Source organism: Lucilia cuprina, chromosome 2 (assembly GCF_022045245.1).
Source record: "Lucilia cuprina isolate Lc7/37 chromosome 2, ASM2204524v1, whole genome shotgun sequence".
In the NCBI taxonomy this organism is placed as follows: Eukaryota; Metazoa; Arthropoda; class Insecta; order Diptera; family Calliphoridae; genus Lucilia; species Lucilia cuprina.
The window spans coordinates 38,116,259-38,180,052 of record NC_060950.1 but is presented as its reverse complement, the minus strand read 5'-3'; the positions used below and the strand labels follow the sequence as shown (position 1 = coordinate 38,180,052).

The 63,794-nt window shown below is 29.7% G+C and overlaps 3 protein-coding genes across 4 annotated transcripts; 1 reads left to right on the top strand and 2 right to left on the bottom strand.

Moving 5' to 3' along the window:
• Positions 1-3,375: 3,375 nt before the first annotated feature.
• LOC111676868 (allatostatin) lies at positions 3,376-4,896 on the top strand. Its single transcript, XM_023437864.2, has 3 exons — positions 3,376-3,525; positions 3,584-3,723; positions 3,799-4,896. Exons 1-3 carry the CDS (start codon positions 3,424-3,426, stop codon positions 3,917-3,919), a joined length of 363 nt encoding a protein of 120 aa, XP_023293632.2. The 5' UTR covers positions 3,376-3,423; the 3' UTR covers positions 3,920-4,896.
• Positions 4,897-25,333: 20,437 nt separating this feature from the next.
• On the bottom strand, positions 25,334-32,979 carry LOC111676870. Of its 2 annotated transcripts, none has more exons than XM_023437873.2 (4): positions 32,658-32,979; positions 26,337-26,550; positions 26,168-26,268; positions 25,334-26,101 (listed from the first exon to the last, which is right to left on the bottom strand). In XM_023437873.2, exons 1-4 carry the CDS (start codon positions 32,931-32,933, stop codon positions 25,853-25,855), a joined length of 840 nt encoding a protein of 279 aa, XP_023293641.2. In that variant the 5' UTR covers positions 32,934-32,979; the 3' UTR covers positions 25,334-25,852. The 2 variants fall into 2 exon arrangements, with proteins under 2 accessions (XP_023293641.2, XP_046812216.1); XM_046956260.1 differs by having other exon boundaries at positions 25,334-26,080.
• Positions 32,980-50,253: 17,274 nt separating this feature from the next.
• LOC124421342 lies at positions 50,254-56,037 on the bottom strand. The gene is made up of 3 exons (XM_046956366.1): positions 53,851-56,037; positions 53,572-53,786; positions 50,254-50,314 (listed from the first exon to the last, which is right to left on the bottom strand). Exon 1 carries the CDS (start codon positions 55,419-55,421, stop codon positions 53,991-53,993), a length of 1,431 nt encoding a protein of 476 aa, XP_046812322.1. The 5' UTR covers positions 55,422-56,037; the 3' UTR covers positions 50,254-50,314; positions 53,572-53,786; positions 53,851-53,990.
• Between the last annotated feature and the right edge of the window lie 7,757 nt (positions 56,038-63,794).

Sequence of the window (63,794 nt, the reverse complement as noted above, 5' to 3'; positions counted from 1 at the left end):
CGACCAGCAATCGTGAGGTCTTCGGTTCAAACCCAGTGGGTTACGGCTTTAGTTAAATATTTCTACTAATAACATCTTACCGGTAATGCTTAATGGATTTCAATATATATTGATACTGATTTTTTCAGTATTTAGTAAAAATTTACTGAATACTGATTTTTTTTTCATTAATCAGTAAAAATTACTGCTTACTGATTTTTTTTCAGTATTCAGTAAAAATTTACTGAATACTGATTTTTTTCAGTAATCAGTAAAACTTCACTGAATACTGAAAATTTTTTCAGTAATCAGTAAAATTCTATTTTTACTGCATTTTTACTGGTACTGCAAAGTGCCCATCTATGTTCCTTTTATTTCTGCAACAAGTGTACAGATATGTAAATTGTGAATAAATTATCAAAACATATTAAATTTGATTGTTTTTCTCATTTGTTGTTTGCCATAAGGAAGTACTTACTCATGCAAATATCCTCAAAAGTGTTTTCAGTATGTGTTCGGTACAATAAATTGTTAATTTTATTGTGTTTTATTTTATGATGTAAAATATTATTTATTTGCTAATTTATATAAATTTGTTTGCACTTAAAAAACATGAATTCATTCCGTATTCCCTTTGATTACAAAGTAGCAGAGTTTGCAATAACTCTGGTTTGGGTGTTTTTGTTGTTTCTGCTCCTTTTGAAAGGTCAATTCTTTTTTTAAAACTTCAATGCTTCAGGCGTACTTTTTGCTTTGTTTCTAAAGTTCTCATACTTGCGATAACATTACGATTCATGTATTGATTGCAGAAGTGTGTCATACAAACTGGAAATAAAACTTTTAAATTAACTGACTGACATTAGACGTTGACGTACACGAAATATTAAAAGAAAATATATGTAAGTATATATGTATATTCGATGTTGTACCTATCGCCATGTGTGTGAACTTAAAGGAATGTATAGATTTTTGTAACATTTAGTCTTATTGAAATACACTTGTTGAAATGATTATGATTAATTGCATACAACATTATAAATATAAGCACAGGCAGCAGACAGACAAGTTTTCTTTCACTTGGGATTCTTTTGTCAACCATGAGCTTGATAAGCCTGTAATGAGAGGGATGGAAATCTAAATTTAATTTTTAGTGTAACTAAATCAACACATTTTGAAATTGTTATACATTTTGTTTGTTGGAGGCTTATTAGCTGTTGTGTTTGGCGATAAGTATCATGTTTATTTGCTTAAAGTATCTTAAATTTCATTCTGTTTGATGGACATTTTTTAGGCAAAATTGTATCATTACCTACATCTTATTATTATATAAGTAACTAAATCATATTATAACCTTGTTTAAATTTAATAAAAATGTGTTTTAAATTTTTAAACATTTTTACTGATGTTTATAGTTTGTCATTGCAAACTGTAAAAAACAAGGGTGTTATATTCGACTATGCCGAATCTTATATACCATGCAGTAAATAAAATGCTCTCCAATAAACTTTATGATTCCATTTTCAATTACAATTACTTTTAATTGTAATTGAAATTTTGCAAATTACGTTTATATGTAATTAAATTTATGCAATTACATTTACTTGCAATTGTAATTGAAAGATTTATAATTACCTGAAATTGTGATTTTTTTTCGTTATAATTATATGTAATTTGTAATAAACGATACCTAAATTACAATTACAAGTAATCGTAATTCGCCAAACTTTAATTACAATTACAAGTAATTTTAATTGGTTATTGGCCAATTTCACATTAAAGTAATTGTAATTGGAAAAATTTTAATTACAATTATAAGTAATTGTAATAGGTAATTGCCCAATTACACATTACATGTAAAATGTAATGAATTACTTTGTGTAATCATTACCCCCATCCCTAGTAATTGCCCAATTTCACATTACATGTAATGAATTACTTTGTGTAATCATTACTCCCCCCATTCCTGGGGTAGTGTTAATTATTGGCCGATTCTCATAAAATTCGGTAGAGGAGGAAGAAACATACTAATAACAAATGGGCGTTAAAGTAAATTTTTGGAGGGTTAGAGTCAAAGCGAAAATTTGGTTCATATAAGACTTTTTATGTCGAATTTCATCGCTTACCTTAAGCTCTTTCCGTTCGGAATCTATCGTGCTTTCAACAAACATACGGACGGACAGACATGGCTAGATCGTTTTTGAATTTAATAGATCGCCTTAGAAATAAATATATACTTTTGTGGGTCTATGACAAATTTTTGATGTGTTAGAAACGGAATGGTATAAAGAAATAAATATAAAACGACTTCAAATTGTACAATTTTTCTTAAGTAAAATTCGATCATTAAAGCTCTTTTGATCAGAAAATAGTTAATGAAGATTGGAAATCCTTAATTTAAAAATTTCAATGATGACAGGTATTTCATTGAGTCTTTAATATTATGTATAATAACCTCAAGTTTATGTAAATACATATTTATGTAATTAGTTTATATCTTTGCAGTAGTCGTAGTAAGATATCGTATAATTAAGGCATTTTGAGATTAAAAACCAATAATCGACATCATTTGTAAATTCCTGTATAAACGTACATATGTATTTACAGTGTTGATAAAATAATAGAATCGACTTTATTTTATGGTAAAAACTAAATATTCTCAAAAACTACCGTTAAAATTTGATGATTAGTATATTAAATAAAAGGTATTTAACTCTTCTTTTATATGATATATATATATTTAATAAATTTTCTTGTTTATTGGTACTCAACGATTCATGGTATAGAATAGGGGTTACAACGCAAGATTATTATCAAAGTTTGCTATACTAATCATCAAATTCTAACAGGTAGTTTTTGAAAAAATTTTGTTTTTACCACAAAATAAGGTCGTTTCTATTATTTTTTTCCACCACTGTATAAGGTGCAAAGCATTATAAAACTTCTTGTATTTATAAACATTTTATGATACATACTAACGACAAAGTCAGTATATGCAAATGCAGGTGAGATTAACACACATACATACTTATTTCTACGCTTGTGTACCTAAACACAAATTAACTTTTTAAATAAGTTACATGGTATCAAAACGACAGGATTAGAAGGAAAACCAAAAAAGTAACAACTTGCTGGATGTTATGGGTGTTTGTGTTTAATAAACTATTCATGGAATTAAAAAGTTTTTAAATACTCAACACTTCGTTGATATACGTATGTATGTATGAACATAGAAATGCATGACCAAAAAATATAAACATTTATTGCACTTTGTAATTAACACGAAAGGATTAACAATTACTTTTAAATTTTTTAGAATAGAAAGTCGGAATTATTCAACCAATTTTTGTGTTTTATATATTTTTGAAATATTATGCATAAACTCTAATTTTTATTTCATAATTCTGTTCACTTTTTCAGAATACATAAATACCATCAACAGTAACCATGATTAGCATTTGTAAATCAGTTATTTTATTTACAATCTTTATGATCATAACAATCGTTCATATTGAGGCTCGACCACAAAATGCACTTGACTCCAATCAGGTAAATAATGATAAATTATTAAAAAGTAATTTGATAACATGTATTATTATATTACTAGGCACTGGATACAGTGGAAACTGACGTAGACGAAATGCAAAATTCCTACTACGACTTGCCCCTGCAACAGCCACAAAATATCTATCCTAGTATACCATTGGAACGTTTGCAAATGCTCATTGCTCGTTACAACCGACCCACGTAAGTACCGCCAACTTTTTTCATACTGTTATACATATGAGTTGAAAATTAATTTTATAACTTTTTGCATTTCAGTGCCTATTTGCGTTCTCCATCTGTCGCTGGCATGAATGAATTGTACCGTGTTCCCGAATCAAAGCGTCAAGTCAGATATCGACAGTGCTATTTCAATCCCATTTCGTGTTTTAAAAAGTAAATTTTGAATTTAACTTATTTAAACATGCTACGTTTTGATTTAAAGACCAAACACAATTTATATTTTCCCTCTAATATAAAATAAATTAGTAAATTAAAATTTCGAAACTTACTAAATGAAAATATAACTTCAAGTCAAAGCTAAAATGTAGTTTAAAAATTACTGTTATTTTAAATTTTTTTTCTGCCTCAAAATAATAACATAACCACACTTTGTAAAAATGCCCCAGCTTTAAAGATAAATTAAAAAAAGCCATTTAATTTTTGTTTCGGTTTAAATATTTTATTCATTTTTATTTTGTCTTTAGATTTTTTAATGTTTTTTGTTTAAGTAGGCCCCTCTAGGAAAGGACTACACATATATTTTTGTATTTTTTCGGAATTTTACATGAATTTTCTTTACATATTTGTTTAAGATTTATTCTGTTTTCGTATATTAAATATTATCTAGTCGCATTATTATAACTTTTAAATGCACAAAAATAATTCTAATGTAATTATTATATATTATTTGTTAATATTGTTATTAAAGATTTAGAAAAAAATAAAATTAAAAATATTTAAAATCATTGGTATGCATATGGTGTGGTACACCTTAAAATATTTATATTAATTATTAAAAGTACACAATATATCCATTAATATATGTATTTAGTTATTAAACAAATTAGGTCTTGTTTAAGCACAATGTACGTTATATTTGAATATATTTCGATTTAAACACATAAATATAACGTTCATTGTCTGTAAACATATCCCTGCCAATATTATTCAAATTAATGTAATAATTACAAAATAATAAAATATTTGTACAAAATTCATAAATCTGTAAACATGATGTCGATTGTAAATTATTAAACATAAAATAATTATATACATTCATTCATTCATACGTATGTACAATTTAAATATTCAACAAAAATAAAAAATCATTAATTTAAGTGTAAAGCAGCTAAAAAAATCAAAAGCTTTTCATTTATTTCTCGAGATGTTTGACATCATTTCTCTATCTGACTCCCACTTGCCATTTTTTACATAGTATATCTTCGTTTGACCTTGATTGAATGTTGTATGTGTATTAGCTTAAAAAGTTTATCTCCATAATCGACATCGATCTTTAATGCGGTTACCATTATAAAGATGGCAAAGATGAGGATTATAATAAATTGAATAATTTTCATTACACTGAACTTTCTTATTTTGATTTCCACACTAGCTGTTAAAGTAATAATGATATCTGCTGGCAGATGACATTTTATATTTATTTATTTATGCATCTCAATATAAAAAAGGATTGTTGTAAATTAAAGGTAAATCCAGGTAAATAAGACAGAAAATTTGTTTTGGTTTTTCCAGTTACAAAGATTATTTTAGTTTTACTACTAAAATAGTACCTTAAAACTCCATTAAAAAAATAGTTCTACCTGTCTATTAACATCTGAAAATCGCTTAGACCTGGTTCACACTAGGAAACTTTTTTTTTTGAAAACTTTTGATTTTTGTGTGTGAGAGAAATAATATCAACCCTCTCTCTCACACACAAAATCAAAAGCATAGAAAAATAAATAGAATTGAGACTGAGAATAAGAAATATTACTTTCTCACATGTACAGGTTCTGTGTGAATTTAATACAATTGTATGAGTATTTTTATTTTTGTTTACATAAAATAACAAAAATATGAAAGTACAAGATGTATCCGAATACATAATACCCTACCACATTGCGAGTAAGTAGCAATAAGTTATTTAGTATTTTTTAATGTAGAAGTTATAATCAAGAGATTGATGTTTGCTTAATTAATGAATGTACTACTCATTATAACAATATATATTCAAAATTTCATATATATAAAATTTGTTGAGTCGAATTTTATAAATACCCTATTCTTGTATAGCATGTACGGCTTACAAAAAAGTTCAATAGGCTAATTTATGAACGGATTACATCATTACATCGACGCAGGTGTTACAAACTTTAAGACATAAACAAAATGCCGTTCCCATTAGTGTGGTGTGGGGTGTATTTTGACTGCATTTGGGCTGCTTTGGAATTAACAATAATCGTTCATATCAAGCGTTAATTTTAGCATTAGAACAATTATTTTGGCAAAATTGCCCCTGCTGCTGCAATAAACACTGCTAAAAGTTATGATTTTCCTATAAAATTATTGAAAACATTTTCAGAAAAAACAAATTTTTCAGTCGTTTTTATTTTTTTAATATAATTTTCAAGTGTCAATATTGACTCAACCCAGCAAACACAAAGAGTTTATTTAAAATTAAGAATAATTTTTAATGAAGATCTTTCTTACATTGGCCAACTGATATTGAATAAAAATGGCTAATTCAAAACATTATTTCATAAAATATCGAAATATAATATCAAACAAAAATATAAAAACTTTTTTAACGAAAAAGTTTGTGTTTGTTGGGTTACATATTTTTCAACTAATACATTCTCACGACTTAGGTTTTTGACAGCAGACTTAGGTTTTGTCATACTCAGTTTCAGTTCTATGTATACCTTTTCTATGATCAAAAGTTTCCCAATGTGAACCAGGTCTTATGACAAATAAGTTTCAATTATCGAAATATGTCATAATATCGATAACGCTAAAATTTCGACAGCGAAATAAGTCAAAATACCGACACCGCAAAAATATAGTTATGAAATAAGTAAAGATATAAATGATATAATAACACAGGCCGAAATGTTTAACACAGGGATTCAAGTATTCTTTTCTAAAGACTTTATTTTTTAAATAACATTTTACAAATAAAATGCTATTTGAAAAAGGCCAAAAATTAAATTTTCTCGAATTTCAGAACATAATATCTCAAATTCCAGATGTAACATAGAAAATATGAGGTCAGATTCGAATACAGCGCTACTCAATCCTTTATAAGCGTCTAACTTGGTCTCAGGGTTTCGACTTTTTTAACATATTGTCTGTCTGTGCAATTGAGATACAAATATTAGTATCGATTGTTTATTGCCAATAAATCGCTTACATAAGTTTTATTAACATAAAATCAGATGTAGGTGTTCATTTGTTAAAAAATCAAATGTATCAAATTAAACACATGTCTCTCCTTGACATTTGACCTTATAAAGGATATTTACTAGTACATCCCAAGGCGAATTCAGATAAGGTGGTGGCAGTTCTGCAACAACAACATTTCCCATGTATTTTGTTTTTGCTTTTCGTAAATGTCAAAAACCATATGTACGGAGAATTCATTTGATGAAAAATTTTTGTAAAATGTTTATATTATATTAAAAATAAATATTAAGGTATTAAAATTTGTGACTTATTATTTTTTTTTGTTTTGCTACAAAAAGTGCTAAATTGCCATTACTGATGTTTGTGTTAGGGATATAAAATGTTGTAAATTTAAAATAGATTTCAATAAATAAATTATAAAAAATAGTTAACACGTCCAGGATTCGAACCATCGACGTCAATCTTTTAGCCCAATGTTTTACCCACAGCACCACTGCATAGACATTTGACTTTACGTATATAATTTGTAAATATATTTAATGATGTTTGTGTTAGGGATATAAAATGTTTTAAATTTAAAATAGATTTTAAAAAATAAATTATAAAAAATAGTTAACACGTCCAAGATTCGAACCAGCGACGTCAATCTTTTAACCCAATGTTTTACCCACACACCACTGCATAGATATTTGACTTTACGTATATAATTTATAAATACATATATTTAACAATTTAATTTCCGTATTTGATAATAATTAATAAATTTGGCCGGCCAATTGACAAAAAATAACTGTTACTTAAATTTTTTATTAACTCTTTCACGTATGCGGATATCTGTGTGTGTAGAGCGTAATTTTGAGTCCACAGATAGAGTAAATGGTTATTTCCAAAGAAAACTTATTTATTTTTAAGAATTTCATGGCACTGTCAGCCAAAAAAGATAATATCCTGCAATATCCTTCGAAAACACTTATTCCATTTTTCATAAAAAAATATCAATATACGCAGAAATAAAGCGTGTAATGAACTCATAGCCATAAAAATTCCAGCGGTTTAATTTTGTGCGTGAAAGGATTAATTTAGATTTTTTAGACGTTACTTACAAACGTAAATCGTTCAAGAAGACAAAAACTCAGCGACGCAAATTTTGAAATGTTGGTGTTAAGAAAAGCTAACAGTATAAACTAAAAATTTATGTATTTCAAAACAAAACAAAATAACTTTTTTATCAATAGATATTTTTTGAACAATTATTAAAAAACAAAATATTTTTCAGGTCTGTTCATTTACTTTCCTAGTAAGAGAGCTTAATATAAAAATTTGCAAAATTACTTTCGAAAATACTAACATGTAGTTAATAAAGTTTTACCGGAAATGCATAATAGATTTCAATTTACTGATACTGATTTTTTCAGTATTCAGTAAAAATTTACTGAATACTGAATTTTTTTTCATTAATCAGTAAAAATTACTGCTTACTGATTTTTTTTTCAGTATTCAGTAAAAATTTACTGAATACTGATTTTTTTTCAGTAATCAGTAAAATTTTACTGAATAATGATTTTTTTCAGTAATCAGTAAAATTTTACTGGTAATGAAATCTAAATTTCATTACCAGTAAAAATTTACTGAATACTGCAATGCTTAATGCATTAGAATTATAATGCAGTGTGCCCATGTATGAAAAGGAAGTGATGTTGCAACATATGTATATACATACAAATAATTATATCGACGCTTTCAAACTAACAAGGGTAAACGGGCTAATCATGAAAGTCTATAAGCTATTATACTCAATTGAATCTGATAAGATTCTTTTTTGTGTAGAAGGTGAAGGCAACATTAATGTCTGCTTTCTCTTTTATTATAGTAAAATTGATACAATACTGGTGACATCCAACAACTTAGTCTTCAGATCTATCAGATCAAACTTTAAGAGCAAAACTAAAACGAATTTCTTCTAAAAAGATAACATTTGTAACTACTTCAAAACTAACACTAAGTGATTTTTTTACCTTCTGTGGAAGTGATGTTAATTGACTTCTAAAGAAACGAAAATAATTCATTTTTTTTTGAATTTGAAGGTATATTGTTTTGTACTGAAATTTTTTTAATCAAACCAATTTTATTTTGGAGTTAATATTTATTTATGTTAATATGATTTGAGTCAAATTAGTTGTATTCTATAATACTACAATTTTACTTCCTAATAACTTCCAATAAAAGAAGATAAAAATTACTTCTTGAGAATGACACCAGTTGTAGTGAATTTGGAATCAAACATAACGACATCCCTCCTATGCCAAGCCTGTGTTAAAATCATCACTTCTTCAGTACTTCTATGGAGTAAATTCTATTTAAGGCTTCTTTGGTAGTTCTTTTTTTTTTTTTTTTTGCTGGGACATTTAAATAAAAATACCACTTTCCGATTTTTAGAAGATTCTAGTTCTATTAATGTCCGAATTTTTAATCCACTATTAATAGTCTGAAATAGTGGTATGTTCACATGAACATCATTTTTTGATTAAATAATTTCCCAGATATTCGAATTTATATATTTAATTCATACGGGAGTTCCAACGCCTGTGTTAAAATCATCACTTCTTCAGTACTTCTATGGAGTAAATTCTATTTAAGGCTTCTTTGGTAGTTCTTTCTTTTTGCTGGGACATTTAAATAAAAATACCACTTTCCGATTTTTTGAAGATTCTAGTTCTATTAATGTCCGAATTTTTAATCCACTATTAATAGTCTGAAATAGTGGTATGTTCACATGAACATCATTTTTTGATTAAATAATTTCCCAGATATTCGAATTTATATATTTAATTCATACGGGAGTTCCAACGCTAGTCCCCCAATTTATTACCCAAATGTTCACAAAGATGTTTTTAATTTATATGAGAAGTTCCAAGACCTCCTTTTGAATTTAAAAATTTGAGGATTTTAGATCCAATAGTTTTCCAGATAAATAATTTTTGTGTTAAATTCACTATAAAAGCTCAACTTAATGTTTCTCACTTTATACAAGGCTTAACTTACTTATACGAGGTGAACATTCGAAGGTCAAACACCTTTGTTCCTATGACAAATTGTCTTGAATAGTGCCCAGAGTAATTTGGTCAGCAAAGTAATGAAATGGTAAACCTTCACATCTTACATACTTTAAAATCCAAGAAACTAATTATTAAAGTTGCATAAATTTTGCACGAAAAACTTTAATACAATTTGAACATTTGGAAATAAAATAGGGGGACTAAAGCATGGTGCCTCCCATATTATTGAGCTTAGCACCTCTCTAAGGAATTAAATTCAAACATTCAAATATCTTACAAACTATAAGATATATGATCTTCAAATTATGCATGAGTTACATTAAAATCCAAACTAATATTTGTAAATAGTTGGCATATATCTGAGAAACTATTAGAGTTAGGATCTTTAAAAATTGTGAAATGTGAAATTAAGATTTTATGAATTTACGTAGCAAATTTATGCTAACTGGCTAGGAAACTTTTTTCCATAGACCTGGTTCACAATGGGAAACTTTTTTTTGGGAATCTTTTGATTTTTGTGTGTGAGAGAAAAAGGTAGAACCATCTCTTTCTCTCACACACAAAATAAAAAGGTTTTCAACAAAAGTTTCCCAGTTCTAAACACTGCAGACAGTGTTGGTAAAATGCCGAGACTAAATGTTAAAGTATTTTACATACACATTGAAAGGCACTAAAGTAAAATATTGTAGTGTTTCCAACGCACACATGTACATATAAGGATTTGAAAACACCCACAGCTGCTATAAATGAATTTATTTTCGCACGTAAGTTTGTATGTAAAAAGTGCATAAAGATTGTGTGCGTTCCTATTCCTTTTTTTAATCTCATTGTTGTTCACTATCAAATTTCTAATTAACTCTTAAACATTATTTATTGGCGTAATAAAAATGTACTGATTATCGTAAATGTACTTAGTAGATACATATAAACATACTATGTGCATACATATAAACATTCGATATTTATTTTTTTTAACTTTCCATTTAGTATTACAAAATATTAATCTATTTCTAACTACACAACCAAACACATGCATTTAAGCATATATGCACTGGGATTATTATCATCTACATTCGATTTATGAGCAATTCATTCATTCGTCCATAAAATAAATTCATGTCAACAGCAACACTTTGTTAACAAAGTGCTAATAGCTCAATTGGCAATTGTTTTAGGGAAAATTTCAAATATGTATACATACAAATGTCTTAAGTAAAATAACAAATGTCTTAAGAAAAAGTTTTTTTTTAAATCAAAGTTTAAAAATGCAATTTATTATTTTATTCAATTATTAAGAATTTCATAAATAATACATCAACATAATATTTAACTTTTTTCCTTTTCAATGTGTTTACAAATCAATGACTGAAATTTATCCTTTTTACATAGAGACACACACTCACATGGTCATACAAACACGTTACGCACGCACACTTGTTGCATGTTTCTAACTGGGGATCTCCTCTGTGTTTGTGTTCTTGTAACAACAACATTTTCTTCGAACAGTTGGAAGGCAAATATTTGTGAATCCCAATTGTGAATATTGAATAAACAATTGTTGCAAAGTTTGCAAACATTAAAGTCAAATGAATTTGAAATGAATAGAAAAAATATTGTTATAGATTTTAGACTGTGTTCAATTGAATCTTAAATAGTCTTAAAGTTATTTATTTAACTATTGTATAGCAATTTTATTAAGTATTTATTAGGGATTTTTTGAAATTGGTGAAATGACATTTTGGAAGTATTGCAATTCTGAAAATTTTATTTCAAAGGTGATTCCAATTCAAAATCAAGGTGGACAAAATATACAAATTTGAGTTTTCATAATAAAGAGAAATATACACATACATATGAATCTATTTCTATCAATAAGTTACATCTGATTTCATACGATTATATACAGTGTTTCAGACGTAAATCTGGTCGTATTGGCTTGTGTTTGTTACAGTTTTACGTCTCGCATTTATTACTTCGTATAACTGCGTTGTTTGCCACTTGTCTTCGTTTTGCCCCAAAAGTAAGGAAACCGTAATATACTCAGAATATACCCGGGTGAAGACAATTTAAAATCATACTTTTTACCGATGGAACTCCTAAATTTATTACTAGTATTATCCAAAACTCGGTCGACTGTAAAAATTTTTTCGAAATCCCAATAAACCGTTTAAATAGAATCTAGCAAAGGTTTGCTCAAATATGAAAAAAATCTCATAGAGGTGTTTGTATGGGGGTTAAGGCCGAATAGGAGCCAATCATTGCAGACATTGGCAGTGTCATTTGTGCTTATATAAAATTTAGTTTAGCTTTGAGCTAAAATATCAAAATCGGAAGGTACGATTGTATGGGGACTATGTAATACAATGGACCGATTTCAACCACTTTCTTCAGGTCGTCTGAAAAACAGGTTTGATCCAAGTTTTATCTAAATATCTAACTGCGGCATGTACATTGCACATAAGGTTTATATATACATATACATATACATATGTAGGCATATTTCGAAGTTCCCCGAAAATTAAGCTAGTTTTATTTGAAAAAATACATTTCCAATTTTTTAAATGGTTCTCTAAAATTCCATATTTTTGTGCCAAACTTAAATTTTTTGAGAGTATTTTTGATCCACAAAAGGACCATTAGTGAGTTATTTTTGCTTTTTATCGAAATATGTAGATGACAAAATTGTCGTAATTTTAAGATTAAACAGAAAAATATTAAAAAATAGTTTGTTTTGATTCTTTTCAAAATTTCTATGCCTCCACCAAAAGTTGTTTTGCTAACAAAACTTAAATCTTTGCGCAATAAGGTAAAAATTGTGGAACTTTGCATATAGAGGAAGGCAGCTAAAAATGTTTATGAAATTATGAAAATGTTAGTCTAAGGTCGCAAAGGAGACCTTAGACTAACATTTAAAATTTGACTACAGAGGGTGAATAGTACAATATAATTTGAAGTTGTATTTAAGAAGTTAAAATTAATAATTTTTAATTTAAAATTTGACTACAGAGGGTGAATAGTACAATATAATTTGAAGTTGTATTTAAGAAGTTAAAATTAATAATTTTTAATTTAAAATTTGACTACAAAGGGTGAATAGTACAATATAATTTGAAGTTGTATTTAAGAAGTTAAAATTAATAATTTTTAATTGTAAATATATGGAATTATTAAAGTACTTTGATATAATTATAATTTGATAAATATTCCTGATGTACTTGTTTTATTAAAAATAAAAAAAAAATAAATCTTGATTTATAGTAAATATTTTCCTAATTATGATTTTTTATTATATTATATTACTTCTTCATTTTAAGTTATAATTATTATCATAAACTGATACCAAATTTATAACAAATAATAACATCGACGATTTTCGTTTAGGTTTTCGCAAACTATTAGTTTTTAATAAATTATTTATTTAACGCACCGTTAAAATTATAAAGATTTATAAAGTTTAAATTTTAAAGTACATAATATTAAAAAAATATATATATTAAAAATATTCAAAGCATTTTAAATTCACATACAAAAAATTTGCAAATCACAAATAAATTTGAGATTTTTGAGCTGAGCCATTACTTTTATTATTTTTATAAAATTAAACTTTAATAAAATTTTGTACACAATTAAATTTTAAATATTGCACGGATAATTTGTTTGAATTTAAAATATATTTTAAAAAACACAAATATTTTATTTATATTTTAACTTACCGTTAAGTTGAAATAAATATAAGAGATACAAGAACCACTGATTTTTTAATAAATTAATAATAATTTAATTTTATTTTTTAAACTGCTTCTTAACGTTTTTTTTTTTCTACTTGTAACACCGCAGGATTGATGTCAACGCTTGGAAACTGAATGGTTAACTTGATATCAAATATGAATAGTGAATGCTTTTTATACAAACTTGAGCCACCAGAAAATATAAGAACAACCAATATTTACTAACACAAAGCAAAAAAATATATTTATGCTTTTTAGTTAAGGAAATAGTAACAAAAAAATAACAGCAAATTCCAAAAAAAAAAATAAAATAAACACAATGTTACCAAAACAGTGTAATACAAGAATCTCACCACTTAACACCAGGGATGGGATGTCGACATTAGTTCGGGACACTAAACATTAGAATAATGTTTGCATGCAGTTTTCAATGATTCGAATATAAAAATAATTAAATTAAAAATTTTTAAGAAAACTTCATAAAGTTTTTTTAATACTTACATTTATATTATTAAACTTACCCCCATTTCATCATTATCGGGTTATATTTTATCGAAAAATTATCAGAATATCCACCGGTTAAACAATATCCGGAGGTTTATTATAACGGGCCTTATAATATATTTTTATAAGGCCTTTTGTATTTATATTATATAAGAAAAGGGTTTGATACACGAATTTTTTTTGTAAAGATTACGATAAAAGTACTATTTGCAGTTTATTATTGTAGATTTCATTGCAGTATAATTATATGGAACATACTTTTGCAAACAATTTTTATAATAAATTTTTACTGTATTTTTAAAAAAATATTTGATGAAATTGTGAATCGCCATGTAACATTTTTTATGCCAAAAATAAAAAAAGTTGGTTGCTGGTACACATAACTTTGCAATTCACAATATCCAACTCCGCATACAAGTACATACAATGGATTATGGACTCCTATGCGTAGAAGTGATAAAAAATCTTCACACAAAACAGTTGGAGAACATCACGGTATTTATGTACTTATGTATATGGATGTATGTATGTATGGATGTATATCCGCAAACGTATCAAGAGCAACAAACATTGGAACATATTCTTTAACTAATAAACATTTTCTTAGCTACATGTTGCCAAGAGATTTTGTGGTGAAAAAAACGAGAATAAGGTGAATTTTAGGCAACAACCTGTTACTTCCGTTTCACATACATTTAGAAGGGAACAAGTAGGCGTGTATTTATTTATTTGTATGAAGTGTTGTATATCATTTGCAAATAAAATGACGCAAAAAGTTAAAACGTACATGATTTTTTTTTTTGCCATAATTTTCATGTGATCATAAATGTTACAAAAATGTATGAAATTATTGATGAATAAGTGAGTGTGTGGATTTGTCTAATCACATTTGCTACCTAATCTGTATTCTTTATTTATGGGAAATACATATACACGTTTAAAATGTTAAACTCTTCTTTAATACGTCAATAACTCCCCAAGTCCCCGATTGACATACTAAAAAAGACATTTTATTTTGTAGGAAAAACTGTGTAACTGAGTAACTTTGACATTAATTTCGATTATATTTTTAATCTAATTTTTCCCTCAGTAATATTAGATTCAATTTTGTTATATTTTATATATATCCTTCCTTTTTTATTTCAGATAAAAATAAATCGTTTTAAATTATATTAAATATTAAATTTTTGCCCAAAACCTACTAGTTTTATTACAGCCTCATTAAGCAATTTGAATTTTTTTAAAATAATTTTTTGTATTCATAAAATCGGTTGCTGGAGCCATATCAATTATAAAAATAATTGTATTAGTAAATTTTGAAGCAAAATAAGTCCTAAATTGATGCTTGGGAAAACTAAATATAAAGTTCTGATCGACAGCTATTACAGATGGGGTTCCCTTAGGTTCTTCTTTTCTATTTCCATACCGGTTCAGCATTTTGTCCACTTTAGAAGAACTGGAAAATACCTCTCCTTTGCCGCTTCTAGCATAGATCCGTCTTAAAAAGGGGGAAACTTTACGAGATTTTCTTACTCTGCTGGTTTATTGTAAAGCAGACATCGTTTCGTTGTGTTGTTCGGACAATTTTGACTTAAGATTGCGTCTCGTTTCCTCCTAGTTTCTTTTTCTTTTCTTCGGGGCTTCTTTTAAGACACCCTTACCTTCGAGGTTGATTTCGTTGGTTCCTTTACTTTCTGAATTCTTACTTGAAATTCACTTGAGTGAGACATGACAGGATTCTGACTTAAAGTTCCTTTGACTGAGTTATAGTTTGGCTTCGACTGTAAAGGTGGGTAGCTCTTTTTCTTATAGGTTAATTCTCAGTTGCATATTTTACAACTTCTTCCTCTGTGCTCCAGAAAGTCCGTTTTAATAAGGTTTAGTTATGCTATCACCCATCTCCTTCACCATTTATTCTATATCATCCTTTTTGAGATTTGCTATGATGGTGTTGTTATTATCATATGAGGATTCAGACTCAATGGTATATTTAATGGTAACTTGGAGCTAACTTAAGTACATCCTTTTCATTCAACCCTATGTTTTTGCCAATGGAGTGCTGCACATAAAACTCATTGTTCGCCACGAAAACCAAGGTACTAGGGTTGTCAACTATATGTGTTTAAAATTATTTGAATATCTTTTTTAATAATTGACTAAATTAACTTAAGTACAGAAATATGTGTGCATTTCATAAGCTATTAAACACGTTTTATAGAATTAAAAAATGTGTAAAAGGGCACTTGGAATAAAGGACAGAATCACAAAAATCCTATGGGGTGACCCTAACAAAGCATTCTCAATATTATAAAGCCTGAGATGGTACGTATTCTGAGAGGAAATTACGGGCACAACTACACAAAATTGGACAATCATGAAGGGAGAATAGTGTAACTCTGAAGCTCTATCCATGCCATTGCCAGGTTTTTGCCGAAATCAAATCGTTAAGCGAAGCTAAGAAAAAGATGGCAATTCATCAAACGATACTCAGTATTTGTTTTCGTGTATTCTGAAAATAAATACGTAGATTTTTTGATTTAAATCCATACTAGGATGATGAGATAAGAATTCAAGCAACAACAAATTTAGTTTGATTTAACATTTTATGACTCTGACAAAATATACATACATACGTATTAACGCTCTACAAACAAACTAAAATGTAAATACCCTATTTATCTATTTATACCATTATTATGTAGTTTGTCAGTAAATTAATATTTATTTATAAGTACATGTATAAAATTAGTAATATTTTTATAATATAATCATTGTTTATAATTTATGATGATGTGTAATGATAAAATTGTATTTAATTTGTATGAACATTTAAAAACAAGACAGCACAATCTTTAGGAAAAACACCAATGAATGTATTTCCATTCCACAACAAATATTGGCAACAGCAACAAACATTTTTTTTGATCAGATTTTATGGATTAAATATGATTTGCTGTCTCTCAAGTTATATGGAAATTGACAAACATTCTTACCTTAATAATACCTTTCTCCCTTAAATAGCATACATACTTCGATTGATTATCGCTTTCAATCTATTTATGATAGACTAGCATACTCTGGGTGCTTCGCTACCCTAACTTAAATAAAATACATGCTAAATTTTGTTATTAAAATTTATTAAAATTTTGTTAATGTTTATTTTTATACGTACAATATCACGTGAATATTATATTCGAATTCAGTAAGAAGCTTGTATTTTTAGTTTTATTCATTTAGCTTCCACATTATAGAAAATTTTGAAAGTAATATTTGAAGAAAAGTACTATAAAATACCTCTAATAGATTATCATTTAATCAAAAATGTTATGTTTCTGTATTCAATATCATGTACAATTCAAAAAATATAATTTGATGAATGAAAAAGTACTAAAAGTCCCTTTCAGTAAATTCTCATTCACAAAGGTCCCTACATTTTTAATTTTATTTTCAATATCTATGTTTAATATCGTAAAAATATTAAAAAAAAACCATCGGAAAAACGAAAAAGTATAAAAATCTCTCTCAATAAATTCCCATTTAATAACTGTGTGTGTGTTTCGGTTAACCATTATAAAAACATACCATTTGAACAATTTTCCCCTTTTTGCTTGGAAATATACTTCTTCGAGAATTAAGTTTACAAAATGTTCCGTATTTAAATCTACATATCACAGGTAAAACTCAAACGATTTAAACCTGCATTCATTTGTTCCAGAAAAATAGTGCTTTTAAAAAGTACGAAACAATTTGCTTGAATTTAGTCCTATATAGGTCTTAATACTCGAATTCCAAAATAATAATATTATACCAACAGCTTATTTTATGTGAGTAAATAAACTACTTTTTCATATTTTATAAAAATTGGCCCATAAGTATGAAAAAAAATAAAATTCCCGTTTTTTTCTTTTTGGTACTTTTTCCCAGTGAAATAGCAAACACTTTATTGCAATAAATATTACAGAGTTAGTCCATAACTGCCGGTCTACACTACACTACACTAGGAAACTTTTTTTGGGAAACTTTTGATTTTGCGTGAGAGAGAAAGTGAAAGAATATCATTCATCTCTATCGCGGTACGGAGTTTCCCGTTCTCGGAAACTTGTTTTGTTTTGTTATTCTTCTCATTCGTACAACAACAAATCAATACAATTTACACGTAGTTTCTGAAATAAAAGTTTCTATGTGTGGACATTAAGGAAACTTTAAAAGAGACTTAAAAAGTTTCTCAACAAAAGTTTCCTAGTGTGGACCAGGTCTAATTTAATAGGAATAATTCAATAAACCGAAAAAGATTTCTTAGTGTGCTAAAAAAAGTACCGTAAATACAGTTTTCTCCATTTTACACCCAAAAAGGACTGAATTTAAAAAAAAGTACGAAACAGGTGTCTCATAATTTTGAGAGATGTATCCAAAATATTTAGACCTGGTCCACACTAGGAAACTTTTGTTGAGAAACTTTTTCTTAATTCTCTTTTGAAGTTTCCTTAATGTCCACACATAGAAACTTTTATTTCAGAAACTACGTGTAAATTGTATTGATTTGTTGTTGTACGAATGAGAAGAATAACAAAACAAAACAAGTTTCCGAGAACGGGAAACTCCGTACCGCGATAGAGATGAAAATTAAAAGTTACCCAAAAAAGTTTCCTAGTGTGGACCGGCAGTTAGAAAAATTTAATTATATTAATTAGGCCAAAAGTTATAAAGGGCCAAAAAAGGTACCAAAATCACCTTTGTTACACATTTTGCCCATCTGCTCATTTTAAGAGTAGATGCAGGTGCATTTAAAATTTTTCTTGTATCACTAATATTGTGTAAAATAATTAAGAAAACCTGTTTTATCCGATTTTTCCCCTTTTTACCCGTAAATGTGCAAATTTCCAAAAATCCCTTCTTAGTGGATATACATTACCAAAAACTCATCTACTGTAAAAATTTCATTAATTCTAGGTTCAGCCGTTTGGGCTGCGCGATGATGAATCCGTCAATCAGTAACGTTACTCTTTTATATATATATATATATATAAATATATATATATATATATATAATATATATATATATATATATATATTATATATATATATATATATATATATATATATATATATATATATATTAATATATATATATATAATATATATATATTTATATATATATATATATATATATATATATATTATATATATATATATATATATATATATATATATATTATATAATAGATTAAAGATTGACATTTGAGATATTTTAAAAACTTTAAACTGTATTTTGTACTTAAGGCTTACACCAGTCATGGGTTTTTAATTTTAGATAGAAATTTCTTAATTAAGGTTATTTAATTCTAATAATGCAAAAAAGAAGTTAATTAAATATTTATAGTTGAAACAAATTAAAATTTATGACAATATAAATACATTGATGAAAGGTATGCAAATTTATTGATTGGCAATTTTATTGCAATGTTTTGTTCGCAAAGAATGCACTGGTTGTCCTGTTTCATGTACAATTTATATTAAATTCAGTTCTCAAGTTTATACAAAGAAATGCAGGACACGCATTTAAAACTTTTAATAGAATTGTTACATGAAGGTTCTTCGACAGTTATTGAATTTTAATTTTGTTATTAAACAAAATACAATCTTATAACAAAAAAAACTTAAGAAATACGCAATAGTTTTACATTCAAACGTACGTATCGTCAACTTAAAAGCAAAGAAACATAGAATCATCATCATAAATGAATTCAAATAACTTGAACAATTTTTTGTACTAAGCGTTAAAATTTGTTTTTATAAAATGTTTATAAACCTTTGATAAAATCGATAAGTTTGTAAGGTTTAAACTATGTTACGTTATTTTGCATTTTAAATGTCGATATGAATTAATATGAAACATACATACAAATAAAATAATGCAATAAAAAGTACGTTGGTGCTTAAAATGTGTATGGATTCCTGATTGAAAGTTGCAACTAGCAAGCAACATTCTCGTAGTTGACGATTTTTATGGTTTTATTGACTGCTGACGACTATAAAATTACAAGACATTCAGCTGGGCAATTAGTTTTCATTTGAGACACTGTACTGTTGCTACGTTTAGTTGTTGGAAATAGTAGTTAGAAATAATTACGAATATTTAACAATAGGTATCAGTAATAAATATTGGTAATTCATTAAATTATAATAGCAATGATTTGTAGCAATGGACAATAAATAATAATTATAATGCAGTTAATATGGGATGTAAAATACTTCATATTTAAATGATTATAAATTAAAATATTTTCATTTGTATTGTTAATTTTACTATTAAATACTTTTAAAAGTAATCAATAGGAATAGTTCAAATAATAACTTAGGCTTATCACTAAAAGATAAAGCTTGAAAAGAATGAATTCAATTTGGAATTAATTCCCTTATATTTATACCCTACACCACTTTAGTGGGGAGGGTATATTGGATTTGTGCTGATGTTTGCAACACCCAAAAATAATGGTTGCAAGTCAATTTTAGACGTTTAAGATATTTTTGAAGGGGGAGTTTGTATTGGGGCTTGGGCCAAATAAGGGCCGATCATTACGAAAATCTGCAGCGTCATTTATACTAATATAAAACTTATTTGTCAAATATACTATTTAGAGAGATAATAGTATATTTGACGTAATTATGGCATAAAAAGCCCAAATCGAGGCTTCGTCCTTGTGCCAAAAAACATGCTTGGTTTAAATTTCATCAAATTATCTTGAAAATGTCGGCCTGTACCTTGCGCACAAGGTTTACATGGACAGCCGGACAGACGGACGAACGGACATGTCTTAATTGACTCAAAATGATTCTGAATCGATCGGTATACTTTGAGGTGGGTATTGGACATTTTTGTGTGTTACAAACATCAGAACAAACGTATAATACCCTCCCCACTATAGTGGTGTAGGGTATAAAAATTGTATGCAATTTAACATTCTATAGGAATTAATTCATTAGAGAATTATTTCATCTACATCGAAAGCTTTAATAATAAGTTTGAAGAATTGTTAATTCTTTAAAATATAACTCAATTTCAAAAAAAATAATTAACTTAGAGCTTTAACTTACAATATTACTAGAAGTAAGATAATTGACGTTTAACTAGTATGTGACTAGAACTATATTTCGGTTTATAAACAGTCATTATTGAAAATGATTTGATACTTTTTACATACAAAAACCTGGGGTATATACTTAGAAGTGGCGTGTCATAATGTCCCGTGACATAATGTCCATGGACCTTGTGACACACTTTATTGAGTCATAGTGTCCATGGACGTTATGACAATTTCAAAAGTATCACATTGTCTATGAGCAAAATGACTTAAAGTTCATGGATTTGAAAGAGTCTACTTATGAACAAGTAATATTTCTATATTCGGCTGTGCCGAATCTTATATACCCTTCACCAAGTATGTTTAAAAAAACAGTTTTTATTTATTTTGTATCTATGTACACATGGCACATAACATATACAAAAACAAATATAAACTGTAGCAGAAAGAAATATTAACCGTTGTACTGTAATACCACCCTCAAACAAATATCAGCTGTATTACCAACATATTACTGCTTTATCTCCTTGATCTTGTTATACCCACTTACCTTCGTGAGAACAAAACATATAAAAAAATACACAGCTGAATAAAACCAAATACATCTCCACACGCACATGTACATCTTTATCCAATTCACAGCGTTGTTGTTGCTTTTTTAAGAAAGCATGAAAAAAATGTGGCTTTTTGATGAAATTTTCAGAGGTTGTCTCGGATTTTTGCTCATATCTCCGTTATTTATAGACCGATTTTGCTGATTTTAAATAGCGATCTTCTCGAAAGCATGTCTAACTGAATTATTGAAGATTCGGATCTCGTCGATATCTGGGGACCTCTAAAAACTGATTTCAACAGACAGACGGACAAACAGACGGACAAACAGACAGACGGACATGGCTTAATCGACTATCTATAAGGATCCAGAATATATATACTTTATAGGGTTGGAAAATTATATTATAGAAATTACAAACGGAATGACATACTCACGAAGGTGAAGGGTATAAAAAAGGCTTAATTTAGCAAAGCCGGTATTCCAAATACCCCAGATTATTTATTTTTCTTAAATAAAAATGCCGATAATTTGTTTCTCGTTATTATATGTATACAGAAAGATAAGCTGTCGGAAAAATCTCCTTTTGTTTTTTCGATATTCTTTACTAAAGTATAATTATAATAACTAGAAACGAGTTATGTGCATTATAAAATCCTAACTTTAGTTATTTCCAAGTTGTATTAGTGGACCTAACCAGTACAAAATTTATAGCTAAATCTAAATTATCTAATGTTTTTAGAAAATTAAAGAACACAATCCTATCGACCGATAAGCTTTTCGCTCTTAAGGTGGAAGTACATAACACGCATAGAGGCGGCAACGCGTTTTTCGCTTTTCAAACTTTTCGCGCTTTATAAGTTGCAAGTTACACACCACGCGTCATTGTACCATACACCACTTTAGTGGGGAGGGTATTTTGGGTTTGTGCTGATGTTTGCAACGCACAATAATATTGGTCCTATACCCACCATAAAGTATACCAATCGGCTCAGAATCTTTTTCTGAGTAAACCCTGTAATCCTATTGAAAATGGTTAAGATTGGTTTATTATTTCACATAGCCCCTAACAACTGAACCCCCGAATAGGGCTTGTAAACCTTCTAATCAATAATAATGAAATTTTGCACATGTTATTTTATGGTACCGTTGATGAAAATGGTTAACATCAGTCCATTATTTTACCTATTCTCCATACAAGTGGACCCGCCGAATAGGGCTTTAAAGTTCATAATTATGTTTAATATACTCGTATGTCGACAAAAAGCTGCAAAACCGAGTTCTATACTAGCCATGAACTCTAGAAGTATAGGGCCTCATTTGACTATAAAAAGCTCCCTTCAAAATTTGACTTAAATGTATATAGTTTTATTCAAAAATAAATGGCTTAAGTATATCTGAAACAACTTTTCGCGGCAGACGCGTTACAAACTACAGTGTGTAACTTATTCACATAAGCTTATAACGCGTTGCCGCATACAACGCGTGTTGTGTACCTCTCCTTTCCTACGTAAAATCTTTGAACGAATAGTCAGTTTTATGTTGATCGGGTGCTCTATAACTGATCAATAACATGCAGATGGAGAAGCTGCGAGATGTACGATATAACTATGAGAAAAAACGTACCTGTGGCGGTACATCACAATGTAGAATTTTGTCCCCTTTATTATCAGTAACCACGATTAATAACCTCCTAAACATGCCCGGGGCATGTTAACTTGGTGAAATCTCCACCTTGGTGTTATTGCAATCCCGGGGAACTGAGGTGTTACCAATACCTCTAGTCAGCCGGAACTATAAACTGGTGATGTCAAATGTATCCTCGTCTTCGCCTTGTAATGGTTTGGCATGGGGTCTAACCAGAGCACCAGATAATCTGGTACTACGGGTGGCCGATTACCACTTGCCTGGCTGGTCAGTTGGTTGAGGTTCCTTTGGGATTTAATACCCAAAATCTCGGCGAGAGAATTTTATTTTAAGGACTGATATATCCTATACCTAATGGGTTGGATAATTCTCTCTTAGAACAGGCAGTATATGCTGGATTCCTGAACCCAATCGGTATTTCTTACCGGTCGCGAAGTGGGACGCCGGTATATATTTTGGGGAATGGTTGCCTGTCATCCCGTAGAGCGATCTTTATGATCATGGGAAAGGAACTGAAAACTAGTGAATGATCGGGAAAGTCTCCATATATTAGAGATTGGTACTGATTTAGTATGACTTTTTACGCTTCGGGAAGTTCTTCGGTGCTGTTGCCATCTCAACAGGATATATTGATACATGCTACGCGACTAGTTGTAGGGCCAATTATTGGAATTTATTGACTTTAGAAATTCATCTCCTTTGTCATATTGATCGGTTTATAAAACGGTATTTCAGACTACCAAATATTTCTCTAGATGCTGTTGGTAACAACAGAGCCATTTCAGTAGAATAGTTGCGCGGGCTTAAAGAGGTAAGGGAATGCACTGGAATGGGTCATTAGATGATGGGGATTGCATTTAAAATAATGCAATATATCATGACATCATAATGATTTTAGACCAATGATTACTTTTTCCTTGTCGAAGTGTGCATAAGACATGAGCCTATGCTGCCTGTCATTCCGCAACGGGGTTACTATGGCAAGAGATAAGATAGCTCGAGTACTTCAGCAAAGTAGACCGTTGTTAAGCCAACCCAGTGAACAAAAAAGACCACCGTGAAATAAGATCGTCAAGGCAGGTGTTCTCGTTAAGCACTCGACATTCGTGCTAGGTAGACAATGTCGTTATTACTTATTTAGAATAGCATTGAGTTAGTTAAAATGTTAACTAACTCAATGCTAAGACTGCCTTTTCACAAATTGCTAAATATATGTATTGAACACTATTTTCTGGTCCAAAAGATTAATATACTATTGTTTTCCCAATCATAACACTAGTCCGAGCAATTAACTTACAGCCAGATGGTTAATAGGGCGATATCAGTTGATAAATTTAAATCCTCCTCTGTGTGGACGCAGAGCATTACGGTTGTCAGACTTTTTTCGAAATGTAATCTAAATAAGTGATATTATTCGGTATATAACACCCCCACGAAAATTTAAAAAACGCATAGGTATTGTCAAGCAAATTGAGTTTCTGAATATCGAATAATACATTGTCTATGGGAAGAAGCGCGCAACAGGCCCGATAGTGGCCTATGTGTATTTTTTCACATTTAATGTAGTATACATCCTGCTATCAATCTAACCTAAGAGAAAATTGTTAAATGAACTTCCCGAAAATTTCCCGGTATATTATAATTACAAATATTTTTCCCACTTGGAAACCCTTACTGTAGATGATAGAAAATTAAACAGTCGCGATGATGCTATCTTATCAAAATTTGGTGGCTTGTAACTAACCAACAATTTAATTACATTCTGTTGAACTTGTCCAACTCGACTTAATGTGTATCTCTTTATGATGTTGTCAAACGCAGGAAGACAAAATATACAACTGAGTTATATTGGTTTATTTGTTAAAAAAACATTAAATGAAAATAAAATATGGAAATATACAACTGTAGAATTATAAATTAAATATAATGCTTAATAAATTATGTCATAATTATTACATACACATTAATTGTATATTTAATTCTAATTATTTATAAAATACAAATCGTACAAATATAAAAACATACACATATAGAACTTCAAATATACATTAATACATACATACGTTACTTAACTTCTAATAGTCGCGAGTACTTTAAAGAAACTCGACGAACACTCACAATGTGAAAAACGAGTTTTTGTCGAAACCAATGTAGGTTTCGGTAAAATTTTTATGTGATTGTTCACATTGTAAGCATTATAGTTTTTATTTAAAATTAAACTTTTTATATTTAATAACTATGTATGTGCAATATTTTAAATCTTATAATTTTACAAATACATTTATTTAATTTGATTGTTTTAATTTTTTAATTATGTATACATGCGTATAATATTTAAGTTTTAGCACTGGATGAATTTTAAAAACAACTTACAGCATTAAAATAACAACGCCAGTAAGAACTTGCCGTTCGTCCACCCCCCGCACCAACAACTCCTCCACCAACACCACCGACACCAATATCACCGCTATTATATCCATTTAAAAGACCTCTACTGAGGGCCGTTGAAGATGATGCATCTAATAATGATGAAACACCCTCGACTCCCATATCGCCACCCAAATCCAAGCCCACGTTCGCTCTTCTCTGAAAGCTCTGTGCCATTAACTGAAATTTTCTTACTCATGCCCAAAAATCTCTCAAATCAACTTAAGCTTTAATAATCCAACTTACAGTTTCGCCTGTAGCACGATTTATCGAATTGAGATCTTTAAAATCATAGTCCATCATAACAGTTGGATCATCATCGCTGTACATGGCAAGATATGGAGAATCTATAAATGTAGAGTTGTATTATTATTGGTTGAAACTTTAATTAAAAATTCCTTAACAAAATAATCACCTTTATTGTCTTGAATGTTGTCGTCTTTGTCCTCCTCATCCTTGATGCGATCATTTACTCCAGATGCAATATTTTTATTGTTATTATTGTTGTTGTTTTTATTATTATAGAATTCACTTAATCTTGTACTACCACTGTGTTCTTTTTCCAGGGCATGATGAAGCGCTACCATAAGGCGATCAAGAAGAAGAGCTGCTCTTTTCGGTACAACCATCTGCAAAATAATTTAATTGTTATCAGACAAAATATGTACTTCGTTATAGAAATTGTTTTTGTAAAAGTGGTTAACTGTGAAGTAAGGCGAAATTCAAAGTGGCTTAAAGATATCAATATGAACAAGTTATATAATGACCAAAATCTCTTCACCAAATTTCAGAACATAATTCAGAACAGTATTCCCTTTTACAAACATTGTAAATAAATCATAACTGATCCAAATCCCCATGAAATGTCCTCTTCTTCAGTTACATTCGATTTTTAGTTTTATGAATCTGATTAATTCCACAGACCAACGAAATGAAGGTTTTTGAAAACTTTAAAAACCAATTGGATTATTTTTAATGTATTTTTAGCTGCTGAAACCAAATTTAGAAGAAAATGGAAACGCATGTTTCGGTTGTACTTGAGAAGGTATAAAGAACTCAATCGGTAAATGTTCATATTGAAAAGGTTGTTCCCTAAACCAACAAAAAACTTCAAGCGATTCTACTAATTTTCAATAGAAAAGTATGTGTCAAATTGCGACCTACAAATATATATCAAACAAATATATATCATGGATACACTTACGAACAAAACTTATTCTACTTAGAAAGTGATTCTGAGTCGATTTGTATAATTAAAGGTGGGTACATGACCAATATTTTTGGGGTGTTACATACATAAGCATAGTACCTTCCCTACTATAGTAATGTCGGATATAAAAGTTACATCATATTGGGTAAAATGATGTAACTTGACCGTTCCTTATAGAGAAAACGAAAGAATTTGTGTCAAAATTCTTTCGTTTTTTAATGAGCCAAAAAATGATTATTCGTTTAAATTAAATTATAAATTCAAACAAGAATATATTGGAGAGGGTAGAAAAGGAAAATAAATGAAATAATGAAGAAAAATAAATTGCAGGAATTGTTGCAAAAGTAATTAACCGTAATATATGCATATTGAACAGCTTATATAATTTTCTAATGTTTTAAAAATAACAAACAATTTCATAATACTTTCATTGTGTACTTTTTACTTCATTTTCCCACTTTACAAAAATATACCTACATACACACAGAATAAATTTAAATAAGTGAGAATATAAAAGAAAATAGCCATTGGCTACGAATACAAATCCGAAAAAATAAATTATATTTTATGTATTCGATTACAAATTGATGACATTGATATAAAGAAACAAAATTACAATTTTAAAGAAAAGCGTTAAATCGTTCGACTGAACGGACATAAACAAACTGAACACATATTGATTCACAACAATTTAAAAATAATTTTATTTAACAGTCTTGTCTGTACCCACAATGCCTTTACAAATAAATTATAAAATTAAACTTAAATATTTCTTGATCGTAGAAATTTTTTTAAAGATATCGTATCGTTTTCGTATTTGTAATAGTATAATCTCGTGCATTGTAAAGTCATTGATAATATTGACTTTATGAAGCTGTTAGGGTAGAAGGGGGTCATTCGCCATAGGGCACATCGGCCAATGCCGAATAACTTAAAACCCGAGAAATCGATTTAATCACGTTATCATGTTTTATTATTTACTAAAAATAAAAAGTAGTATTTTATATTCGGCTGAGCCGAATCTTAAATACCCTTCACCAGCTACTTTTATATTAATACTTTTCTAATTGATCAAATATTTGTAGAAATAAGTTTTCTCGTGCCTTTATTAAAAAATCCGATTTATTGAACCATTTTTCTAGCTCTTAGCGATATTTAGTAATTTGCATGTGTGCGAAAGATTTAAGGATTTTCAAAATATTCATATACAATTTCGTTCTACACTAATTGATAATGCACCTAATTAAATACGATTAACACGTTTTGGAGATATGACCAATTATAGACCGATCGTAATAAGTTCTTTAAGCTAAATTTTTGTACATAAAAGCTATATTTCTGTCAAATTTTGTATTTATATCGCAATTTAATAATAAGTAATGTGCCTTTAAGTGATTTTTTGAAGGGAACCTTGTATAGGACCTACCGCAGCTGTGTTATAAACCGATCGTGAAAAAAATCTTGAAATTATGTATGTAAAGATAAATCTTCAAAATTCTGTATATATGTTATTACTCGGTAATGAATATTGTGAATTTAAATGATTTTCTGAAGGCGACCCAAATATGGTCCGATCGTGAAAACATTTTGAAATAACATTTATGTGTACAAAAATAGTATTTATGTCAAATATTTAATGGGTATCACTATTTGGTAATAGGTTATGTGCATTTAAGTGTTTTTCTGGAAGGCACCTTGTATGGGAGCTATGACCAGTTATGAACCGATCGAAAAATATTATTTCTCTGTATATGAGCAACACTTGTAATGAGTTATTTGGGTTTAAGTGATTTTCGGGAGGGGACCTTGCATGGGAGCTATGACCAATTATGGACCGATAGGAAAAACCTTTCGCAATAATATTTATATGCATATGGGAATACCTGTGCCAAATGTTATATGCATATCTTATTTTGGTAATGAATTATGTACGTTTAAGTGATTTTCGGGAGGGGACCTTGTATGGAAGCTATGTCCAATTATGGATCGATCCAGAATTTTTTTTATGAATGATATTGACATAAGATTTTAACTTGTAAAATTTAATGAAGATATCGACATTGTGAAGGAAGTTATTAACAAAAAAACACATTTTCCAGGAATATGTACTTTTGTATGGGACGTATATGAAATTCTGGACCGATTCTGGCAATTTTCAGCAAAGATTAAGCTCTTGTGTAGAAACAAATGTATGGAATTATCTTGAATAGTTTTTGAGAAAATTACATCCCAATGTTTAATAAATGCTTATTTTTTCGAGGTTGTTTTAAATTTTGATTCATAACTTTTCCCAGTGTGAACCGATTTTGCTCATTTTCAATACCAAAATGCTTAAGATAATAGTGAAAATTATCGGTGAATTTGGCTGACTTCTTCAGCTTAGTTTTAGACAGACGGACATAGCTAAATAGACTCAGAATTTAATAAGGACCCAGATAAGGACTTTGTTGGGTTTCAGATGAATATTTCTTGGAGTTAAACACGGAATGACAAACTTATAAATAATAAGTTTTAATTATCTTCCTAACACTGAAAAGTTCAAAACAGACTGAAAATATAATGTTTTAAAACCATTGTTCAATATCATATTTATCCTTCAAGATTTATTTTGATTGATATAATAAATTAAAAACTAATTTCAAACAACAAAGAATCACGTATTTTATCCAATTGTATTAATTCTAATCTGACATTTTAATCAATGTTCGAATAGAATCCAAAAACTATCGTCACAAGTTTTTAATCGACAAGAATGTATTGGTTTCGTAAAATCCAAAGTAATCCGTTTTGTGTCCGATTAAGAATTTAATATTTTATGGAGTAAAAATTGGATTACACATTTTATGTACTTATTGCTATTTTCAAGCAAATATTTTTTCAAATTATAAAACGCAGTGAATTTAAAAGTAATAAAAACGGGAAAAAGTAAAGTACAAAACATCAAAATTGACATTAAAAGAGTAAAATATGCTATGAAAAGTCAAAAATGTGCCCTTTATATGTTACAAAAAACATATCATACAAAATTATGCTTTTATGGGTAAAATATACAAAAATATGCTCTAACAAATCGGTTCCAAAAATCCATTGACTATGCTGAAGTCATCTGTTTTATGCGCACAACTATGTTCATATAAAAACCAAGCTGAAACGCTTGAAGAAAAATGCCGTTTTGTTGGCCTGTGGATAAACATTGGAAAGACCAAACTTATACACTGAAAATAATCCATGCTCAACTTTACGAAAAAAATTCGTAACTTCTATTTTCGTAATATTTACCAAATTTTCGTGTATAATACGAAATATTATTTAATAAAACCCTTTTCTATTTTTACGAAAGTACGAAAACCTTTCGTAATATTTTTTTCTTAAATTTTTGCGAAATTAAACATAATGATATTAATTATATTATGATTAAATAAAACTACAACATTTTTATAAAATTTAAGAAAAGGTATATTATTCTCGAATTATTTTCATAAAAAAAATTAAAATTCATGTGGTGAATAATTTTGAACTAAAATTAGAAAATTTATTTTAAAATTAACAAAAATGTTTGAATAAATTAATATTTCGTAAATTTTACCATATTCGGGATGCACTAAGTAAGGTGAAATCATCAAGGCAGCTGATTTTTATTTGTTTATTGTAAAAGTGCTTGGGTTTTGTCAAAAATAATTTATTTATTTTTATTCTAACATAAAAATTAAATTTTGTGTTTTCAAACGAAAAAATTCCAATCAAAAATTATGAATGAAAATGCTGATAAGAAGAATATCAGATGAAGCACCAATAAGACGTTGTCCTGCTGCGAACACAATTTAAATGCAACGACGGTTTTATATGTAATATTGTGAAATACACAACAAATTTTCTTTCCAATATTTATTGTTTTTCAATTTTAGAATTTCATTTTGACAAAACCCATACTCTAAACAAAAAATATTGTGTTTGTTGCGGTTGTTGCCTAAACGCTCTCACCTTACTTATTACATCATGACCATATTTATTCAAAGTTCCTTTTTTCAATTTATGTAAATTAATTTTTTCAAGAATATTTTGCATTATACTAAAATATTTCGTACAATTTCGTATATATTACGAAAGAATTTCGTGGTGCGAAACAACGAACGATTCGTACAATGTACGACATTTTTCGTATATATTAGGCATGGATTTTTTTCAGTATGTGAATAGGCACAACAAATGCAAACCCGCCTACCATGATGTAATAAGTAAGGTGAGAGCGTTTAGGCAACAACCGCAACAAACACAATATTTTTTGGTCTGTTTAGAGTATGGGTTTTGTCAAAATGAAATTTCTAAAATTGAAAAATAATAAATATTGGAAAGAAAATTTGTTGTGTATTTCACAATATTACATATAAAACCGTCGTTGCATTTAAATTGTATTCGCAGCAGGACAACGTCTTATTGGTGCTTCATCTGATATTCTTCATTTGGAACCCTCTTATTAGCATTTTCATTCATAATTTTTGATTTAAATTTTTTCGTTTGAAAACAGAAATTTAATTTTTATGTTAGAATAAAAATAAATAAATTATTTTTGACAAAACCCAAGCACTTTTACGATAAACAAATAAAAATCAGCTGCCTTGATAATTTCACCTTACTTAGTGCATCCTGCCGCTTACTATAGACGGGTAGGTCATTGATGACTTCGACTGCTTATGCTACCTCTGCAGTAGAATAACGAGGACGGGGGCTCAGAAACGGAAATCTGATATAGAAAACGATTTTCAACTGTAGCGTCAAATCCATTTTACTATATGGTTGCACAAACTGATATTACTCGCAGGATCTAAATTTTCATCAATCGTTGTCTACGCCAATTACTGATAATCTTATGGCCAAACCGAATTTCAAAACAACTACATCGGACAAATACTAGACCAGTCGAAGTAGAAATCCGTAGAATGAAATAGGCCTGGTTAGGACAAATCTTACGACGCCCACATAATGATATATCTAAATCAGTTTTAGACTAGAACCACCAAGAAACACGTGGATACGTTGTACTAAACAAGAACTGAAAGCAGCCCAAATACCGTAGAAACATTCGAAAACATTGGCCTACAATAGAGTAAGATGGCGAGAGCTTGTCGGTGCCCTATGTAAATACGATGCACCATAAAAATATGCATTTGGATATTTGGGTTTGCCTGGTTATAAACAATATTTACAATATTCCTCACTATAATAGTGTAGGATGTAAATGCCCTCAACATACGGAACCAACATACCAATACAAAACTATAGTAAAATACATTAAAAAATTTTGATAATTTCATTAGTTCTGATCCGATATTTAGGTAAAAATTACACAATATAGAGATGAGAACGAAGTTTCAAAAGATATCTTGTAATATGCACTTTTTAATTTTTGCCACAGATATATTGTAAACATGAAAAAATGTTTAAAATTTTTAAAAATGTGAAATTTTTATATTCCACTATTTTATTCCATTTGCACGAAAAAAAAAAATATTTTATTATTAAACTTACTGGATATTCATCGTAATTTGACTCCAACTGATCACTTGCACTAAATATTTCCTCTGGCTGACCTGCAGATCCGCCAATTCCACTACCCGATGTAAGTGTACGCTTATCGGCTGGTAATTTTTCAGCTGCTCCAACGAGTGAAAAGCGTTTATTATAATGTTGACCATTGTGAAGACTAAAAAGTGGTTGAACCGTTTGAAAAAGTAAGAGAAGCAATAAAATACCGCCGGTGGAAGTATAAGTTGATCGAATCGTTTGGTGAATGCTTTCCGTCATTTTATAATTTTTAGATTCGATATTTTTTAAGCGTAACTTTACTGTAAAGAATTTGCACTGAATGGGTTGTAGTTACTGCCAAGTCCTTTTATAGTTTGAATACAAACGAATTGACCAAATGATGGAAAGTCATGAAGGTGGTGATTTTTTATTTAATAAATGTATGGTGATGATGATGTACATATTTTTTTTTTTAATGTTACATTTCAATAAATAAATACGTTTTTTTTTCTCAATTTTCTCCACATTATAAATCCCTGCTATTATGTCCTTATTTCGTTTTTTCTTATTTGTGGCTGTTTCTTACAAAGAAATGCTTTCTCATGTGATTTTGTTTGTGTTGCTGTAGAACACACATCAGAAATGTTGTTGCACAAAATATTACAAAAACATATAAAATATCAACATTAATGATTATGTTGTTGTAATTATAGCAAGGATTAAAAATGTTACTATTATGTACTGGTTGTGTTGGTGGAAGTTGTAAACAATATTCGCCACAAATGCCAAAACATACAGAAGCACTTACCCCCATCATCTAGCCAATAATAATGATATCCATCCATCAAACCACAAGTTCAACTGGTGTCTCAATAATTCCTCACAATAAAAGACGTCTATAGTTAAATTTATACATTCTTCTCATTGTTTTACTTTTACTAAAAATATGCACTTGAAAACTGAAGTATCAAAAGTATATTTGTGAAGAGACTTTTTTAAATAAAGATAAATATGACGTAAGCGTCTTAAATACCAATTAGTCGTTTTAATCGAAGGATAACGCAACATGATATATATTTTTTTGTTTTTTATTTATCGCACTATGGGTTTGGGAATGCAATGACTGAGCTTATAGACATGAAATTTTAGTATTTCAACCAATATGTAGTAATAATATTTAAACACGTATTATATGTAATTGCCAGAAACCCCGAAATGAAGGTTTGTAAAAACTTTTGAAACCAAATCGATTATTTGCAATATGTTTTTAGCTGCTGCAACCAGACATTTTAGTATATTATGTTTATAAAATGCTAACGTTACTGGTTGACTAAATTTTTGAAAATTCGAATGTTTAGGGGATAAAAACGGTTAAACTAAAATGGATACAAAAACAGTTTAAAGCTCATCGTCGTTCATTAAAAAAACGGATAGGTTGGTGATACTTCTTCAAATTCGGCTCCTTAAAGGAATAGACGGATAATCAAACTACAGGTCACAATTTTGAAGATAATTCAATGAAATATGGTAAATGATATTATATTGCCCCAAAGACGAAACCTATTGAAAATGGTTAACATCGGTCCATTATTTCACCTAATCCCCATAGATCTGTACCCCCGAATAGAGCTTTTAAACTTTGCAATCAAACTACAGGTCGCAATTTTTGAGATAATACAATGAATCATGATCTTTTATGGTACTGTAGACGAAGCCTATTGAAAATAGTTAACCTCGGTCCATTATTTCACATAGGCCCCATTTGACCCTAGTCCCTATAAAAAGCACCCATCAAAATTTTACTTAAATATCCACAGTTTTATTAAACAATAAATGACTTAAGTATATCTGAGGCAAGGTACAATTCAACTTAAATGCTTTATTATGAAAACTGAATCACATTTTATTCGTATACAGGTGTAGGGTATTATATGGTCGTCCTCGCCCGACTATAACTTCTTACTTGTTTTTTTTGCTCTCTATAAAATTGAACCCAGAATGATAATATATAAAAGGGTACCCTGGGTGCTTCATTACCCAATTCAAATACAAGTAAAAAACTACCAAAATGTCTCCTACAAAGTTTCTATATTCAAAAAGTATCATTTGAAAAATACAATTGGAATGATGAAATAGTGGAATAAATTCTACCTTTGTGGAAAGTTCTAAGAAAATTAAGTTCACAAAGCATTGTACACTGAAAATAATCCAGGCTTAACTTTACGAAAAAAATTTCGTCACTACTTATTTTCGTAATATATACGAAATATTGTTTAATCAACCCCTTTTCTAATTTTACGAAAAGTACGAAAACCTGTCGAATTATCTTTTTTCGTATATATTAAGAAACTTAGTTTTCTTTAACAAAAATAATTTCGTTAAGGCATGTAATATTTAAGGAAAGTAAATATTTTTTTGTAACAAAATTATTTAGTAATATACAAGAATTATTTTTGATTTCACAAAAAAAAAATATTTTTTTACGATTTATTTTTTGTTATTTTCGTAATTTTAAGCGGGTTAAATTTAAATAAAAAAAAAATATCTTTTTTTAATTTGCAATATTTTTCTAAATTGCAATTATTATTTATGTCTTTAAAAAATTGTAAAATAAAAAAATATTTTTTCTAAAGTTATATAAAATTATATTCCTTTTTACTAAAAATTTCGTACAATTTCGTATATACTACGTAAGAATTTTTTGGTGCAAAACCACGAAGCCTTTTGTACAATGTACAACATTTTTCGTGTATATTAGGCATGGATTATTTTCAGTGTATATATCACAGATATAACTCATACGATTCAAATCTGCATTCATTTGTTCCAGAAAAATTATGCTTTCAAAAAGTACCAAACAATTAACCCGAATTAGTACCCGAATTCCAAAATTTTGTGCAAGTAAATAAACTATTTCGTCACCTAAAATGCAAAAGGACGTAACAACACTTTTAAAAATTTTACAGGAGAGACAAAAAACTAAATAAAATAAAAACTCTTGTTGCTATAAAAATGTATTTTTTACAACATCCCAACATTAATAAACATGTACCGCCAAACATTGTCGTCTATTATGTGGCCTTTTATGACTTTTTGACTTGTGGAAATTACTAATTTGTTGTTACGCCCTTTTGCGACATGTCGATTTAAATTTTTGGATTGTTACGCCTTGCATTTCAGGTGAAGATTTTTAAATTTTTATAAAAATTGGCTTAATAAGATTGAAAAAAAAATCCCGTTTTACCACTGCTTGGTATTTTTTCCCAAAGATATAACAAATATTTTGTTTAAATAAATAGTACAGAGTTTGTCCTTATAATAACTTTATGAAAAAAAATCGTAACTTCTATTTTCGTAATATTTACAAAAATTTCGTGTATAATACGAAATATTATTTAATAAAACCCTTTTCCATTTTTACGAAAGTACGAAAACCTTTCGTAATATTTTTTTCTTCAATTTCAGCGAAATTAAACATAATGATATTAATTATATTATGATTAAATTAAACTACAACATTTTTATAAAATTTAAGAAAAAGTATAATATTATTAACGAATTATTTTCATAAAAAAATGTAAAATTCGTGTGGAGAATAATTTTGAACTAAAATTAGAAAATTTATTTTAAAATGTTTGAATAAATTAATATTTCGTAAATTTTACTATATTTATTCAAAATTCCCTTTTTTCAATTTATCTAAATTATTTTTTTTTCAAGAATATTTTGCATTATACTAAAAAATTTCGTACAATTTCGTATATATTACGAAAGAATTTCGTGGTGCGAAACAACAAACGATTCGTACAATGTACGACATTTTTCGTATATATTAGGCATGGATTTTTTTCAGTGTATAATATGAATACGTCAATAAATCGAAAAGTTTTCCTTATTTCCAAAAAAAAAAACACTACCAAGAATACAGTTTTCCCCTTTTACACCCAAAAAGGACTGAATTTCAAAAAAAGTACGAAACACGTGTCTCATTTCCTTTTTTAAGAGTAGAAGTAGATGTAATTAAAAAAGGGGAACCCAATATTATATGACAAATATTGTGTTCTTCCTCTTTTTTTACCCCCAAATATACATATATATAAAAGTCAAAATTTCGTGATTCTAGGATTACCTGTTTGGGCTATGTTATATATATTATACTAGCAATACCCAGTGTGCTTTCCTACTTTAAAAGTAATGTATATAAAAAACTATACGATTATGAAGATTTTAACTATAATAGTTTTCCAGATATATTTTTTTAAATATATTTAATTTAACCTTTGAAAAATTTTAATAACATAATAGATTCCCAGATATACGAAATTTGGTATTTAATTCATATGGGAATAACCAAGGCTCCATTTCTCTAAATATTCAAGTAAATGTTGAAGTTCTTTATGTAAACTTTTCTATCTCTAATCGTTTCCCAGATATACGAATTTTTTATATGGGTATTCCATCCCCCCTAGTGAAAGAACACGCTTTTTCTTAAAATGTTTAGATGAAAATTAAAGTTCTTCGTTCAAAATTTGGTAAAGCTAGCTCAATTAGTTTCTCAGATAAACGATTTTTCGTACATTTTATTCATATAAGAAGTAAAACTTTTCCCATTAGTAGTCCGCGAATTTATTACCCAAAAGTTCATATGGATCTTAAAGTTTTCGCACAAAATTTGAGGATTTTTGCTCTAATAGTTTCCCAGATATATGATTTTTAAGTCATATGGGAGGTTTCATTAAAGCTATTTGTGCAAAATTTTAAGAAGCTAGCACTGTTAGTTGCACAGATGAACGTCAAGATTTGACCTAGGTATTGTACTATATCTATGCCAAATTTCAGCTTTCTAGCCCATCTGTGGACATCGAAAATCTCAGGATGGACGAACAAGTACGAGTTCTATATTCGGCTGTATATTCTTATATACCCTTCACCATGGTGTGTTAAAAAACAATCAGTACCAAAAATTCCTGTAAAAAGTGATGTAAAACTTTCTTTGGCTCAACATGCTTTAATTCATGTTTTTAGATTCAATGTTAGAGAAAATTGAAAAGAGTACCTTTTGAAAGAACGAAAAAGTACCCAAAAGTTCCTTTTTATGGGTTCTCAACTAATTCAGACGCTACACACCCAATTTCATATTTCTAGGTTCAATATTATAGAAAACTTAAAAACAAAAAAGTACCAAAAAGTTCGCTTTTTCCGGTTTTCACCTCATTCCGACATTACAACTTAATTTCAAGTTTCTAGGTTCAATATTATAGAAAATTCAAAAACGAAAATTCAGAACGAAAAAAGTACCAAAAAATCCCCATTGATTTGTTCTCGTGTAATCCGGGCTCTACATATTTAATTTCATGATTCTTAGTCCATTATTATAGAAAACTCAAAAAGTACTTTTTGAAAAACGAAAAAGTACCAAAAAGTTCCCTTTTATGTATTTATGGACCGATTTTGCTGATTTCCTTTTATTACAAATTGAATGAAAGAAAAATTTTTAATTCAATTTATAATATACAGAATGCTTTTGAATTATAAAACAAAACTTTCATTCAATCTATTTCAAATTGAATGGTTGAAAAAAAATTTAATTCAATCTGTAATAGATTGAATTCAAACAAAATTTTTATCATTCAGAGGGAATTTAAAAATCAATAGGAATTGTTGAAATTTATTTTAATGCAATTTGTAACAGATTGAATGCAAACAAAATTAATTCATTCAGGAGGAATTTAAAATTTTATAGGAATATATAACTCAATTTAAAAAAAAATAATTAAGGAATGAATTCTTTTAGAGCTTTGTTCGGATCTCGCCGATATCTGGGGTCCTCTAAAAACTGAAACAAACGGAAATATCTTAATCAACTCCGCTACCTATAAGGATCCAGAATATATATACTTTATGGGGTCGGAAAATTATATTTTAGAAATTACAATCGGAATGACAAACTTATACACGAAGGTGAAGGGTATAAAAAAGGGAAACAAACATTTAAGGATATTATATATAGATACATGATACAACCATAGATAGGTAGAATCCAAAGTATAACAAGTAGTCCGACTCTCATATACAGAAAATTACTCTCTCACATCTACGAGTGTCGTGTGAATTCGACTCTCTTGTGAGAAATTTAAACTTGTCAAAACCCTCAAATGTTTAACTTACTTTTTTTGCCACTTTTAAGGATTGTACGCGAAATTATGGTTGTGCACAAAAAATCTGTAATTTTTTTAAATAATTTTATTTCACTTTTCATACAAAATTTTATTTAATTTTTCTAAACTGGAAAAAAATATTTTTTTCTAATTTTTGACATTTCATTTTTGTTGTTGTTGAATTTTAATTTTCAAACAGAGTTCAATTTTTGGTATTGAAAATTCGAACAAATTTAAAATTGTTAGCTTTTTATAAAACTCTGTGTGTTTGGAATGCACCAATACATATACATTTTTGTTACTAACACATATTTAGAGTTATGTACTTTTTCACTAACACATGCTTAGAGTCGGACTACTTGTTATACTTTGGTAGAATCAGTAAGGAGAGTTGTCAATTCTCTGCCTTATCATGTCAAACATAAAGAGAAAAACTTAAAAATCTTCATATGAAAACCACAAAAAATACCATGAAATGATTCTAGAACGGCACACGCAAACACAATTTCACACGTCTGTATCCTGTTTTTGAACTTTTTTTTCGTTTTACAAACTTTTTGATTCAAATTATTTAATTTTATTATCGTCAAAAACAATTTTTCAATAATTTTATTTATTCTTTATATTTTTTTAATTTTCTTTTTTATGACAATTCAAGGCATTGTAACGGTTCAGGCGTTTTCCTTCAGGAGACCTGCGCTATCTATTATTCCGACCGTGCTCAGGGTTTGGGGTGGTGTTCTTGTCTTCATCAGGATATGCTAAGAACCGCACATTAACTTAAAAGGTAGCTATTAATATTAACTAATAAAACTAAAAAAATAAAGAAAGTTTGAATTTAAATGTCAAGAGAAGATGGTGGTATTTCTTCTCATTCTATACCCTCCCAACCTTTGTATCTTATTAAATCATCCTTAAGACACCCTATAATGATTCCATAACTACATGTTTAACTAATCTTTCGTGAAATAAAAATAATAAAATAATTTAAATGGTCATTATATAAGTCTAATAATTAAACAAATTTATTATTAAAATTTAAACTGAACATGTTTATAAACTTCATATTTAACATTAATAAAGATTATTGGTTAATTTTTTGTTGTGTAGTGTAATTTGTTTATTTTATTTTTAAATATTCTAAATTGAAATATTCAACAATGAAAAATTTTAATTTTACTTTCAAATGTTAGCAACATAATACTTTAAGATATTATGTTAATAACATAATTGTATTAACATTAACAAAAAAAAATATTCAATTTAGAACACTTAAATACATAGAGAATTTAAATGAACAATAAACACAATTTAAAACTTACCAAACATAATCCAACGATGACAACAGGCCTGTAGTTTGTTGAATTTGGGTTTAAATTATAATTTTGAATTTTTAAATTCTCATATTTGTATAGATTTTAGATTTTAAGTGTATTTATGTATGTATGTATGTATGTATGTATGTATGTATGTATGTATGTATGTATGTTAGTGTTTATGTGTGTAGGGTGTATACAATATTAGTGTATAAGTGTTATTACAATTTTAAGTTAATTTAAGTTATTATTAAGTTTAATTTTAGATAAAATTAAGTTAATCAAATTGAAATTAAATTAAAATTAAGTTAGATTATTATCAACATTTAGATAAAATTTAAGAAAAATTATGTTTTTCGTTAAATTATATGTAATTAAGTTAGAAAAGTTTAAGTAATTTAAGATAAAATTAGGTTTAAGATAATTTAATTAGATTTTATGTTAAATTATATAAAATTTAAGATTTAGATAAAGATGATAGTTTTAGTAGCTTTAAGTTAAAATTAGCTTTAGTTTAGCGTTTTATTAAACCAAACAAGTTTTAGAGGCTTCTCAAAATTAGAATTAGATTTAATTTAAGTTTAGATTTAGCGCTTAAGTAAGTTTAAGTAGGTTTTAAGTTAGATAATTAGTTGTAGGTTATTTTAAGTTTAATTATTGATGAATTTAGCAAGATGCTGAGGATTGGCGTGGATTTACAAAACTTCTTAAATTATCTTCAATTGATGGCAAAATTTAATTAAAATTTTTCTGATAAATCTTGAGGATTTATTATCTCGATTTGCTAATCTTTGTTTATGTTCATTGACCAAAATGGCATCCGTTATTTTTTAGAAAAATCTTCTCTTTCTATTAAATCTATACGGAAACAAATTCCTTAATTATTGTTTTAGCATTAATTATATTCTTTTACCTTTTTTTCTCGATGCCGCTTATTTCCAAATAATTAAAATAATAATTAGCAAAATCTCTTATTTAATATAACGGAAATTGTTTGAATAAATTTCGTTTCCGTTTTATATGTATGTTTAATATGAAAATTTTATTTTCAAATAAAAAAATGAAGTACAAATTTTTCAATACATTGTTATTGGAAAATTCTCAAGTATTTGAAACCCAATAAACGATTTGAAAACCCATAGCCCTCACAGCATGTATAATTGAGAATGACATTTCTACTGATTCTACCTTATTATTGTTTTATTAAGTGTCTTTCAAATTAGTTAATATATTTATAAAAAACATTTTATCTCGTTTTTTTTCTTCTTAATACTCAGTTCTAATCCGATTACGTTAAGATTTGACCTAGGTATTTTACTATTCTATGCTGAAGACCCAAATACTTAAAACAAATAATCAGGGTCTTCAGCATAGAATAATTTTATACATAGAAGCGAATCTGTGCATGACAACATAAGTCTGCTGTCAAAAAACTAAGTCGTGAGAATGTATTAGTTAAAAAATATGTAAAGGTTTAGAATATGAGCGTAAAAATATATTTTAGAAGAAAAAACTCAAAACTCTGTTAGTTCCCCTTTTTTGACTATTCAGAGCTTTTGGGCTACATAGCTGAAACTTGCAATATATATAGTAAAATACCTAGGTCAAATCTTAACGTAAATGGATTTGAACTGAGTATTAAGAAGAAAAAAAAAGAGATAAAATGCTTTTTATATATATAAACTAATTTGAAAGACACTTAATGACAGAGAAAGATGAAATTTGGCGCCAACTACAGTTTTCAATAAGACTGGTATTCTCTATAACTGTAAATAAAGCACAGGGTCAGACGTTGGAAAAAATGAGAATATATTTTCCTAAGTTTGTCTTTGATTGTATATAGCATTTTCAAGAGTTAAAATAAAAGTTATTCATAAAGATGGGAAGTAGGGAACACTTCCTCATCCTCATGGGTAGTCCGCCAATTTATTACCCAAAATATTTACATGGATGTAAAACTTATTCGTGCAAAGTTCTAAGATTCTAACTGTAATAGTCTCGAATTTTTGCATTCAATTTATATGGGAGTTGCCACACCCCCTAATGCAAGTGGCTCCGACAAAATATGCGTCTCCTTTATTTAAGAAGTAGACTCGTTTTCATATTTAGTCTCGTTAATTCGAAAGCCAAAACCATAGACTAATTTATATACAGAATACTCGGAATTGTAACCAATTTTGTGTGCTTTACTTTGTGTTACTTACAATTTGATTTACTTGTATATAAAATCTGGATCTGAAGTTTAATTTTTTCAATGAAATTTGTTTGCATTACATCTTAATATATTTTTATACCTTCCACCACCATCAGTGGTGATAGAAGGTATATATAAGTTTGTCATTTCGTGTGTAACACCAAGAAATATTTATCTGAGACCCACCAAAGTATATATATTCTGGGTCCTTATAAAATTTTGTCTGTCTGTCTACTAGCAAAGGAAGTCAGCCAAATTCATTCCTAAGCAATTTGGTATTGAAAATGGTCCGTTCACATCGGCTAAAGTTATGAATCAAAGTTTAAAACAACTCCGAAAAAATAAGCATTTCTTACACATTCTGATGTAATTTTTACGAAAACAATGCTATTCAATTCCATGAAAATTATAATACATTGGTTTTTGCATGAGAACTCTATTCCTGTAAAAAATTGGCGGAATATGTCCACAATTTTATATATCTCCCATACAAAAGTACATATTCCCGAAAAATTAGTTATATGCCATTTATATAACATAATAAATATAATATTTATTAATATTTTATTTATTATAAAAATTAGATATTGAAATATAACATTACCTTTTATTTAAAATAAAGGTTTTTATTAATGTTTTTCAACTCATTAAATTTTTGTCGACATTTTAATTTTTGTTTTTCTCTTTTTTCTTGTACAGCGTCGTATTTTTTAGTATTATTCAGGAAAAAGCAGAGTTGCATCACTAAAAACTATTCGATTTTGAGTAGATTTTAACGAAATCTAGTTACGAAGATTAGATTTTGTTTTTTATGGGAAATCTAGTTAAAATCAACAGATTTGGCTCGAAATCTCATAAGTACTAGATTTTGTATATGTGTAAATGGGGTATAAAATTTTATTTGTTTTTTCATACAAATTAAAAACTACTTTTAACTATTTTTTTATGAAAATAAGAACAAAAACCAATAAAAATATCTAAAAACAGAACTTTCAATTCTGGATTTTCAGTAAAACAAAAGAATATGTCAAATTGAAAAAAATATTTAAACAAATTTCGAATATACAACAAATCTTATTAATTAAACTATTTATTGTATAATATTATAGTTAAAAAATAATATTAAAGTGGTTAAAAGTGCAAAAAAGTAGAAATTAGGGTAAGAAAATGACAATCCAAATCGAAAACGCTTGGTATAAACACATTGGTTTTTAAAATATTGTTTCTACAAACCCAATGAGTTTTTAAAATACTATTTTTGTACACAGAAATGTTATTTTATTTTATTACGATCTATTCAAGGTTCCGTCCCGAAAATCACGTAAACGCATATAACTCAATACCAAATATTGATATCCATACATTTAGCAAATAATATTGTTCTTATATACAGAAATGAAACTATAACCATTTTTTACGATCGTATTGTAAAACTAAAAGAAATACTCGAATTTTGATATTTAAATTTTGTGGTAAGTTGACATGTATACAATTTTGAAAAATTTTCAAGTATTTACATGACAACGCATATTTTATGAAAAAATATGATTCTGTGAATGTATCTAAGAATACATTTATTTCTTTTTCAGGCTTTGGATATTTTACTTTAGCGAAATATTTAGTTAAATATCCCTTAAAATGAGATTTTGATAACAAAAGAGCATACAGAATAAAAGCTGGAAAAGACGATTCTACTATCGTTAATTTTGGAAATTATGATAGCGAAAACGATATTATAATTTTATGGAAAAATTATATTATAAAGAAAGGAATAATTTAGTCCGTAAATACTATCGTTTCCGATATTAGGGTAGAAGGGGGACCATACGCCACTTTTTTTTTGAGACAGCCACAAATTAAAACCACAATACATATTCTAATTTTTTTCTTGGTTCGGATACTTAGATATGTTGGCTTTAGTTTTATTCCTTTCAATCTCTCCTAAGTCATCCACATGTATATATTTTTTAACTTTTCCAAAATGACCAAAAAGGACGATACCGCCCCATCAATGGGGTCAATGCGCCAAGGGGATAGGGCAGATTTGTCATTAGTAAAATAAAAGAAAAAATTACAAAAATAAAAACTTATTTTGCTGTTTTATACTTTAATTCATTAAACAAACTATAATAAACCAGATATTTATTGTTTATTTTATAAAACTTAACAAAAAATTTAAAACAAATTATTACTGATTATTTCTATATATTAACCAAATTTTGTTTTACATTACAAGCATTACATATATTTGGCACACGTGCCCCACGGGCAGTTCTGGGTTTTAGTTTAAATTTTTTTCGGGCTTCAAATTATTCACTATTATTTACCTTCTAATACTGACCAATATATTTTTTCTATCACAAAAACAAAAAAAGTTAGCACAAAAAGTTCACACGGTGAAATATTTTCACAGCCCTTTGAAAAACAATTAATCATGTCTGCCTCCCATCTTATGTAAAGTTAATGTTTCAAATTTTAGATCACTCAGTTTTCATGTTATTCGCATTGACAGATGTGAATGATCCCCCTTCTACCCTACTTATGATAACTTTTATTACCTAGGTGATATCGCTTCGAAACCGTTTGGTTTATTGAGCTGTTGATACAAAATTTGGCACAAATATTAGTTTTGTATACAAAAATTCTATTTCAAGATTTTTTCACGATCGGTTCATAATATAGGTGCTTCCAAAAATCACTTACACACATATAACTAAATTACGATATATATAGATACAAAATTTTACTGAAATTATCTTTTATATACGAAAATGTTGCTTAAAAAATCTTTTTCGTAGTTTCAACTTTCATGAATTTTTTTATTGAGTATAAAAAAATTTATTGTTTTATTTTTTCTTTCTTCGTTGGCTATGATTTTTATTTTAAGTGGTTGAAAAGTTATCTCGTCCGCACAGGTGATTATCAGCAAGTTCGAGCCAAAAATGTCAAAATTTCTGTTTGTCTACATTAAAATTCTGAAATTTTAGAACTTGCACTTTGCAATCACGAATAGATTGATTTCACTTTCCACAGTTATTGACGTTGGTATTTTAATATTAATATATAAAAATTTAAATATTTCCACAAATTCATTTTTTTTATTTAATTTGATATTTTTTATTTTACGTACAAAAACAAAATGCATGTTGTTTTTGGTTTGTTGTATTCGTTGTATGGACGAGACAACCTTGTTGAATTACCCTTGGTTTTGAAAACTTAAATCGAAAATTTTATTTGTAAAATTGAATTAGCCATAAATAGTCGCAAGAGAATTGTTTTCTTTAAAATAGAACAATTGACAGGCAATATAGATTTTTTTAATTTTGGAGTTTTAATCTGGAAAAATACTTCTGTTTATCCTTTTATTTGAATATTGGTTAACTGTATTGCATTTTTTTAGTATTTTGTAAATTGCGGTATTAAATTGATTGTTTGTTACCATTGTTGTAAAATTAACTCTCTGAACGAATCGATGGTGTAAAAATAGTATCCTGTGAATGATATTTTCTAAAATTATTATCCTGCTGGCATTATCCGTTATAGCACGGGATAACCAGAATTGGATAAGAAAAATTTCAGTGAAATTTTGTTTGTTGAATAATAGTAGGATTATATTATCCGATTTGACGTTTTTCTTCCCGAATTGATTCGAAAATAGTATATGAGAAAACTATAATTCTCATTTTCTTTAATCAATCACAATTGATTTGGAGCATTTTTATAAATCAATATTTCAATGTCCTTTAATCTTTGAGATACTTTTCTTAAATATTTTTGTTATAATCCAGTTTAATTTTTCATTTTGAAATTGGTAGTTTTTCTGTAAATTTCGATATTAAACAATTGTATGGTCACCTTAATTTACTAAACAAATTCACATCCACATAAATATACAATAAATATTTAATCTCAGACTCCATTCAAAATATCATTTTTTTTCATTATTACGAAAGGCGAAGAACCCGGTATGGGGTAGGTAAATAGTGTATTCCGATTTAGTTTTATTGGGCTGATAAACAATATATAATTTATGTCAGCATGGGGGGAGGGTTAAAATTGATGTAGCGAATCCCAGCTCTAGCTACAACCATCGACTAGTAGTGTTCTTTTGTTATTAATCAATATATCGTGTTTTTTTGAATTTCAAACTGTATTTTATTTTCTTTATATTTAGGAACTTATCACATCGACCCATACGACGCGTACATCCGAAGTTAAAGATAGTCCCGTTTCCAATCAATCATTACTATTTTTAATCTCTACACGATCGGTCTATAATTGGTCATGTCTAGATCGTGCCCGAAAATTAATTTAACCATATTGATGCATTATCAATTTGTGTAGAACAATGTTATAAATATTTGAATTTTCTTAAATCTTTCACACACATGCATACGTGCAAATTATTAAATACTTATCGCTAAAACATATCTTAGGGCGCAATAAAAATGTAAAAGAAAATGACGTCTGTAATGTTTAATAAATCTTACAATTGTAACAGATTTATGATGTTTAAATATTTGGGGCTTCATTTGACCCTATCCCCCATACAAACTCCCCTTCAGAAAATGACTTAAAGGTCAAAATTCACTTACAAACACTAATAACACTTTTAAATTCTACATAAATAATATTGAAGAAGACTTAACTCCCCCTTCCAACATTTTTAAGGATAGGGCCATATTTTGCCCTACTCCCCTTTGAGCCCTCTTAAAAAAATCTCTTTTTTTGCCAAAAAAAAGTTAAAATATTCCGAAATAAAGTTAAAAAAACAAACCAAATGCTTTATTTTTTTAAATAATCCCCATTTTTAACATACATACTGACTGGTGTAGGGTATCATATGGTCGGCTACGCCCGACTATACATTCATACTTGTTTCTATTTAAAAAACTTCTACAGCTTTAATTATTTTTTTGTTATTAAACTCATTTGATATTTTTTAAATTTATAAATACGCATTAAATATAATTGAATAAGCTCTCAATAAATAGAACATATTTCCAAAAAGAAAAGTCTTAATTTTTTCTTAATTTTTTTTAGCAAATAAAATAAAATGCTCCAAAACTTCTTCGCGAAAATACCAGGACAAATAGACTTGCAAGACATTTTTCACAAACACGTTAGATTTTTTTATTTTTTACACATTTTTATTCAACTTAATAACCCGAAAGGATATTTAAAGTCCCAAAAATGTATTAATTAAATGTTTCCTGATCAGATGTGGGCAGTATTAATTATACCCTACACCACTTTAGTGGGTAGGGTTTGTGCTGATGTTTGTAACACACAATAATATTGGTCCTATACCTTAAAGTATATATTCGATTTAGATATGTCCGTCCATGTGAACCTTGTAATCAAACTACAATTCGCAATTTTCAAGATACAGTAGGACCTGGATTTTCCGTGATGGTCAGGACCGGAAGCATTCTGTATAATCGATTTTCCCGGTTAATTGAGTGCCAACTTCTTCTACTTTTTTATTAGATATTTTTATTAATTAATAAATGAATATGTACATATTTATATAAAAATGAAATAATTCAAGGATTTTATATTCATAAATGATTCAAAAATATAGAAAACAAATTTTGTCAGAAAACAGTAGATAAGGATTTCATGTTATATAATTTCTAAAAATAATCGTTTAATGTTGTTTGTCTCTTATTTTCAAATTAAGTATTTTCGTTTTAGGAGAATTCCCCTTTTTGATTTGTTCTAATTGTTCATTATTGTTAAAAAAATAACAGAATTTTGCTTATAATTACGGATAATAGAGGTAATCACGATGCTGAAAAATTTAAGTCAATCCAAATTAAAATTAAGTCGATGCAAAAAAAGTATTTTTTCATCACGGATAATTGATGTTGCGGGAAAATCGAATCACGGATAATCAAGGTCCTACTGTAATTCAAAAAAGATAACATTTATCATCACTTCAAAAAAGCACTTAGTGTATTTTTAACCTTTTGTGGAATTGATGTTTATTGACTTCTTCAGGACTTTTTCAGTACTTCTATTGAGTAAATTCTACTTAAATTTTTTTCTACTTCTTTGTAGGTAAATTTTTGAAATGTATATATGTTTCCTATCTTACAGCGCGCTTCAAATAAAAGTTTTCACATACAAATTTATTTTGTAAGTAATGCAATCGGTAAGTAGCTGCCATTGAAAAGTATGTTGTTGAGTAAGTACAAATCATCCCTAGCTATTTGCTTGATTTTTACAAAAAACTAATACGGAAAGCTATCAAGAGCCGTGGGTGTTAACAACATATTTATATATGCTTCCTGTTTAAAGCTAAACTTTAATAACAAAAAGTACACTAATTACAATTGTATTAACATTCTTATTAAGTGATGGACTTGTTGTTTGTGAATGTATTTAATGAATAAATTATGTAACTCAAATTACTATTACAAGCATGTGTTATTTATGGTCGACGAACTTTGAACTCATTTAAATGCCACCAAGAATAATAATTACAAACGAACAGGAATTTCAATTATTTATACACTTAATTTATTCTTAAAGGAACTTGGTATTTAGTTATATTTATATGTACATATACTACACATTACTATTACATATTACTCACATTACATTTACTATTACATTGTCCAAAAAATATTAAAATTCACTAACAGAGCCAAGGCAATGTTGCTGAAATTAAACTACAGTCAGTCCAATTGTACGGGATAACTAATCGTCTAATGTTCAGAAATTACAATGAAAGCATTCAGAACAGTTGAAGATAATAACCTAACTTGGTATCTTACACGTAGATCGCAATTTTTCTACATGGAGGGTTTGGTCCATGTATAAGCATTTTGCTAAAGTACTTGAGCTATCTAATCTCTGATCATTGCTGTCCCGTTACTTAACTTTCGAGGTGTAAAACATAACTTCCGTTTACAACCGCGCAGATGGGATGGCCTCTGTTGAGTCGGCAAAAGCACCTACACAGAAAAAATTAGCTGTAGTTTATTTTCAATTAACATGTTTTAATTTTCTTTATTTTTTATTTAAACAAATTTTTATTTGTCTTAATTATCTCGTTTTTTGAAACTGTTTGAAACTTAAGTGTAAAATTTTGATTAAACTTTTAATTAATTCAATTAATTTTTTAATTGATTAAAAATTTTTTCTGACCTTCTTTTCTATTTTAGATTTATTTTTAATATTTTATTTTGAATTTTTGTGCTAATTCAAGTTTCTTGATAATTTATGAAACTCTTTATACGTTCAATTGTGGCAATAAAGTGATAATTTTTGTAAATGCTTAATACATTGTTAAAGGTTTAGTATTCATTTTACGTTGTGTGTAATCGATTAATAATTTGATTGTACTAATCACCTTCTTAATTGATTTTTAAATAATTCTCTATCGAACAGTTTAATTTATTTCATTAATAAATTAATAAAAATCAATTTTATATTTATTAAACATTTAATTTATATAATTAATGAATTAATCAATGTTAAAACTTGTCTCAATTATTGACATTAATTGTTCTGATTAATTCGTTATTTGGAAAGAAATATATATATTTATTTTTTTACAAATTTGATAATTGATATCATCACTTTGGTTATAGGTGCAAAACTTGCTTGATACAATTATTTTGATAATTAAAACTCATTTTTAGTTTTTTTCTGTGCATAGACGTATCTAGTAGACCGAAATCGAATCCGTCAAATAAGCCGAGACTTTGTTCTTAATCATAGAGTTTACTCTGAACATACCTACCAAGGAAGGAAAATTTAATGCTATCACTTGTGTATGATAACTTTTATCCATCATCATTCAACCCAGCACACTTTTTAATTATCCGACACACTCATAAGAATCCAGCTAGCATTTGGAAGATTGTTGGATGATTAATCTGTAAACTGAGTCATTTTTGAATGTTTTTGATGACCTAGGTTAGGTTAGGTATTCAGGCTGCAAAGACGCACACTTGGGTCCTGTTGGTCCCTTTGTGATACCTGTAAAGATAATAAAATATAAAAGAAAGAGGGTAGAGGATAGTAGAAGATAGTTTAGGATTAAGTCATAGAATAGAAATTGAAGTGGAGGAGAAGATTGAGAGGTCTGTCCTTGCGGACTAGTGAGTGCCTTAATTATGGCTTGGTGGTCCTAAAACCAGTTACTGTGCCTGATGAAGGCATTAATGTTATCCAGTCCTAGATTGGATAGTTCTGACAAGTCATCAAATAGTCGTTTTCCTAAATATACGGATCGAGTGTCCTCTAGCGCCGGGCATTGACAGAGAAGATGTTCGATGGATTCTTCCTCCTCTTCGTCTTGACAACTTCTACAGAAGTCGTTGTGGGGAATTCCAAGTCTTCTTGCATGGTTTCCCAATGAGATATGCCCCGTAATGACAGCAACAAGGTTGCTGATATGAGGGCGGTTTAGTTGTAGAAGATATGACGTGCGTTTACTGTCCAAGTTTGGCCATATCTTCCTTGTATTGATACAAGTTGGTTCATTACGCCATCTTGTCTGAGAAATTTCATAGAACTTTCCATCTATTATGGTCTTGCAAGCTTTTAGCGGTATTCCGCAAAAGATGTCTATGTCTCTGTCGGACATTGAGGCTCCTAGTTTCGCTAATTCATCAGCGATATAGTTGCCAGTCAAATCCCCGTGTCCCCGTACCCATTTGAGCACGATTATTGAATGTCTCGCCATCCTGTTTAAGGATGCCCGGCATTCCTGGACTAGTTTAGATGTAGTATATACACCAATCAGGGATTTGATAGCAGCTTGGCTGTCGGTACAAATTTGAATATCTCTGTATGATATTCTGTGGTACCAAAGCCAATTTGCTGCTCTTTTTATGGCTGATAGTTCAGCCTGTAGTGGACTACAATTATTCTGTATCCTAAAGCTTATTTTAGTTCCAAATTCAGGGATAAAAATGCCACCTCCAACTCGTTCCCCTTTTTTAGAACCATCCGTATATACCAGGAGGGTTCTTGGGGAACTGTTATCCTCCGGTGAAGAGTTTTCGGATATTGTGTATCCGAAGTCCCTACGGAGGAAAGGTTTGGGTATGCAATAATCAATATTGCCCGGAGGAAAGATGTTTCCCTCATAATAGCCGCATGGCCGTATGGCCTGTGTGTCCAAGCATTTATGGCATCAAGTCTGAGGGCAGTGATGAGTGCCAGTTTTCTGGCTATCAGATCCGTTGGGATCCAATTAAGCATAGCGAATAGAGATTTGGTTGAAGTTGTTCTCAGTGCTCCTGTTATAAGGATTGCTATCCTTCTTCGTACCTTATCAAGAAGTATACAATTGGAGTTTTTGTCCAGTGCTTTCCACCAGACAACAGCCCCGTAAAAGAGAATAGGTTTAATAACCGCTTCATGGATCCAATTTACCAGTTTGGGATTTAGTCCCCATCTTTTTCCTATGGCCTTCTTGCAAATGTACATTGCCATTAAGGCTTTGTTTACTCTGGCTGTGATATTTTCCTTCCATGATAGTTTACTATCAAGTATCACCCCTAGGTATTTCGCACTGTTTGAAAGTGAGAGTACGACTCCGTTTAGTCGAGGTAGGGTAAAATTTCCGATCTTGTATTTCCTGGTGTAGAGTACAAGTTCGGTTTTACTAGGGTTTACACTCAAACCACTATTAACGCTCCATTTACTTAGTAGATTGAGTGCTGATTCGAGTCTTTGAGATATCGTATTCAGATGGAAACCTGATACTGCTACCGCAACGTCATCTGCGTAAGCGACAGTCTTGTATCTTTGGTTGTCCAGTTTCATTAGTAGGCTGTTTATGGCCACATTCCATAAAAGTGGTGATAGGACTCCACCTTGAGGTGTGCCCCTGATTGCCATTCTTTGAATACATGCCATTCCCATGTTAGAACGGATAATCCTGTATTGAAGAAGGTCTTTTATGAATTTAATCACTGATGTCTCAATACCGAGCTCTTCTAGAGCTGATATGATGATGTCGGGTTTGACGTTGTTAAAGGCTCCTTCTATGTCCAGAAAGGCCACTAACGTGTATTCACCAAATTCCAAGGACTTTTCTATATGTCCCACTAGTGAGTGTAGGGCCGTCTCAACTGATTTGCCTTTGGTGTAGGCATGTTGTGAGGGAGATAGGAGCATAGGATCTATTGACGATCTTATGTGGACGTCAATGATCCTCTCTAGGGTCTTAAGCAGAAACGATGAGACTTATGGGCCTATAATCTTTTGCCTTAATGTGCGTTGTTTTTCCTCCTTTGGGGATAAACGTCACACTGCATTTGGTCCATTGTTCTGGTACATATGACCATGTAAGACAGGCTTGAAATATTTCAAGTAGCCATGGTATAACTAATTCTGCATTATATTGCAGGTCAGCTGGAATTATGCCGTCCGGGCCCGGTGACTTATATGGGTTAAAACTGTTTATTGCCCATTTTATCATTCCCTCGTCTATAGTGATTCCGATAGGGGTTTGACAGTACGTTTGTGGTCTTTCCATTGTAGTATCTAATGGTAAGTTACCTGGGAAATGAGTGTCCATTAATTCCTGTAGGGATTCTTGTCCACTCGTTGTCCACTCACCGTCTTGTTTTTGGATGTAGCCTTGAACGGTTTGTGATTTAGACAGGATTTTGCATAAACGACTTGTCTCTGAAGAGCTTTCGATGCTACCACAGAAGCTTCTCCATGAGCAGCGTTTAGCATTCCTAACCTGATTCTTAAATTTATTCAATGAGGCTTTATATGTGGACCATTCACCTGATCTTTGGCCTCATTGAAAAGTTTGCGACATCTATTCCTAGTCTTCGCTATTTCCGAGGACCACCAAGGAGGTTTACTTTTACCCTTTGGTATCGAAGGTTTGCATGTTCTTCTTGTTGCTTGATTAAGAGAGCGTGTAAGGTTGTCTACAGCTCTATCAATATCTGCTGTATTGTTTATTTCCGGCGTATTTTGAAGAAGACTTGTCAGGATTCGATTTTGTTCTTCCCATCTTGTCTTTCTTCTGTTTAGAAAGGGGGTTTTCCTTTCCTGTGTTTTTTCTATCGAGAATACGAGATATCTATGATCTGAAAAGGAACAATCCTCCGATACTTTCCAGTTTCGGATTATGTGCGAATGACTTGTATTTACAAGCGTTATGTCCAGTACCTCTTGTCTATTTGCAACTACAAATGTAGGTTCTGAACCTCTATTTACTACTTCAAGATTATGGTTTAAAATGAAGTCTAATACGAACTCACCTCGTGTGTTGATGTTGGTGCTACCCCATAGTGTATGGTGTGCGTTTGCATCTGCGCCTATAATAACAGGGATGCGTTTTCCGTTTGCTGCACTTACTGCCCTGACGACCGTGTTACTTGGCGGGGGGTCTGTCTGGTCGTGCGCCATATAGCAGGAGAGGATCCACATTGTGGATTCCTCTGTCTCCCATGCTGCGGTTACTGTATCTTCATCACTGTAATCAGATAGAATGAAGATATTTAGGGTGCTTTTAGCAAGTATGCAAGATCTAATGTTACCTGTGCCTTTTGCGTATAGTATTTTATAGCCTTTTACGTTGATTCCAAGTATGTTGCCGTTATGGGTCCACGGCTCTTGGATCAACGCTATATCCTCCCCTTGATATCCAAGGTGGAGGTGTAATGCAGCTGAAGCTGCTTTAGAGTGGTGAAGGTTCACTTGGATCACCTTCATCTTGGTCAGGGTCGTAGACGATTGTGACGTCGGCGTCTTCTGGGTCTGTTTTCAGAAGCTCGTCTTCGTCAATCACTTCGCCCTGGCTATCAAATAGATTCCCAATCAAGTCTGTACTTGATTGGGCGTCCATTTGGTCGTCAGAGTTAGTGGTATCGTCTACCTTTCCTCCGTCCGTGCTTACCGGTTTGGGGTCTAGTTTGTCGTCACCCCGGTAGACGCGCAGCTTGATACTATCAAATCCGTAGTATACTTTGCCTTGCTTCTCTCGGAGTAACGGCAACGATTCCTTATTAAGGACCACGACCACCTTTCTGTAAGCACCTTCAGGTTCGGAGACCTTGACTACCTTCCAATTGTGGGTAGGTAGGTCAGGGTTTCCACTCTGAAGGTACGCCAGAATCGCCTCTGGTTCGTGTGGTTCCGCCGGAATAACCGTGATTGATCTCGGTCTGCGAGGTATCTCACTAACCGGGATCACGTCAAGTTTCGCGCCGGGCCACACTTCCCCTATAGACGTAACCGCCAACTTAAGCAAGTTTGCTGAGCGCTCGTTCGTGCACGCCAGCAGTTTGATGTGACCTTGGTACCAGCCAGCATCATCATTCTGCGGAGATGGACCGGGATTCTCTTTGAGAATTTTCCAATACACCTCCAGCATTTTTTGACGGATTATCAACCATTTATCCTGGGAGATAGCTCCGTCGTTGACACTCTTGTCAACAATGGCCCTAACCAGCGGGTTTTTGGCAACTTCGCTGTAGGGTCTGTTGACTATACGAGTCTCGAACTGCTTCTGACGTTTAGTCTTCGGCTGTGGGACTGCCTGGAGAGCATGTTCTTCCTCCGATCGCTGCCGTTTAGGCCCTGCAGATGTAGCTTGGTCCGCTGCATCTGAGGTTGTAGGAGGGTCAGAACACTCCGGCTGAGCCAGTAGGGCTTTAGCCCAATCTAGGGACGATTTTTCGTCCGTGGTAAGCGTATCGACCGACTTAACTCCAAGTCGCTCGACTAAACGCATGGCGGCACGCCTTTGAACAAAAGCCTTCCTAGATGGATCTTTGCGACTAGGGGGGTTTTCGTTAGCCGTGAGGGCGGTTGAGGGGGCATTAGTTGGACCCGACATCGAGTTCGACGATCCAACCTGTCCAGAAGTCGCGGGGGTCACTGCTTGGTCCGCAGTGCCCGAGGCAGGGGTATTTGCTGGCGTACCAGCTAAGGCTTGTGCAGCTGATGAGGTGCTTGCCACTACGGACAAGATTTCCTCGCTGCGTTCAGCCGTGCTATCACCAGAAGGTTGGATAGCAGGCTGTTTGCAGTCCACCAGTTTAGGTTTCCCCAACTGGCTTTCCACGGGTTGTTTGTTTTTTGTTTGTTTAATTGTTGTTTTCTTCATGTGATTCCCACGAGTAGGCGCGTAATGGGTGGACGACCCACGCAGGGACGGCGTACGTGGGCTAGGCTAAGCATTACAACCGATCCGTGCCCTGGCATCGGAGGGGAGCTGTTAACGACTAGTCCTCTTTAACCACTAACTAGCCATTCAGGTTCTCGGCACTGCTTCCAACCACCTTAACCTTACAAGTGGGGGATGAGGGAATGGGTTCTTGGGATTGGATTGAAGAGGGATAAACTAGGTGGATTGGGAAATATGGGGATGGGGGTGGGGTTGACAGTTTTGGTCCGCGGATTTGTGCATGGGGAACAGGAGAAGTCCTGTTATCATATATGACCGCCTGTTGTCAGATGTACCATAAATCATATCAGCACTCTGCCATCTCTTTACATATCAGTAGGCCATTTGTCAAAAATGTATCCACTGATGTGATAAAAGATTGTCCTGATTCATGCACTCATCTAGATATAACAGGCTTGTTAGACCATTTGTCAAAAATGTATCTAGTCAGGTCTGCCTTATCTCGAGCTAGCATCGTCGTTTTCGACCATTATGTCCAATGTGTCGAAAAAGACCATGCTTAGCTCCCCCTATCCGCCACCTGGGACGCGTCCGATGGGAGATCTGACAACTCCACACGGAATCTGACAACTCCACACGGATGACCTAAAAGTGATTAATAAGTTGAGCGTTTAAAAAATAACTCGAAAATGATCCCCATATATGATTGAAAACTGAATATTTGAAAAACAATAACAAAATGTATTGCAATCATAAATTGATCATCCTGGTGTTTAAAATATGATGTTTTTAAAAACGTATTTTGTGGTCATATTTCAAGCAGTTGGAAGATTTAAAATTGTTCCTTATGTAATTGTTTTAGGGTACCATTTTCTCCCGACGAATGTATCATTTATGATCAGAAAATGAGCGCATATATGATCATTTTAATCGTACGGAAGAATCATAAATGACTCGAATGTGATCAAAAATTTCAAAAAACACTCATACGGGTAAGGTGAGGCCCGCATACCTATACATTAGAGTGCTCCAAAAAAAAAATAAGTTTCGAATTTTCAAAAAAAAAATTTCATGAAAAATTTAGTTTCTTTTTTTATTTATTCTTAGACAGAAATTGCAGACAAAACAAATAAAAAATACATAATCAGACGGTAAAATTTGTAATTGTACACCTGTTTATAAAAACAAAGCAGGACAAGACCATGAGTAGCAGAACGTGAGCAGCACCAGTGTATTGTTAATGGTTAGAAAGATGAAATTATGTATGTGGAGCCTGGCTTAAGTTAGCACCCATAAAAAGGAACGTTTTGCTATTATTCGTTTATCAAAAGGTACTTTTTAAATTTTCTACAAAATTGAACTTAGAGACATGAAATTAGGTATGAAATTAGGTATGTAAAAGGTACTTTTAGAATTTTCTATAATATTGACATCGACTAACCGACAGACGACAAAAACTTTACAATTTCAAAATATAAGAAAGAAACAAAAGGACTTCACACAACAGAAAGACATTAAACAACAAATTCTAAAAGTAGCAATATCAGTAATACATCGGATGTAGGACTGACAAATATAAATTCAAATATACATTTAAATTGACAAGTATTAATATATATAGTCGGGCATAGCCCGACTGGTGTAGCGTATCATATAGTCATACCCTACACTAGTCAGTATGTTTATTTTTTAACTTTATTTCGGAATATTTTTACTTAGTTTTTGAAGAAAAAGAAAGGTGAATATCTCACCTTATTGGAATATACAATTATACATTGCCGCAGTTACAATATTTGCGTTTCCACATCCCTTTCGAGTTTGTCCAATTAAAACACAGTCTCAACAATTCAATTAGGAATTTATTGTTGACAAAACAACCACCAAGAAATGTAAACTTATTTGTAATGTCGTTATTGTCGACTACTTTAATATTTTTAATCTTGTCTGTTAAATTTTTCAAATTCTTTCCAGACGGAAGTTTTGGGTTTGAACTGTTGTTTATATCCATAAAAAATAAACACAGATGGCGACATGGCTCTCTTAAAAAAGTTCTCTTAAGCTCAGTGACGACATTAGTGCCTAGAACTGATTGTGTGATATTAAAATTGTGTGTGATTTACAGTAGGACCTTGGTTATCCGTGATTCGATTATACGGCAACATCAATTATCCGTGATGGAAAAATAAATTTTTTTGCATCAACTTAATTTTAATTTGGATTGACTTAAATTTTAAAGCATCGTTTAACCGTAATTACCTCTATTATCCGTAATTATAAGCAAAATTCTGTTATTTTATTAACAATCATGAACAATTAGAACAAATCGTAAAACGAAAATACTAAATTGGAAAATAAGAGACAAACAATATTAAACGATTATTTTTAGAAATTATATAACATGAAATCCTTATCTACTGTTTTCTGACAAATTTTTTTCTATATTTTTGAATCATTTATGAATATGAAATCCTTGAATTATTTAATTTTTATATAAATATGTACATATTAATTTATTAATTAATAAAAATATTTATTAAAAAAGTAGAAGAAGTTGGCACTCAATTAACCGGGAAAATCGATTATACAGAATGCTTCCGATCCCGACCATCACGGAAAATCGAGGTCCCACTGTATAATATAAAAGTAAATAATTATGTTTAAAACTTATTTATGTGTAATAAAATAAAATGTATTTTACGTTTTATGTTATTAGGAATATTTAACTTTATTAATTATTATTACATATTATTGCTATATTAAAGTTCATCACCTTTTCATCATTTTTTTGAACCCTAAAATCGAAATAAAAAAGAGAATTTCCCATATATTTTTAAAATATAATATTGGAAAATATCATGATATAGTTATATTATGGGAAAATATAATAGTGACTAATCTATTTATTACAGAAATCATTTGGGAATTAAGCTTCATACTAACCCATTTCGAATTATAAATTGTTTTTAAAGTCTTCGGTTTTGAAATGCTCCATGCAGATTTTGAACGTTTTAACGTTAATTTTTTTATTGCGGCAACAAAAACTTATCCATTGCTTTAATAAGCTAGGATCTGAAGGAAAGTTAAAAAAATTATTGCACACGATTTTGATCTTTTATTATTGCAATTTTTACTGCACACCACATTTTAATTTTTAATTTACTTATTTTTATTTTTTCACTATTTGTTTTCAAATTCCATGTAAAAAGTAAGTATTTTACATTTAAAACATAGCAAAACAAGCACTGTTGACTTCACAAAAAAGAGTAAAATTAAAGTACATTAAAATAACGGAATTGTCGGTGTCGCAATCATGTTTATTTCATTCATGGTTGATATCAAATAAATTATTAACAAGAAAGAGTGCTAAATTCTGCTCTGTCAAATCTTATATATACATTTTATATGTGTGGACATTAAGGAAACAAAAGAGAACTAAGAAAAAGTTTCTAAACAAAAGTTTCTTAGAGTGGCCCAGGTCTAACAAAACAAAACAAGTTTCCGAAAAACTCCGTACCGCGAGAGAGATGAATGATATTCTTTCTCTCTCACACAAAATCAAAAGCGACTTTATAATACTTTTTATTTCTCTTACTTTACGAATAATTTTTTAAAATTGGTTTTACTCACTTATGTTTATTATATACTAGCTTACCCGGAGTGCTTCGCTACCCCTATCGAAATTAAATACATAATCAAAAAAATTATTTAGTTACTAAATTATAAAATTTTTCTTTTTCTGTTTATTATAATTTCTGTTGGTGACAATATATTTCATTTAAATTCTGAAATAATACATTAATGATATATTTGCTTCTTACTTGCTAAAATTTAATATATACCTTTAGTCTTAAAGAATAATTCTTATTCTAATACCTTGGGATATACAATATTTTTTGTACCCTCTAGTATAAATAAAAAACCCACTTAACGATTTTGAAAATTCTAACCACAATAGTTTTCGAGATTACCAATATGTTACATATGAGAGATGCCAAGCAAATTCTATCTATCTATGAAAAATTTGCATTTTCTAACAGTTTTGAAGATATACGAAATTTTGTATTTAATTTATATACGTCAAAGTTATTCATATAAAATTTGAGGATTCTAGCTCTAATAGTTTCCTAGATAACTATTTTTTCTATTAGTTATCTAGGAAACTAATAGAAACATTTTTTTAAATGTTCAGATTAATGTAAAAATTCTTCAAGTGAAATTTAATGATTCTATCTCTAACAGGTTATCAGATATATGAATTTTTAGGACTCTAACTGTTATATTATCTCAAGAAAAACAAATTTTTGTATTAAATTAATATGGGAGGTGCCGCTCCCCTCATTGATAGTCCGCCAATTTCTTACTTAAAATGTTTACATGGATATTAAAGTTATTCATGCAATATTTTAAGATTCTAACTGTATTAGTTTCCAATATAAACAAATTGTTATATTTAATTTATATGGGAGGTACCACGCCCCCTAACGCTGGTACTCCCACATTTTATCCTAAAATAATCATATTGACATTAAAATGGCTCCGACAAAATTTTAGGACTCTAACTGTTACATTATCTCAAGATAAACGAATTTTTGTATTTAATTTATATGGGAGGTACCCCTCCCCTCATGGGTAGTCCGCCCATTTATTACCCAAAATGTTTACATGGATGTTGAAGTTATTCGTGCAAGATAAACGAATTTTTGTATTTAATTTATATGGAAGGTGACGCTTCCCGCATGGGTAGTCCGCCAATTAATTATTTAAAATGTTTACGTGGATGTTAAAGTTATTCGTGCAAAATTTTAAGATTCTAACTGTAATAGTTTCCAAGATAAACGATATATGGTATATATTAATTTATATGGGAGGTGCCACGCCCCCTAACGCTAGTCCGCCCACTTTTTATCCCATATAATCATATTGACACTAAAGTGCCTCCGACAAAATTTGAGGACTCTAACTGTTCTATTATCTCACCTATACGAATTTTATATTTTCTTAATGTGGGCGTGGCTCCTCGCAAATCGGTTCAGCCGTTTAGTAGTCTATAGCGTTCAAACATATAAACATAAAAACAAACACACATTCATTTTATATATATAGATTAAATTTATTTTATATATATTAAATTTTAAACAAAATTATTACAAATTTTACAATGTTTTACTATTCATACAACTATAAACTTAATATATTTGCTGAAATCTGCAAACACTTCTTCAAGAATTGCAAGCAATTTTATGCATTATAAGTTAGTTTTTTCTCAGCTAGTTGTGGTTGACTCTTAGATTACTTTTAATGAAGCCAACTGACTATTTTGGCATTAGTCAATTGTCCGATTCTACATAACTTTTTAACTAACTTAAAATCAGTTATGTAATAGTTAGCTTAAAGTGAGCAGATTTTTAAAACTAACTTAAGGTTGGTTATTCAACGGTTAGCTTAAAGCAGACCTGGGCGATTTCCATTAATTTTGCATTAACATTAAATTAAAAAAATTATTTTAATGTAAAAATTATTGCATTAACATTAAATTTGTAAAATTTAATGCATTAAATTTCCATTAACATTAAATATTTTTGAATTTAATGCATTAATTTTACATTAACATTAAATATTTTTGAAATTAATGCATTAATTTTGCATTAACATTAAATATATCTAAATTTAGTGCATTAATTTTACATTAACATTAAATAAGCAATAAAATTAATGCATTAATATTCCATTAACATTAATATATATAAAAATTGATAAACATAAATAAAAATACAGCACAAATGACCTCGATCTAACTAAATACAACTAAAATTAAATAGGTTAAAGTCCTTTCTAATAACTCCTATATTCCATTCCATTTAAATATGATATTTATATAAGATTCCACAGACAAAATAAACTAAAAAAGGAATATCTGGGAATATGTATTATCGAGTATAAGACTTATTAGAAAGGACTTGAACACATTCAATTTTACTTGAATTTAGTTAGACCGAGGTCACGCCCACAGCGCTGTATTCTTAATTTTATAAATTATTTTATACATTAATGTTAATGGAAAATTAATGCATTAATTTTATTATTTATTGTTAATGGAAAATTAATGCATTAAATTCAAAAATATTTAATGCCAAATAAAAAAAATGCATTTATTTCACAAATGTTAATGTAAAATTAATGTATTAAATTTAAAAATATTTAATGTTAATGCAAATTTAATGCATTAAATGCACTCATGTTAATGTTAATGCAATAAACTTGTATTAACATTTTTTAATGTAGAAAAAATTGTTAATGCATTAACTCATTTAATGCATTTATCCCAGGTCTGGCTTAAAATCGACTAATTTTTGTGTAACTTAAAGTTAGTTACTTAAAATTTAACTTAATGTTTGCTTATTTTTAACATATCTATAGTGGTCTTATTAGCAATAAGACCAGTTTAGAATTGAACTGTTAGTAAATTACATGAAAGTATAAAAATTCTTTTTTAAACTTTTTTAAAAAAATTTATATTGAACGCATTTTAATTTTTGAAACTATCTTATTTATTTAATTTAGATAAAAATTATAAAAAACAAAAAATATATTTTTATGAAAAAAATAAGTAATTCATTCATAACATACTTATAGTTAAACAAGTAGGAAAGTATAGTCGGGCATGGCCGACCATATAATACCCTACACAATGACTATATTTTTAAAATTTTTATTTTTCATAAAGAAACTTTTATGTTGAATTTTACCTTAATTCCAAAGTATTTAAGCAATTTATTGATAAAAAAAACTAAAATTTTCTAAATGATGCTTTATATTGGTCAAATATGGGCCGATCCTCGGTAAATATGGGAAATGGATATATTTTTAAATAACAGTTAGTTTTGTTGAGTTTCATTGCGATACAAATGGTTACAAGTCAATATTAGACGTTTAAGACATTATTTGAAGGTGGTTTGTATGGGACTAGGGTCAAATAAGGGAATGTTTGACGTTATAATGGCATAAAAAGTCCAAATCGGGAGGTACGGTTGTACGGGGGCTAGATGAAATAATGGACCAATTTCAACAGTTTTCAATACGTTTCGTCCAAACTTCATCAAATTATCTTGGAAATTGCGGCCTTGCGCACAAGGTTTACATGGACAGTCGAACGGACGGCTGAAACGATCGGTATACTTTAAGGTGGGTATTCAGGGATGGAAAAAGTTATTTTGTTTCAGTATCAAAATATATTTCAGAGAGTACTTTTTTGGGTCTCAAAGTACTTAAGTTAGGTTGATAGGAGGATGTGTACTACTTACATCAAATCTGAAAAAATACACCAAGGCCACAATCGGTTAGGTTGATAGGAGGATGTGTACTACATCAAATCTGAAAAAATACACCAAGACCACAGTCGGACCTGTTGTTCTTTATCGTGAGAAAAAAGAACTGAATGAATTATTTTCAGTGTTCAGAAACTCAGTTTCCTGAAAGTAATTCCTAGGAATCTTCCAACCAGTGTTTATCAGGAGTGTTATTTTCGGAATAACATCACTTCCAAGATACTTGGATCTAACTTCGACGAATGTCGGGCAGTGGCAAAGAAAGTTCCACTGTCCTCTCCACATGCTCCATATACGTCTGAATCTGCACGTCCAATTTTGCATGTGCACGTAATCGTGTTTGTCCACTCAGAATACGTACTATCTTACTAACTTCAGACTTGCTTATTTTTAGGAGATTTGTCGTATTGCTCTTATCAGGGTCACCCCATTGGATTTTCGTGGTTCTACTCACTGTTTCATTATTCCAAGAGGTCTTATGGGATTCTCTCACCCATATTTTTAGTTCAGCTTTGCGTCGAATGGTTTTGCGTTTGTCAGGTTAACTGCTTCGAGCTCCCTTCCCTTTAAAGCTATTATATTCGCTCTTTCGATACCGACTATTCCGGAGTGGGCTGGTACCCATATCAAATAAGACTCGGGAGTATCACGGTACTTTTGCACATCAAATAGTATCAAAAAAGTACCATCGTACCAATTTTGCCATCCCTGTGGGAACTGAACCAATATTTTTGTGTGTTACAAACATCAGCACAAACGTATAATACCCTCTCCACTATAGTGATGTAGGGTATAATTTAAAATATACACATACATATATAGCAATTTTTATACCCTACACCAATTTAGTGTGGTGTTTGATGTTTGTAACATACTAAAATATTCGTCATATATATTTTCTGAGTCGATTAAGATATGTCCGTCTGGTTGGCTGGCTGTCCATTTAAATCTTGTGCGCAGGTACAGGCCGCAATTTTTAAGATAATTTTATGAAATTTGACACACACGCAAGGACGAAGCCTATTGA

Excerpts from the sequence above, each read along its gene's own strand:
- LOC111676868 (XM_023437864.2), top strand. The coding sequence starts at position 3,424 with ATGATTAGCATTTGTAAATCAGTTATTTTATTTACAATCTTTATGATC. Across the intron at positions 3,526-3,583 it reads ATGCACTTGACTCCAATCAG|GCACTGGATACAGTGGAAAC; the intron begins GTAAATAATGAT and ends TTATATTACTAG. Across the intron at positions 3,724-3,798 it reads GCTCGTTACAACCGACCCAC|TGCCTATTTGCGTTCTCCAT; the intron begins GTAAGTACCGCC and ends TTTGCATTTCAG.
- LOC124421342 (XM_046956366.1), bottom strand. The coding sequence starts at position 55,421 with ATGAAGAAAACAACAATTAAACAAACAAAAAACAAACAACCCGTGGAA.
- LOC111676870 (XM_023437873.2), bottom strand. The coding sequence starts at position 32,933 with ATGACGGAAAGCATTCACCAAACGATTCGATCAACTTATACTTCCACC. Across the intron at positions 26,551-32,657 it reads CAAATTACGATGAATATCCA|ATGGTTGTACCGAAAAGAGC; the intron begins GTAAGTTTAATA and ends ATTATTTTGCAG. Across the intron at positions 26,269-26,336 it reads CAACATTCAAGACAATAAAG|ATTCTCCATATCTTGCCATG; the intron begins GTGATTATTTTG and ends CTACATTTATAG.